Here is a 72,089-nt window from a genome sequence, read left to right as displayed (position 1 = left end):
AGACCCCATTCTCATTTTTTTATTAAGAAATGTAAAAAGCATATTTATGGAATTTTGAAAAATTAAGATTTTCAAGTGAAACGGATGTTGTATTTTAATCTATTTATTTTACGCCTGGAAAAGGCAAAAATCTTGAAACGTAGATCCGAATCTAAGAGGTATGTATATAGTATCTCCCAATTCACAAACAACCTTTTACCATTATACACTAAAGATTAAAATTTTGTGTCGTAAAAGAAAAGAGAAAAATGAAAATATGAAAATGATCGTCTTAGACGCTTAAAAAAAAAAAGAAAAAGAAAATATGGGCAGTTAGTTGCAGTGCTGACATCGTTTAACCCCTCCCATATTATTCTTTACTTTTACAGCTAAGGAATTATAAAAGTACGGAACGACATACATAGGTTTCTTTTTTTTTTTTTTTTTTACTTATATATTTATTTATTTACACATTTTTACTGGACATAAGCTCTAGAGCTCTAGCTGTTTGGATATAGAGCATGTAGCAAATAGCAATAATGGAAACAAGCCTATCCTCAAAATCACATCTAGAGATGTTCAAATCCAAACCGATCCAAATTAAATCGCTCATTCAATTCAATTTAAATCGAAAATCAATTAAAATCGCACTAATTTGGATTTGATTGGATTCTATTTTTTGCAAACCGTTAGACTGGATCGGATTTCGGATCTACTTTTCATAACCGATCCAATCCAATCCAAACCGCACAATGTGCTATAATATTATTATTTTATTATTATATATACAATTATATTTATAACATGTTTAATTTGTTTTCTAAGCTTCACTCTCTCATATCCAATATTTTTTCTCTAAAATTTAACTGGAGTTGGTCTAATAATTAGTTTATTAATCTATTTAAATAAATATTGGAAGTTCGAATTTCGCCTTATACATACAGTAATTTATTAGTCAGCAATAGACTCTTAAATAGAGCTCAAATTTACAAATTATTTTTTTATCTATCAGACTAAAAAATACTATAAAAAACCAAAAAAATATTTATTCTCTAAAAGTTTCAATTTAACTTTGATATATATTACTTAATATTTAAAATATTAGCAACTTAGTAATAGTATCTAATTAAATAAAAAGATAAACTAATCTATTTTTTAAAAATTTCAGACAATTTAATATCTAAAATGAAAGATTAATTTATGACATTTTAAAAAATTTAAAATATTTAAGATAAGAGATTAATTTAATAAATAATTTTATTATCTGACATAAAAATGATTAGATACCAGTTTATCCTATCCCAAATTTTTTTGTACCATATCACCTGGTTTTCATCTAGTTTTACCTCTAATCCATTACCACTAAAATCGGCTTCACCCAACAAAATTCAGAATTTATGACTGGTCAAACGAGATAACCCTCCAAAATCTCTCCAATCAAATCGTTAGAATATAAAATATCAGAGCATTAGCAAGAGACTCCGCAAAACAAGCATCAATAATACGTATAACCGCCTAAAGCTATCCCTATATATACGAGTGACCAACTTAGTTACAAGTATGATATACATTCAGTCTTACTCTGAATTACTTAACACTCTTACTTACTTGAGCGTTGGAGTCCCTTTGTAGGTGTCCAATGCCGCCTTCTCCTACAAGAAGAACGATGTTCCTTCCTCTTACTCCCAAGGAAAGCAAGTTCAAGCACTAGCAGAACAAGCTATACCTCGAAGATATCTTTTGACGCCCACCGTGGAGTCGTATATCTAAGCCTACCATCTTTTCTGTCTGATTTTTACCTTCTTTTGCAGGATGTAATTAATGGCGAAAGAGCAAAATCTTGCAACGCACTATAAATTTCAATTTTTCCGATAATATTATCTAGCGGTATGCTGTTTTAATTACATACTATCCATTTTCGATTTTCATATTTACATCAGAAATGTTGGCCTCGTAAGATTATATAACTATTTGACCAAATAGCAAAATTAGTTTCATTATCTTTGATCAAGAATAAAATTCCATATGATCTAAACAATTTGAACATGAATAATTTCGTACTTTCAAGATGTTAGTTCAAAAAGACTTATCATCATTTCCACTCCTTTAGTAATAGTGAATCTTTCAAACTCATTTGGAATTTATATATTATTTGTGAATACAAGTTCTGTCTTATTTTTTATTCCACATTGCTTTATAGCCTTTACTCTATTCACAATATTTATTCTTATACTAATGGTTCTTTTTCTTCTTATAGCAATTTTTAATTAGTTTTCAATAAAGTAGCATAAATGTGAAATTACTTATTTTTATTGACACAATGAGATATATTTATTCTCAATTCTTTTTATCTATCGCAAATTTCTATTGCTAATAACTAGTAAGTACTATTCTATTTTTTAATAGCATTTTGATTGCTCAATACTCATACGGTCCCATTTGTGTTGTTCCTTCGTTAATTTCAATTATTTATTTCTTTGGCTTTAGCCAATAAAAAATGTGTTTGCATTGTCACATTTATCTTATATATTACCATATCATGATATCTTTGAGATTAATATAAAAAGACAAAATTAAAGTTGACTCCAAAGCTGTCAATAGATGAAATAAATTCTGCCAAATGCTCTACTAACGTTATCTAACGGGATTCAGTTATAGTTTTTACCGATGAATTCAAAACATAAATTTACAATACAATAAAAAAAAGTCCAAAAATTAAATTGAAAATTGAATGACAATTGAGAGGCGAATAGCTGCTTATATATTCTTTTATTTTAATCTTCAATACGACATGGCCTATTATAAAATATACACTAACCTATGTACTTTAACCATTTTACGTTATATTTAGTTGCATATTATCAATATTATCAATCTGTATTTCATTGTTGATTATCAATATTATCAATATTAGCAATAGTACCGCCATGCGGATTATATTATAACTCGAACAATTTGCACTTTTCAATGACCACTCGACACCAAAATCAATATACAAAGACGTATGGTGATGTGTTATTTTTTCATTAATGATATCTTTACTTTTTTACTTTCAATTTTTCTTATTATTTTCATCATTCCTAATTGATCTATAAGTCATCTCATACACGATAAACATAAACCACTCTGCCACGAATCTTCAGAATCATATACAAATCTTCGACCAAGATATACTCCCCATAAAGCACGTTACCAAGTTATATATCACCAATTCTTTTCATACCAAAACAAACTTACAATTCGGATGGTCAAATTTCAAAAGCAAATTACAAATCAATTGACAATGAGTCAACTGCTCAAACTTATCTAAAAGAATACCCAAATTCATTATTCAAATTCAGCTCACCTTACTGAATTATAATTTGGTTTTCAAGCAAATCACGATTTTTACTCCTCTATTGTTTGAAGATACTTTTTTTTAAAAGTAAAATAGCTCAACACATTAAAGTGGAGCAAACAGTATCAAACAAACAAAAAGACAGGCAACTCCCACAAACTCCTTGAACAGAGGAACAACATCCCCACGTCATCTCCGGCATAGCCATCAACAACCCTAGGGATGCATACCTCCCCACTCATTGCATCTAAGGATGGTCAATGTAATGATATCTTCTACGCCTTTCTTTTGATTCTGAAATATCCTCATATTTCGCTCCATCCAAATATGCCAAATGATCGCACAGAAATACCTTAACCGCTGCTTTCGATCCTCTTTCCTTCGTGGCTCATCTGTCCAACTCAGGAAATGGTTCTTCATTAACCTCGGGACAGCCCATAGCTGGCTAGCCATAGATAACCATACACTCCACACCTGCCAAGCAAAATCACAGCCAAGAAATAAGTGATGGACCTGCTCAACATCCTTATTACATAAAACACAGCTCTTATCATCTTGGCTAATAATCCCGATCCGACTTAGCCGTTCTTTGGTGTTCACCCTGCCTACCAGGACGAACCAAGCAAACAGCTCAACCCTTGGTGGAACCAAACCTTTCCATATGGTCTTTGTGAAGCTGTAGCTGGTTACCTCCTCCGATAGCATTCCTTCTTGTAGCACCTGCACAAAAGAGTTAGTCGAAAAGATACCAAGTTTATCATATTTCCACACAACTCTATCCTCCCTGTTATTCGCTAGCCTCACAGGTCTCAAAGCCTCATTTAACTGACTCAGAAGGTCTAACTCCCATTGAAAGAGCTCCATCCTCCATTAAAAATTCCAAACCCACTCTAGCCCATCCCAAAACCCACACTCCCCAATCACCGCCCTACATTGGTTTGAAACAGAGAAGAACCTAGGGAATCGATCTTTCAAGGAACCACACTGCAACCAAACATCCTCCAAAAACCGGGTCTTTCGGCCGTCCCCAATCTCCATTGCCAGACCTGTGATCATCTTATCCCGCAGATGTTGCCCCTAAAATTCTATATGGCATATATCCCTCCATGGGCCTCCTCTAGTAGGCAGCACTTGAGAAGACAGTAACTCATTCGGCCTCAAGTTATTACAGGAGCAGATCACCTTCTTCTACAATGGGCACTCTTCCTTAGCAAAACGCCACCACCACTTAAACAACAGTGATGAGTTCCGAATCATAGCATCCCCTACTCCCAGCCCACCATATTTCTTCGGGGCCTGTACCAACTCCCATTTCACCAACGCCATTCCCTGCCTCCCATCCTCCCTACTCCACAGAAATCTTCTCTGTAGGGAAATTAGCTTCTTAGCAACTGCCTTTGGCATCTTGTATAAGCTCAGATAATACACTGGTAAGCTATTCAAGACTGATTTTATAAGCACCAGCTTACCCGCTTTATTTAGCACCTTAGCTTTTTAAAGGCTTAGTTTCTCCTCCACCTTATCAATTATTGGCTTCCAAGTCTTAACCAATCTCGGATTAGCTCCTAAGGGGACTCCGAGGTATTTCACAGGGAGTGTACCTTCCTTGCAGCCCCACAAACTACACATACAGTGCACCCACTGCTCTTCACAGTTGATTGGAATCAAGCTGGACTTATCGAAGTTGATACTGAGCCCTGACATCAACTCAAACCATCGCAGCAGCCGCTTGTAATTATGCATCGTCTCATCGTCTGGTGGGCAGAACAGAATGGCATCATCAGCAAACTGAAGGTGTGAAAGCTCCACACTGTCTCGGCCAACCAGCAAAAGAGAAATACATCCGTTCCTAACCGCCTCACCAATCATCCTATGCAGTACATTGACAACCAGCACAAACAAGAAAGGAGAAAGCGGTTCACCTTGTCTCAAACTCCTTTCCATTTTAAATGGTTTAGACGGCGAACCATTAATCAAAACCGACATCGAAGCTGTGGTCACACACTCCATCACCCAAGCCCTCCACCTGCGCCCAAAACCCATCTTCTCCAGCACAAGATCTACAAAGCTCCATTTGACTCTGTCATATGCCTTTTGGAAGTCTAACTTGATTATGGCTGCCTCATTTTTTCTCCTTTTAAGCCAGTGTACCGTTTCACATGCTATGAGAGTCCCATCATGAATTTTCCTACCCTGCACAAAGGCACTCTGAGTCTCTCCTACTAGTCCAGGCATCACTGCTCTCATCCTCCTAACAAGCACTTTTGAAATGACCTTATACACACACCCAACCATACTGATAGGTCTGAGGTCTTTGATTTTCTTCGCACCAGTGAACTTAGGGGCCAACGCCACCCACGTAATATTGGAATCCGCAGGTAGCCTGGAAGTCTAAAAGAACCCCGTAAATATCTCGACTTAATCAACTAATCAAAACCGAGCTATACTTCGGTTTTCAAACGCACAAGCTACCAAACTATCTATCAATTAAACAAACCGACATCTATAAGTCGAACTCATTTCAAACAATCCAACACCTATGAGTCAGAATAATTTCAAGCAAACCGATCTATATAAGTTGGTACAACTCCAAATATGCTATGCCCAATTCCAAACTGATCTATTACTTCGGTTCACCAATTTTCCAAACAACTCAACAACAACCAACGATATCCATTTGACCTATCAACAACAGTTCTCACTGATTACTACTAGTCATACCTATTCAATCTTATAATTTCAAGAGCAACACATATCACTCAGCCTATCTTGTATAATTACTCAGCCTATTGACATTTACCTCTTTTTCTCATCAATATTTCTACGCCTTATAAGTCAAAAATAATTTTTTTCAAACTATTCCAAAGCATCAACTGGCATATAGAACAATTATTATGCAAATCATGCTACCTCTATTAACCAAAAGCATCGTATATATAAAGCAAATGAGTACCAGTTCATCAAAAGCACAAACAGTTTCCAACAAAACCAAATCCAAACAATCCGACAGTTATTCATTGGAACAAATACAATCATACTTTCTTCTATAAAGTCTAATTCAATTCAAACAACCCGACACTTATATGGTAGAATAAATAACTCCAAACAAATTCGTATCTATAAGTCGAAATAAGTCCAAATGAAGCCGATGCATACCAAATATCTTTTTCAAAGAAATATTTTATTCTCCATGCATCAGAAATTGTGGGCTTATCCTCCTTATTTAACCATTATTCCTAATCATTCTTAAATTTCTTTTACTTTACTATTTACCTACATCAAATTCCAAGCATGACTATCATTTTTTCATACAACAAGTTGCTTGGGGGCTACTGCTATTATTATCACTATTCCGAACTAGGATTACTGTCACTATTCCGAGCTAAATTTATCATTCCGATTTATAACACCACAAAACTCATAAGCTCAACCCGTCGTATCACCACAAAAATACAACAGGTCAAGCTTGGAGCTTTAACTATTCTCGATTCCGAGCTATACCTCTGAAGCACAACCTGTTATAGCTCGATTCCTTAAAAACAGGTCGAGCTTATGTCCAACTTCAACTATTCCAAGCCATACCTATAAAGCTTGACCTGTCATCATCCGAACCCCGCAAAACAGGTCAATCTTGGGGGTTATGATCCGTTACCACTAAAACCGGCTTCACCCAACAAAGCTCGGAATTGATGACTGGTCAAACGAGATAACCCCCCAAAATTTCTCCAATCAAACCGTTAGAATATAAAATATCGGAGCATTAGCAAGAGACTCTGCAAAATGTAACAACCCCGGTTTTCGAGTACGCGAGATCTTTTCTGAAAGTACGGATTTCTCCGGAGGATCAGTAAGGGGAGAACCTTTGATATATCATCAAGTATCTCAATCCTCATTGTCATTATGTTATTTTTAAGTTATAACCTTTTCTGAGGCAAGCTCGATAACGCGGTCACGAAGAACCTAGTTTTTGAACCGTATCAGTTAGGAGTTTTGATTCGGTTTTTCGTAAATAGTCTCAGTTTGACAAACCGGACTCGATTTATGAGAGAAGAGAGATAATAGTATAATATTATCATTATATTAGTATTAAAAAATGCTTGAATGATATTATAAGGTTACCTGGTCTGTTTTAGTTAAAAACAGAAAATCGGTTTAACCGGATTTATGGTTTACTGGTGCAGCTTAGCACCAGCACTCTCTGATGACTTTAGCAATGCTAAGGCCTCATCATACATGTTCTATTCTCGTAATAAATATTTTACTAGTGTCATTTATGCTAGTAGCTCAGAAAATAATTTTTAGAGATGTTTTTACGAGTGTTCCGATACATCTAGTTTTAGTAGTTATACACCTGAGATATTTTAATATTATTTTAATCCACCTCCAAGCCAACCAATCACAACTCACCCTAAACCCCCAAAACCCCCAAGGCTGGCTCATTTTCACTTTGTGGCCGAAAATAGAAAGAGAGAAAAAGAGAGAAAAGTTCTTAGTTCCAAATCTTCAAAGCTTGATTTCTGCTGAACTAAAACTCAAATCAAAATTCCAATCCGACCAAAATGATCCTCTCTTCTTCCTTTACATAACCATGTGACTTATCAAGGCTGGAAATAAGGTGAGATGGCTGTCTCCCTCCCTCTTCAATTCGGTTTTCAAGGAAACATGCTTAAACAAGTATTTTCTTGATGTTCTTCCTTAGATCTCTTGCTTAGCTTGACTTGTGGGCTAAAGATCTTTGATTTCCTGCACATTTAAGGTGAGGATAACCTTCCTAAGATGCTGCTGAAGTTTGTTTAGTTGATGATTTAGAGTTTTAAAGTTGTTCTTTATGTGTTTTAGGAGGAAAAAAGTGCTTTAAGAACACTTCAAAGAGTAACCGGATTTGGAGCAGCAAATCAAGGTAGGGTGTCACGAAATTAATCTTGATTATTTGTGTTTGAGTTGTGTGAATGTTGTATGATTTGGCTGTGCTAAAAGTTGGTTGCATATATGATTGATTCTTGGTGAAAATTTAGTGAAATTTTGATAAAATTTGATGAAATTCAAGCTTTAAAGTTCATGTTCTTGGGGCAGCTGGAAAAACGAAACCCTAGGCTTAAATTGAGGCTCAATTTGTGTTGAAATCATGTAGAAAAGATGGGGTTTTAGTGGCTGCTAATTTATTATGAATTATAGTAAAAATCGGTTGCTGGAAAGACTGAAAAACGGGTAAAAACAGAGAAAGAATCTGAAGAATTTATGAAGAACATGAAGAACACTTTGAGTGTGATGAAGAATAATAAAGAACAGGCTTTAGATCCTTAAAAGGGCAAGGAAGTAAAATTTTTGGTGTTTAAGGGGTTATTTGGTAATTTCTGAAAGTTAGGGTGGTAAAAGTAGAAATACTAAAAGTTACGGGTGGTAAAAAGTGAATTTTAAAGGTTAAAAGTAAAAGGTACGTTAATTTTCGAAAATTAATGATAAAATAATAAATAATAATAAAATATTAAATAATAATATTTAATTAAAAATAATATTTTAATAAAAATAATAAAATAATACAGAAAAGGCAGTTTTCTGTAAAAGTTTTAGAAAGACAACTTTAAGCGCAGAATCCCATAATTACCTTCATAAAACACTTAGGGAGTGGTAAGAACATATTAGTGAGGTAAAGATAAAAAGTTGAAGAAAAGATAAAAATCGAAGAAAAAGTCTCTGTAAAGTTTTAATGACAGAAAAACAGACAGAGACTATCGAACAAACTAGGGCAACATAGTTAGTCCTTGAGTTGCGACTAGGGTTAGGTATTATATGAAAAGTTAAACTATTTTAGTATAGACTTAATGAACCTATACTTGGGACAGGATAACTGTTCATACCAAAATTTACATAAGCTTTAAATACACATGTTAAACAGAGAAATCAGAGCAGGGTAAAGAGACTAAGAGCAGAAGGCTTATTGAAAAGTTATTTGTTGCTAGCGGTAACCCAAGAGATATTATATATACATTTGTTGCTTAATGCAACCCAAGGGATATTGTTTGCTTATTCGTTGCTTAATGCAACCCAAGAGATAATATTTATTATCTGTTTCTTAAAGCAACCCAAGAGCTTCTGTAGGAAAACTAGGATACCTACAGCAATTTTCCGTTCCCAAGAGTATATTTCCTGCGAGTAGAAAGCAGAGGCTGTCTCAATAGAGCTGCTAATAATTATATGCGCATTTATTTGAACGGAAGATCGTATCCGGGAAATCGTGAACTCGTGACCGGATAAATGTCGGGTAGGGGTGTGCATGGCCCGGCCCGAAGACCCGGCCCGGTCCCGAACACTTTAGGGGCTAATTTGATGTGATTTCATCGGGTCTAGGGCCGGGTATGGGTCTCAAAAGTAGACCCGGTCATTATTTCGGGTCGGGTCTGGGCCATAGCTCGGGTCACCCGAAATCGGCCCGGTGGCCCGGTCATCATACATAATTAATATTTTGTGTTATTAGTGATGGATAATGGCTATTATTATGTGAAATTTAAGTATTGTAAACTTTAATATTTTGTGTTATTAGTCATTATATATAAGACTATAAGTTAATATTTTATGTTTAAAATGCATAAAACTTTAGACTAATGCATAATCTTGTGCTATTTGTATTGATTTAAATATTTGGTGTTATTAGGCAATATTAGTATTGATTATGGTTATACTTTAATTTTAGAGAAGAGTTAGTTCTTATTATATTTTTCTAAGTGAATTTATCATGTCAAATAATGGTTGGAGTTTTGGAAATTTGGATATTTTTACATGCTAACTTACAAGAAGGTATCAAGGTAATATAATGTTAACGGCCCGGTTTTCACCCGGTTTTTACCCGGTTTTTACCCGGTATAATCGTGGCCCGAAAGTGTATAGGTTTCATCGGGTCTAGGGTCGGGTTCGGGTCTAACAAATAGACCCGGTATATATTTCGGGCCGGGTCTGGGTCACATCAAACCCGGTTTCACCTGGCCCATGCACACCCCTAATGTCGGGAATGCAGGTGCTAACCGACACATGAGCTCATGGCCTGTATTAGGACTAGACATGCATCATTCTTGTCTGTGCATCATTCTCTGTTGCATTCCTACTTGTGTGCGATCTATTTCTTTATGTTTGTTTGCTCGAGTGCTATGTCTGTGCTTTATCTTCTTGTATTCTTCTGCTTATGTTATGTTCTTTGTTTTTCTATCTATTTTTAACTTCTGTTTACTACTTTACTGTATTCTATTATCCATCTGCTAATCGAAAACGAATAAATGAATGTAACTAATAACCCCGACCCTACTAAGAACTCCCCAGTTCTTACCCCTTCTCTCTCCCTTCCCCCTTCAGATGGAAGTAAGAGTACCTTACCGTAGTTCGTTGATGATGGTTCTGCAAAGAGGATTCTGCTCTAGATAGTCTTCTGAGTCTAGGGTGAATATCGTTCTCTGTTTATATGTATATACTGTGAGACCAGCCGATGTCTACACCCCGTTTGTACGTGAACTTTAACCTAAATCCTGTGTACGAGACTCCTGTTGTGTGGCTACTTCATGAGGTACCAGAGAGACGTCCTGTGGAAAAGTCTGATCGTGCAAAGGAGTAGCAGATGCTGTTTTACCTTTTGATGACGTTCCACCTGACTTAAGTTTTGAAGACCTAGAACGTACTTTCCCCCGCTTTAGTAGTTTAGAGGGACTAGGTGAGTATAGAGTCTAGGCTAGTTTAGGTGCCAGCTTAGGGACCTCTTGAACAGGTCAAGACCTGGGATGTTGTATGTATATATATGTATATAGTTATTATCTAGCTATATCTAGGGGTGTTCTAACTAAAGGTCTATACTCTAACAAAGGCTGGATCACTAAGTGTTGCTAGCTACTTGTGATGTATTTATGTGTGGTTGCTTATAACTGTTTTATCTGTTATCAGTTGTGAGTTGATTATAAATGATTCTATCTATTAATCCAAACGTTTTAAAAAAAATATACCTCGCCAATTAACTACGCTTTTAACAACGAATCAGGCTCATATGATAAATAATAGATAATAATTAGGAAGACAAATTAGTAGCGCTCAGTTTCCAGTATGATCTAGACATATTGAAAATTGAGTCGTTACACAAAACAAGCATCAATAATACGCATAATCGTTTAAAGCTATCTCTATATATACACGAGTGACCAATTTAGTTACAGATATAATATACATTCAGTCTTATTCTAAATTACTTAACACTCTTACTTACTTGAGTATTAAAATTTTTTTGCAGGTATTTAATACTGCTTTCTCCTACAAGAAAAACGATATTCCTTCCTCTCACCTTCAAATAAAGCAAATTCAAGTACTAACAGAATAAACTATACCTCAAAAATATCTTTCACAAAGAAACAACCCCAAATCAAAAGCAACACAATCCCAATAGCGCAATTGCTAAATATTGGAGTCTCGATGTTTAATTTATTGTTAAGTAAGATTGGGTTGGATTAGATGTGGAAGCATGGTTTTGCTAATTGACTGAAGAATGAGCTAGACCCCGCAAAATTATTTAATTTGTTTTCATTATTCCGTGCAATGATTATTAGGTGTGAATGTGTGTGATGATATACTAACATTAACAATTAAACAAGTATAAAAGTAAGAGGGATGCATGTGCTCTCTTGGATTGTTTCTCTGCCAATTTCCTATCCCCGCCACCTCTTTTGTTTTTTTCTTTCATTTGGCTTTTGGATATTTGTTCCCTTTCGCAGTTGTAGACACCGAAATTTTTTTACAAGCATATAGTTTTAATTAAAAAATATTACTCATATATTAAAATCAGCTATTAAAATTAACTATCAATATTAATTTAGTCATTATTAATGGACGGCTACAAATTAAGACGTTAGAATTTTCACAACTCAAATTACCAACACATAACTCGATCGTTATACTTTAAATTTGGCCGTTATAGTCTGGTTCATTTCCGTATTACTTGGTAACTGTCACCTATTACTCAGAGAATAAGTCTTAATTAATTTTCTATAACTCGGCCAATAAAACCTATACCTCGACCCAAATTTATCCATTAGTCTATCAGCTATAGCTCAATCCAAATTTACCTCTTGATCCGTTAGCTATAACTCGACCTAATTATACATATAAATTAGAATCCAAGTGAAATAATCAAGGTGACTTATCTTTAGTTAGAGAAAATCTCGACTATAATAGAATCATCTGAAATACTACGTTGTACGCTATTCACTCTAATAACATATACCTCATCTTATATTTTTTCTTACTTGAGCGTTGGAGTCTCTTTGCAGGTTTCAATCTCCTTTGGTGTCCCTATAACTGAAGTATAGCTTGATGTCTGTGCTCTTAAGACAAAAGACTCCATATAAACGGGAGGAGTTATACCTCGGCTCAGATTACTGTGTAGAAACAAATGTATTTATATATAAATATGTATATAATTTAACTTATTTTCAATATAGATTTATATTTCAATTTATATTTTATATTGGTAATTAATTTTTGTGACTAATTTTAATATACACATAATATATAGTCGTATTAATTAAGTCAAACTAAATTCTTGTATATTATTTTTTATATATGTGCACTCTTTTTTATTTTTATTTTTTTTAATTTTTCTTCTCCTACTATTTTTTTTAACAAATTTATTAAACACATAAATTTTTAAATTTATGTATAACACAAAAATTTTAAAAAATCGTATGCATAGAATATTGATCCACCCACTTTTTCTCTTATATATGTTCGGTGAAATTATTGAACACAGAACCCAAAACAACGATAATAAAAGTAATATTTATCAAAATTTTCGGAACTTTGTGCAAACACATTTTATATTATATCAATAAGTTTATATGCTATGTGTAAAATTTTTTATGTTATATCAATAGTTTATGGATAATGTACAAAAATTTTGTTATTAACTGCAGAAATTTTTATATCATACCAATAAATTTTTGTGTATTTTAAATTTTTAACAGAAACGTGTGCATGTGTTAATTTTTAACTGAACTTATGCTAGCTTAATTGAATTTAGTTGCTAAAATACTTATACATGTAGCATTGTTTAAATTTATAATTAATTATATATAAATAAGATTCATTTTTGTTGTGAAATACATGCGATTAATTTGTGGTGATGGAATAACATATCCGTGGACTCTCATGCTCCACATTTTTCATATGGGTCCCAAATCCTTCAATAGATATCTTATCAACTTAATTTTCAATTATTTTCATATTTATGACATAATTTTCTTTTAAATCTACTACTTTAGAATAATGGTTTGAATAGCTTTTTGTCAAAATCATGATTGGTAGCTTTTCTAGAAAAAGAAGAAAACAAAAATCAAATTATTAGTGGATGAGACCTAAGAAGACGATGTTTACCCCTACTTTAATTTGTTTTGTATTATATAATAATTCTTAATTCTTATTGTTAATTGAGGGCATGCTTTCCACTAAGCTCCCGTTCGTTGTTCGTGCTATCATAATGGTAGTTCAAAATCGGGGGTCCATTGTCCTGACCCTACTCCATTGGATGAAGTAGCTCAGGATGGAGATATATATAACATAAATAAATGTTTCTGTGCTCAATGACTCGACCCTTTTCGATGTTGGCATACGCATGTTCTATGATTTAATCACATATGATTAATTGATTATCACTATTATAGATCGTCATCCCTGATGATATATAATGATGCTCTTGGATCATTTTCGGCATTTACTTTTAACCCCATACTACTACTACTAGGCATTATGACTTGCCAGCAACTCTGCCACCCTTGTTTGAGACACAATAAGACACTGAGCGCCAAAGAGAATGGAGAATTGCTACATCATCATGATGCTTAACTTTGCTTTTTAACCTCAAATTATGCTTTGAGTGAAAAATTGTAAATATATGAAAAAGAGAAGATGAGAAAAACAATGACAGTATGTAGTTGTACAGTACAATTATATCACACAACTCCATTTAATTGGATTACAGAGTCACAATTATGATTTATGAATTAGGTATAACTGTATTTGAATGACACTTATCTTTTGCTCATTGCCCTGCTCCCCCTTCTCACCTTAATGACCCACGCCACAAATAATGACCCTTATACCGTAATAACCATCTTGTTTCAGCTTCTTATACAAGTTTATGTATTATTATATTCTTTATTTTCATTAGCTTTTTCTTATGCGTTCTCTCTCCTCCTTCTAACTTATTTTGTCCTCATATCAAAAGGCAAAATCCAATAACATGAGTGGCGATTTCGGATGATCAGTTGTAGAAATATTAAAGAGTTCCAGTATGTTTAGAGTATATATTTTGAGCTTCATTTTGAATATTTATGAACGCTATTATCACCAATATCAAATTTATGTGTAATACACTAACTTAATACTAAGTTTTTTTTTTTTTTTGGTTCTTAAATACTAAGTTTTTTTGGGGTCAAAATTACTAGGTTGCGTTTGAAAGAAAAAATGAAATTAAAAGTGAATGATTAAAATTAAATTAAGTCTCTGTATTATATTTAATGTAAAGCGTACAAAATTAAATTAATATTTATTTAATTCAAGATAAATATAAATATAAAATAAAAATATTTATTAAATTTAAAATATCTTTAGTTATTAAAAAAAACATTAAAGTTTTAGTTCTCATAAATTTTGTATCTCGATAATTTCACTTTCTATTTGCCAAATACAATAATGATTTTTTTTTGGACGGGATACTGAATTTCAATCTCTCTTTTAGTCCATGGAAAGTTGGAAACAAACACTGCCCAAGTTATCATAAGTACTCAATCGTAATCTCCATCGGCCTATATAATTTCATTTGTTTTTTGGTCATAACTTCATTGTTTAGTTTTTGGACGATTAATTTCATTGTTTTTTTTTTTTTTTTTTTTTTGGTTTCCCACGGTATCCCCCAACCCGGCAGGTCAAGAACTAATCCGTCGTGGTACTGAGCTCCATTTAAGGGTTTGCCGCTGGCCAATGGGTTGCTGCACAAGGCGGGATTAATTTCATTGTTGATAACAAGTTTTAAACAAATAATAATGGGCCAGAGGCCCAAGAAGGAAGCGATTATGTAGTAGCAGGTTTGGGCCTAATGGAGTCCAATCTGAATCAGCCCACGAAGCGGGCACGAGATTTGGCGCCAAAGTTTTCCCGCCAAAGGGAGGGACCCCACCAAGAGGAGCGGTTTGATACCTCTTATCTTACCCTAGACTAGTTCAGTAGCCACCATTCACGACTAACCACTCACCACCGGAGAGATTGATCAAGAGAAAGAAAATCAGATTCAGTTGTTAAAACTTGAAAGAGTGATTAGATAAGCATGGATCCAGGGAATCCCGCTTCAACGCCGGAACCTGAATCACCGACCTCTCCCTCCGCCGGTTTCAACACCGACCAGCTTCCACACACCAGCCATGTTTCCGAAGACGATGAGGCTTCCGTCGATCCCGACATCATTCACGATGAGCCTGAAGACGAAAACCCGGAAGAGGACGAAGATGGAGAGGATCTATACAACGACAACTACATGGAGTCAGTCCTCATATTCCTCTTCCTTCTCTTCCCCCCTCAAAATCTCCAATACCGTTTTGTTCTTCATTTCTAAGTTTTTTATTTGTGTATTGTTGTTTACAGTGATTATCGGAGGTTGGATGACCATGATCAGTTTGAATCGGCTGGGCTGGATGATTCAGTGGAGGATGTTAGGGATTTCGATCAGATAATGGAAGATCGAAGGGCTGCGGAGGTGGAACTAGATGCTCGTGATGGTCGCCTTAACAATCGCAAGTTCCCTCAGCTTCTCCATGACCAAGGTAACCTTTACTTTCTCTCCTCTTAATTTTTTTGTCCTCAGATTCCAATTTGTTAACACGTGCCTCATTTCATCTTTTAATGTTTAGGGTCCTTTGTTTTATGATATTAATAAGTTCTATTACTAGTTACATATGTCCATTACATTGGATTTAGATCCGTGAACATAACTTGTTGACTTGAGCCTGTTCCTGGTGATGCAATGATTTGATTGTCCCAGCCAAATTTTAAATGTCATTCATCATGAAGTATTGATTTAAGACCAATATATGTGCTGCAGAATTTCATATTTTCTACGTGCTCTTGCACAACTTTACAGTATACGTAGAGCTATTTTTTCGCTCTCTGTTATTTTTGTTAAGGCAATGGTGATTTATCTTTGAATATTCTATTGCAGATACTGATGATGACAGTTACAGGCCCTCCAAAAGGGCTCGAGCTGATGCCAGGGCTCCTAATCTGAGCGATGATGATTTCGATGGGTTGCATAGTTCACCTGGAAGGTCACAGCCAGGACACTCTAGAGATGATGTTCCGAGGACTGATCAAACTGAGGATGATCAATATGATGTACTGTATGCTTTATTTATTCTATTATAATGCTTCCACAATCTCTAAGCTATTAAGTTTATGTTAACAATTAACATGGGTACATGAAATGTAGGATGACTTTGATGAGGAAGGTGGTTATGAGATGTACCGTGTTCAAGGAACACTTAGAGAATGGGTTACAAGAGATGAAGTCCGCCGCTTCATAGCTAGAAAATTCAAGGATTTCTTGCTCACGTATGTTAATCCTAAAAATGAACACGGTGACTTTGAATATGTGCGGCTGATAAATGAGATGGTGTTAGGTAATATATTTTCTACTGAGTCTTAAAATCTTGTACATCTGGTAGTGACAATATCTTCTTTGCGTCAGCTTATTTCTTTCCTCCCTTTTTTGTCGTCTCTTTTAATTGCAGCCAATAAGTGTAGTTTGGAGATAGATTACAAACAATTTATCTACGTCCATCCCAACATTGCCATTTGGCTGGCTGATGCACCTCAGTCTGTCTTAGAAGTAATGGAAGATGTTGCTAAAAATGTTGTCTTTCAATTGCATCCAAATTACAAAAATATACAACAAAAGATTTATGTTCGTATAACAAACTTACCAGTTTATGACCAGATTCGGAATATAAGGTAACAGAAACAAACCAACCCGTTCCTTTATCCTACTGCTCCCCTAGCTTTCATTAGATAATAAACTAAAAGCTGGTTCTTTTGACAGACAAATTCACTTGAATACAATGATTCGAATTGGGGGAGTTGTAACTAGACGTTCAGGAGTCTTTCCCCAGTTGCAACAGGTGAAGTATGACTGTAATAAATGTGGGGCAACTTTGGGACCTTTTTTCCAGAATTCCTACTCAGAGGTGAGAGTTGGATCCTGTCCTGAGTGTCAATCAAAAGGGCCATTTACTGTCAACATTGAGCAGGTACAGTTCCACAAATCCTTTTGTTTTATGCCCTCTGTTATTTGATAAAGAAGCTGAGTGTGAGGATATTTAAATTACAATTACGGATGCACAATGTGCTGCTTGTTGGTTTACTTTGATTAGGCCAAATGTTTGCATGAGGCTTGTTCAAGTGAAATGTTGTATTATTGTTTTTTATTCACAGATGATTTGACATTTTGGATTTTCTGTTACAATATAAGTTGACAATCTCTCAAATGAAAATTAACCCTTTTCCTTCTGTGATTGATGCAGACAATTTACAGGAATTTTCAAAAGCTCACTCTCCAAGAGAGCCCAGGAATTGTTCCTGCAGGTCGTTTACCAAGATACAAGGAAGTTATACTATTGAACGATCTGATTGACTGTGCCCGTCCTGGGGAAGAGATTGTATTGTCCTCTGCTTGGACTTCTTAATTTGGTTTGTGATTTGTAGGATGATTCCTTATTTTCTTGTACATTATTCTGCCGTTTCAGGAGGTCACAGGTATCTATACTAATAACTTCGATTTGTCGCTAAACACAAAGAATGGTTTTCCTGTGTTTGCCACTGTTGTCGAAGCAAATTATGTCACAAAGAAGCACGATCTGTTCTCTGCTTACAAACTTACTCAGGAAGACAAAGAAGAGATTGAGAATTTGAGCAAAGATCCAAGAATAGGAGAAAGGGTTTGTTCTATGGAATTATTGCTTGATATATTTTACTTCATCATTTAGTTATTTGGTTTCTAATGTGCTATGAATTAAATTTCAGATTATCAAGTCTATTGCTCCATCAATCTATGGTCATGAAGACATCAAAACTGCAATAGCTTTAGCTATGTTTGGAGGTCAAGAAAAAAATGTTCAAGGAAAGCACAGACTGAGAGGAGATATTAATGTTCTACTTCTTGGTGATCCAGGAACAGCGAAGTCACAATTTCTCAAGTAAGAACTTGTCAACATGTCTTAGACTTTCACTTCATAATGGTGATCAATTAATTAACTAGTTTATATTTCAAATTTCTTCTGCAAGGTACGTTGAGAAAACTGGGCAACGAGCTGTATACACCACTGGCAAGGGGGCGTCTGCTGTGGGTCTCACTGCAGCAGTTCACAAGGATCCTGTCACAAGGGAGTGGACCTTGGAAGGGGGAGCCCTTGTCCTAGCTGACAAAGGGATCTGCCTTATCGATGAGTTTGACAAGATGAATGACCAAGACAGGTAATAAACAGAAATTAGATTAGCCTGAAATTTCTCAATATCAGATTGTTAATCCCCCATCCTCTGCGGAGGAAGTTATTGGTTATGTATGACTTTCTCTTTTTATCACATCAGGGTAAGTATCCATGAAGCCATGGAGCAGCAGAGTATAAGCATATCAAAAGCGGGAATTGTTACATCTCTTCAGGCACGCTGTTCTGTCATTGCTGCTGCCAATCCTATTGGAGGAAGGTAAGCAAATATGAGGTTGCTTGTATCTGAGTGTAAACTTGCTCTGCTTATTAGTGTCTCAGATAAGGTTCTAATGTGTGATACACTGATACTGAAGGGTCTCTAATGTCTGTGTATTTAAGTTCAACCTTAGGTCGCTTATTAGTATTAATTATTTTTACCCTCATTTTCCAAGCTTCTAATTGATGTTACCTTTAACTTTGATTTACAGATATGATTCCTCCAAAACATTTTCTCAAAATGTTGAATTGACAGACCCTATTATTTCCCGTTTTGACATCCTCTGTGTTGTGAAGGTAATGTTTAAATTCATTGCATTGCTTCTTCAATAGATTCTTGATTTATCCATATTCGTATGTACTAAGGGACTTCTTGATTGTGCAGGATGTGGTTGATCCGGTCACTGATGAAATGCTTGCAAAGTTTGTAGTGGACAGTCACTTTAGGTCACAACCAAAGGGTGGTAACAGAGACGAAAAGTCGGTGACTGAGTCCCAAGATGATTATGCATCTGCCATGCCTGTTGATCCTGAGGTTTTAATCAAATCCGACTGCTGTTGCTAACAACTTTGTTTTGTTAGATAAACTTATATTGTGGATTCTGTTTCTGAGTGAACTTTGTTTGCAGATACTTCCACAAGAGTTGCTAAAGAAGTATATTACTTATGCTAAATTAAATGTATTTCCAAGACTACATGATGCTGATTTGGATAAGTTGACACATGTTTATGCCGAACTGCGGAAAGAATCCTCGGTAACTCTTTGTCTCTTCTCTTGCTAAACTTCTGTTCGTGATTAATTGTCTATGCGACTTGACTAAGATGCTATCGTTATTATCATATATAGCATGGTCAAGGGGTCCCTATTGCTGTAAGGCATATTGAGTCAATGATAAGGATGTCCGAAGCTCATGCGAGGATGCATCTCAGGCACCATGTCACACAAGAGGATGTGGACATGGCAATTCGAGTCCTACTTGATTCATTCATTTCAACCCAGAAATTTGGAGTGCAGAAAGCTCTTCAAAAGGTATTGAAAATTATTTTGGCTCTGCTGCAGAGTGCTCTATGAATGTATCTTTCTAGCATGCTGTATTGTTACATATTTCTATTATCTAAATAGTGAGTTTACTGTTGCAGAGCTTTAGAAAATATATGACTTTCAAGAAGGACTACAATGAATTGCTGCTTTACCTTCTCCGCGAGCTTGTCAAGAATGCTTTGCGTTTTGAAGAAATCGTTGCTGGATCTACTTCAGGTCTTGAACATATAGATGTCAAAGTGGAAGATCTCCACAATAAGGTATTTATGCTTGTTCTTTGTGTTTGTTTTTGAGCTGAGATAGCACTGAATTTAACTCATCACTTTGTCTTTTTAAATTGCAGGCTCAAGAGCACGAAATATATGATCTTAAACCATTCTTCAACAGTAGTCACTTTTCAAGGGCCAATTTTGTATTGGATGAAGAGCGCGGAATAATCAGACATCGCCTTGCTAATTGAACAAAAGCATCCATCACCAGTTCACCACCAACATTGCTAGTTTATTATCGTAGCAGCAAGCTGTAGGGACAGTACATTTTTCATCTAGCTGTCTGTAACTATAAAAAGATACTCAGTCTTCATGTGTTTCAGATTTGAATGTTCCTTTGAGTTGTTGATGCCTGTGATAATATTATTCCTCATTTGTCACTCTTAAGAAAAGGCACTTTTATAGAGCATAGTTAAGATAGGACCATATGCTATTCTCGGTGGGGAATATATTCGCGCACGGTAAAGCGATTGATTTCATTGGGTGATTTTAGCTGCTTATATTAGATTCTGTATTGTTAATTAGCGGCTTCTCGGGTACTCTATTAAGTTATTACTGTGTGTTTAATTTCTAAAAAAAAAAGACAAGTGGCTATTTATTTTACTTAAATTTTTATTATTACTAGTATATGTATGCGTAATTTGTATGGGATGAGATTAAAATATATAAAATGTTTTTTTTAATAAAAATATCTATAGTAATTTTTTATTATAAAAATTTTATAAAATTAATTAAATTTAAAGTTTACATTATTTTTAATATTGAAAATAAATAAACTTTGAAGATGAACAATTATTTATTAATAGTAATATATAGTTTGTGATTAAATTGAAATATTTATATTAGAATTTTATTTTTTTTAAATAATATTAGTAGTTGTACATGAGTAAAACTAGCAAATGTATTTATTTTTATGTTAAAATCGATTTGAGTAAAGTACATTTTAATGAGATTAAATTTGTCCTTAAATTGCTTTCTTTATTATCATAATTATTTATTGAGAATTATTTTTGTTAAAATCTATCAAAAACTTTTATATTCTAATATTGCATTTATTGTTAGAATCAAAGTAAAATGACCAACAATATTATTTGTTGAAATTTACTAACATATTTTATCTATTCTTAAATTAAAGTAGTTGTATTTGTAATTAACAATGGTTTCATATTTTTTGTTAAGAGGAGTGTTAGCGCCCAGCAGTTTAGCCATCAATTAACCATCATCAATATTTTTAATGGTGTGAGATGAGGTGCTGGCTAAATTTCAATAAAAGTGTTAGACTCTGAAACTTTCTCTTTTGTTAATGTAAATACTTACCAAAACTATTAAAGATAAGATGAATGTAAAATATCTTATTTTATCTGTTGTGGAATGATAGAAAAGATGTGTTTAAAATATTGAATTGTTCATACCTAAAAGAACAATTATTAATACAGGCACTTTCTACAAGAAAAAAAATTGTTACAATAGAAAAAGAAGAAATATTCGATTATTCAAGAATTTAAGTTGATTTGTTTGTCCAATACAACTATTTTTTTCCAAAAAAACAAATATTTGCTGTCTCAAAGATTAAGATATCACTTAAGCATTTATCAAGTGTTTTATAACAATATCTACTAATCAAGGAGTTTTTCTTTCAAATTATGAGTTTGATTTTTACTAACAATGTTGCTTGAGGGCAATAGAATTAGATCTTTGAATATAAAATCTTCAATTATATTTGATAGTACTTTGAACCTTAAGTATATTCTTTTTTTTTCTATTTTAAAGAAGTAAAGATACAATGTCACTTAAATTAAAATTAGTGCATTTTACAATTTGAGTGAATTTTAACGAAATCAAGCTCTAAATAAATATTGTGGTCGAATACATGACCATAAACAAAGCAAAAATTCCTTCTCCACGATACAATAATAACTTTATCAAATATATGTTTTTTTCTTTTTAGACGTGTTACAAAGTTTAATGTGGTTGAAGTAATTTGTTTTTCCTTTATGTTTAGTACTATTTTTCATTGATATAAAATATCATTGAGAGTTCAAGTCAATAACCATTCTATACATATTTTGGTCTTGAGATATTATTGAAAGGTAATCAAATGACAAATAACCTTTTGACATATGATATTGAGACTTATGTGTTTGCTTTTTTAATGACATCATTAAATTTTAGGGCAAGTTACCTAAATAAAATGAATAAATTTTAAAATTGTCCAATTATAACTTTCTCTAAAGTGTTACACGTTAGAACTTTTTCATACATGTATGTAAACCGCTACAAAGAGTATCTGTTTACAAAATCAACAGCAAATGCGGAGGCTAGCACGGTTTAGGTGGAGCAAGTGTTTGAACAGAAATCGCTACATGATTTAGTGGTTTTTGAAGGAGTTGTTTATGCATAAATCCTGTGGGCAGCGGTTTATGTTAATATGTTGCCTAGAATAATTCACTGCACCTTGTAGATATGTTATTAATTTTTAACTCATTTAAATGCTCTAACTATCTTTCATTTCAGCCTAACTATAATTTTTTAATATCTATCATTCTAATATACTAAACAAAAACATTAAATTAAATAAAAAATTATTAAAAAAATACTAAAAAATACTGAAAATATTAAAGAGTATTGAAAATATTAAAAAAAATATTAAAATTTATATTAAAAAATATTAAAATTTAGCGAGTACTAAAAATATTAAAAAAATATTAAAATTTATATTAAAAAAGAATATTAAAATTTATTTTAAAAAATTTAAAGTACTAGAGAGTATTTTGAGTTTTTTAAAAATAAATTTAATATTCTTTTTTTTAATATTTTCAGTACTCTCTAGTACTTTTAGTATTTTTGTTTTCAATAGCTTTTTTTTATTTAATTTAATCTTTTTGTTTAGTATATTAGAATCATAGACAGTAAAAAAGTATAGTTAGGTTGACATGGGAAATAGTTAGGGCATTTGAATGAGTTAAAAATTAATAATATATATACACAATTTAACGATAGATTAATCATTGGCCTACTGGACTGAAGGATACAGTAAAAAATCAAAACAATACAAAACGTTGTCATGGCGATAAATTAGTACTAATTGTTAATGATCTTCTCCGTATTATCCTAAGTAACATGTGTATAATCTGTTACAGAGTGCAGCTAATTATCTTAGGCAACATATTAACATAAATCGCTTCCTCCAGCGACGAAGCGATTTATGCATAAATAACTCTTTTTAGAAACCGCTAAATTCTATAACTATTTCTGTCTAAACACTTTGATAACGATAAACCCAAACAAAAAATGCCAAGAAATTGTGATCGCTTCTTTCTCTAAAACGCTGTTCCGTCAAAAGACGCTTTTAACCTCTCGCCGGAAAAACCTACATTATGTAATAACAACAGAATCAGGGAGAATATAAAAAAAAGACAGTTCTATTTCTATTTTATTAGTATTCTATAAATTAGTATTAGCTCCACCCAAATCCCGCTAGTCCCCGCGTTTGTCCTGCAGCGGTTTACATAGATATACAACAAAATTTAAACGTGTAACACTTTAGAAAAAGTTATAATTGGATAATTTTAAAATTTATTCATTTTATTTAAATAACTTATTCTAAATTTTATATTCTCTTGTATCAATATAAGAGTAAAGTATGCATACGTATAAGTAGCATTATGTTATGCTTATATCTTGAAAATTTATATATTTTTTTGAGTATTCAATAGAAGCCACTGATAATAATAATTTTTAGCATTTAAAAAAATTAATTAAAATCTCACGTCTAATATATTTATGAGATAGTTATATAGTATATAAAATATTTTTTGATAAAGTTTTGTAATGTATATATAGGACTAAATTATTATAGTTAAAAGTTATTTGAATATTTTTTATACTATCAACAAATCACATAAATTAAATGTGAAGTACATGTTAAGACTTCAAAGTTTAAATTTAAATCACTAAATATATAAAAATAAAGTTGAATATAAATTTATCATTACTTACAAATAAGGGTATTTAAATTTAAGCCAATGAGTAATAGTTCAAATGGCATAATTTTTCTATACTCAATTAAGAGGTTGCGGGTTCGAGTCTCCTATCTTTAGTAAAAAAAATATTTAAATTCAAACCAATCTAAACAAATATATTATCCAATCCAAAATCAAAATTGATCAAACCCGTAAAATATGATCTAATATTATTATTTTATTATTAAATTTAAATTTTATATTAATATGTTTATTTGTTACATATAATAATAATAATAATAATAATAATAATAATAATAATAATAATAATAATAAGAGAAAGTATAGGGAGTCAATGGAGTATCTATACAATATATACAATGAGGATATATAGATGTTCGATTCAATAGGATATCAGATGTTATTATCTCTGTTAATCGGATGGTTATTCTGAATAGTACGAGTATATTGTGTTTGAGAGATTAATAGTATTCTATCCGAAAAAGTCTAGCAATTTTATTGAATTTTGGCCAGCATATAACCAGCAGAGAAAGGTGAGTCATTAGATGAAATCGCACACCAATCTCACACCATTAAATCATTATTGATGGCTATTTGATGGTTACCAATCACAAAAGTTGCTGGTCCCCTAGCATTGCTCATTTTATCCTATATGTTCATTTTTAACTCATATTAGGCCAAATAAATAGTCTATTGTACACATTGTACAAATACTCCATTGGTTCCCTAGCGGGATTCAATAATAATAATAATAATAATATTATTATTATTATTATTATTATTATTATTATTATTATTATTATTTAATAAATTTTTTCTAAATATAAAATTAGATTTATTTATTTTTTGTTTTACCAATATAAAGCTACTTTTATTTTTTAATAATAAAATGTTAATTTTTTTAAAATTGAATAAACCAAATAAATCCAAATTCACAATAATTTGGATTGTATAAAGTAAAATCAAACGGATCTAATCCAAACGGCAACAAATTACATCCTTTGAATTGGATTGATTTTTTCTTTAAATTTGATCAAAACCACAATGCGAACACCATTTCTTACAAGCACATGGATCAACCTTTTAATTGAAAAATATATATTTTCTTTTCTCCAAACAAACTTGATTAAAAACAACATAAATAAAAAAAAATTTCTTATGGAGTGGCGGGGTCAGGAACCCCAAAAATAGCAAGCAAAAATTACAAGTCTCTAAACTTAAAAAAATCAAACATATCAAAAGCTAAAGTTGAAATAACATCAAGTATAGCTGCATCAAAAATGTGAAGACCGATGGAGAGATCATGTTTCTTTTTAGTCATTATATTTGCAACTGTATTAACCTCTCTTAATATGTGATTTTAATCAATATTCTGTATACATCTGTTTAGGATCAGTATATCTTGTACAAACTGCCTCCAAAAGTGAGAGTTTGGATATCCTATTTTAATAACCTGAAAAACTATTAAAGAATCAAACTTCACAATAATATTTTAAAGGAAAAACTATCAAAAGTACCCATGAAGTTTACGAACGCTGACAAAAGTACCCGTAAACTAAGGAAATTAACGATGTACCCATGAAAGATGAGTTCAGTATGACAAAAGTATCCAAATCTTAATTTTTTGTTAATTTTTTAATAAAATTTCTAAACTACCCTACACTCAACCTCAACTCACTTTTTCAACCTTTCATAATTCAATTTGCACCAACTCTTGCCATGGAGTCCAAAACTATTCCTACAACAAATCAGACCGAAATCAATAATAGTGGTGGTGGTGGTGGTAGAGGATCGGACCTCAACCGATTCACTCATAAGTTTATAATCCATACCCAAACCAAATTAATCAAACACCAAAAAATACTCAAAACACAAAAATTTTCAAATCCATTCATCCAATTTCAATTCACTTTAGCAAAACTAGAAATAGAAAAAGCCATCAACCATAAAAAATTAACAAATCCATTCATCAAATTTGAAATTTATTTCAGCAAAAATCAAAAGTAGAAGTAGCCATCAACTGGATCTTCTGTAAATCAATCTCAGCCTTCATAAAAAATAGAAGCAGATTTAAAAAAAATAGAACAGTATCATTTTAGTAGTAACTAAATCAATTTCTGAAAAGAAGAAAAATAAAATAAAAATGTTTTAAAAAAAAAGAAATACATTTTTCTTCGCCAGCTGACTGTAACATCGTCAATGGCAAAACCTCCATCCACAGTGCCGCCTCCCTTTGTTCTCTGATTTCTCTTTATCGAACTCGCTTTCTGCAGGCAAGAGTACCACGACCCCTCTCTCTTCTCAGGTGTGCGACGACGGTGTTCTCCTCAGCTGGGTCAGACACTCCACGACGACGTTCTCCTCTGCTGCAACAGGCACGTCACGGCAGCATTCTCCTCAGGTTGGGTTACAGGTGTGCGATGAAGGTGTTGTAGTCACCTTAATAGTGAGAGGGAGAAGCAGTGAGAGGAGAAGAAATTGGCGGTAAATGAGGAGAGTTTCTATGACTCTGTGAAGGTTTTTGAGGGATAAATGAAGAGAGAGGAAGAAGAGAAGAGAAGGAGTGACGGTAAATGAGGAGAGTTTCTATGACTCTGTGAAGGTTTTTGAGGGATAAATGAGGAGAGAGGAAGAAGAGAAGAGAAGGAGTGACGGTAGAATGGGGTTAGGGTGGGGTAGTTTAAGAATTTTATTAAAAAATTAATAAAAAATTAGGATTTAGATACTTTTGTCATACGAAACCCATCTTTTATGGATACAGCGTTAATTTTCTTAGTTTATGGGTACTTTTGTTAACGTTCGTAAAATTTATAGATACTTTTGGTAGTTTTTTCTATTTTAAAAATCATTAATAACTACTATTTAAAGACCCTTAATAATCTTCCAAAATTCAGCATGCATGATGGTACAGTTACTCAAATTGTAGGAAAAGGCTTTAATAAACTTGCAGTATTTTACCTTGTAAAGTTTAACATACATGATGGTATGGTTATCCAAATTTAAAGTACGAAGATGTGATCATTTAATTGTTATTTAGCTTAAAAAAATAAACTTGTAATATTTACCTTTTTTAATAATATAATAATTATGTATATAAGAAGATTATTTGCAACATAAACTGTGAGTTGCGCATTCTCCAAATAGAATAAAAGTTTAATTTTTAGCTTAGATATCATAGGACATTATATATCAAAATATATCTGCAATTAAAATAATTTCTAATTTTATCAACTTGTGTTTTTTTTTTTTTATAATGAATCATCAATATTATATATGATCGTTGCACTTGTGTATAGTTTAATGGTTTAATTTTAAATAACTTATTTTAATTTAAAGTTGTATATTCAACTCCCATAACATCAATATTATATTTATTGCACAGGATGATATATAAAATATATGAAGTATTTCTTATTTTTTTAAACGAAAACACATAATGTAATCGTTACTATAAAATTTTATAAAATAATGGTTAAATTCAAAGTTTAACTGTTTTTATTATTCGATGGGTAACTATTTATGCTAAAATAATTATGTAATTATTTATTTTAGTCAAATTAAATAATTAATATAATTAATTAGTTATAGTTAATGTGTTCAAATAAAATATTAAAGAATTTAATATTTATTTCAACTAAATTAAGTAAATGATTAATTATAATATTTTAAAAAATTATTAATATAAAAATATAAAAAATTAATGCAAATTAAAAAAAGATCAATTCATTTATTTTAGACAAATAAAATAATTAACGTAATTAATTAATTATGTTAATATGGTCAAATAAAATATTAAATAATTTAATATTTATTTTAATTAAATGAATTAATTAATTAATTAATTAATTAATATATTTAAATAAATCAGATAAAATAAATTAAAAATTATTTTTAAAATATGTCTTATCAATAATTTTATTAATTGAAGAAATTTAATTTTAATAATATATATATAATAGATAGAGATATAAATGAAGAATTCTTTTTGGTTAGCAGCTGAAAGAAAAATCTTTAGGGCGGATAATGATTTATTAGGAAACCCTATTGGATGGATAAATGGATTAGGTATAAAAAACAAACTATTCTACCATTTTGTTACTATATTTAAAACTTGTTTACGAAAAGAAATGAAGAACTATATGTATTGATAAAAGAGTGGGATTCTTCTTCTTTTTAATTAAAAGTTATTATAAAAAATGAGTTAACATGCTCTTAAAGTCATATGATAAGTTTATTATTAATAAAAGATTTTAAATCTATTATTTAATAAATACATTAAAAACTTAAAATTTGATATATTTTTAACAACTTTTTTTTAAAAAATTTCTAACCTTATCAGATAACGTTTTAAGTATTTATTGGGTGATATTAAGTTGATAGGAAAAAAATTTGTTTTTATTAAAAAAAATATTTTTTTCTATTTTTTAGTTGTTATGAAATTATTTTAATTTCCTAATTTGTTTGTAGGCAATACATATATTAATTGTAATCACAAATTATGCTATTTCAAATTAAATGACTTATATAATGGTGATCTCATTTATTGTTTTAAATGCTACATTGAATAAGTCATTATTACTTTTGATTTGGAATTAAATGAGAATAAAACCGGATATTATATTTTGTTCTTTAGATAATTATCTTTTAATTTTAGATATATTATCTTGGGCAATGTACTGAAATAAAATAAATGAGAGAAACCTTTACGTGATTCCAACAATTGAAAATTGCTTACGTGCATGTGCAATTTTATTATTATGTAATCCGTGGGAGCTAACCACGGTTTTGAAATTACATGTAAACCGTGCCAGCCTGCAACGGTTTACGTAGAAGAAGGTTTGAGGGTAAACCATGGTAGCTAACCACGGTTTATGAACGAAATAATATGAGCAAAAACCCCTCTAGGCAGCCACGGTTTATGAAGGGTTTATTAAACTCATAAACCCTTGTAGGCTGCCACGATTTTGAAGAGTAGGTTTTGTATATATATATGAGCGAGCTTGAAGTTGCTGAAGAGATCATTGTCACACAATGGCAAGTGAGGAAGAGAGCTTTCTTGTTTTAGTGCATTGCTCTGAAAAAATTAAAAGAAGCAAAAAATATGGTGTGAAGTTCACTGACAGAGAACCATTGAGTGTATTCATCAGTTCATCCAGCACTTTGTCAGATGTAAAGAACAGCATCTTGCAGAAGCTTGGGGTCTGTGGTAGCAAGTGGGTGAAGAAGCTATTCTACAAGATTCCCATCTCAGTTGTCTCGACCGGTGTTAAGTATGATACATTTGTGCTAGCGGATGATGAAGATATTCGGGTTCTGTTTCATTGTGTTAGGAGTTTTCCGGAGGTCAGAATACACGAGTTGTATGCGAAGTTGGAGGTTGGTGTCGAGAGTTCTGGGGCATCAGCTCCAGTTCATAGCTCGACTGCCGCAGGCGGTGCGTCCAGTTTGATGCCTATGGCAGGACCATCTGTTCCGCAGGTCGCATCCCCTTCCTTCACGGCAGATTTAGATCAAACCGAGGCAGTGGGTTCTGTACCGTTGGAGAATCCTGGGGTCTGGCAGCAGGCATTTGAGGTGAATACCGGTGGTGGCATGATACATGATGTTCAAGCCTTCGGGGAACCTGATAGAGTAGAGAATGCAATGCGGGACGATGACTCTGAAGGGGAGCCTGTAGATATCATTAGGGACAGTGATGATGACACAGGTGCCAATCTACATGCACAGCACGGGCCTTCAAGTTCTGGCACACAGCAGTACCCTCCACACTTCTCCACTCTAAACTTGGAGGCTCTGGGTCAACAGGCGGACGAAGGTGCTACAATTGGCGGTTCTTCTACAGAATTTCAGATTGGACAATCATTCCAGAATAAAGATGAGGCTGTTCTGAGTGTGAAGGACTATAGCATCTATCGAGGTATTGAGTACAGAGTCGTGGAATCGGATCATCTGAAGTATCATGGAAGATGCAAGGAGTTCGGCAAGGGTTATACTTGGTTGATTCGCATATCGCTTCGTGCACGAAAGGGCACTTGGGAGGTTAGGAGGTACAACGGTCCGCACACTTGCTTGGCCACCTCTATTTCCAGTGATCACCGTCAGCTTGATTACCACGTTATCTGTGCGAGGATTTTTCTGTTGGTTAGGGCGGATGCTGCGGTTACGATCAAGGTCTTGCAACAAGCAACAGAAGCCGATTACGGGTTCAGGCCTAGTTACAGGAAGGTTTGGATGGCAAAACAGAAGGCAGTAGTACAAATATATGGAGACTGGAAAGAGTCGTATGCCGAGTTGCCACATTGGATGCTAGGGGTACAGTCGACCATGGCCGGGACAGTCACTGTGTTGAAAATGTCTCCTGTTCGACTTGGGGATCAGGTCGATGAGTCAACGGTGTACTTTCATCGTCTTTTCTGGACATTTCCACCCTGCATCGAGGCCTTCCAGCATTGCAAGCCCCTCGTGAGTATTGACGGTACCCACTTGTATGGCAAGTATGGAGGCATATTACTGTTGGCGATAGCGCAGGATGGGAACTCGAACATCCTCCCGATAGCCTTCGCCCTTGTGGAGGGAGAAAATGCGGAGTCATGGTTGTGGAGGGAGACAATGTGGAGTCATGGTCCTTCTTCTTGTCCAACCTACGATCGCATGTGACGCCGCAAAAGGGTATCCTTGTTATCTCTAATAGGCATAATGGCATCAAGGCTGCACTTGAGGCCCCCGAAAATGGTTGGCTGCCTCCACGTGCTTTTCGAGCGTACTGTATTCATCATGTGGCTGCAAATTTCAGCCTTAGCTTCAAAGGTAAAGATGCAAGGAGGATGCTGGTGAATGCTGCTTATGAAAAAATTGAAGCAGAGTTTTATTACTGGTTTGACATCATGCGGACTAAGAACCCGGCCATGTGTGACTGGGCGAATCGTATGGAGTATGACAAGTGGACCTAACATGAGGATAGCGGTAGACGGTTTGGGCATATGACAACCAACATTAGTGAATGTGTGAATTCCGTGTTAAAGGGAACTCGCAACCTCCCGGTCACCTCGTTGGTTAAGTCCACGTATGGGAGGCTTGCGGAGCTATTCGTGGTCCGTGGACAGACGGTGCAGGCACAACTGGGATCTTGGTATGAATTTTTTCAGGCGTTGGTGAAGGCTATTGAGCGGAACATAAGAAACTCCAGGTGCTTCACTGTCACATTATATGACAGGCACCAATCGGAGTACACAGTGGCTGAGACCACACCGACCGGGAACTTCTCGTTAGGTAGCTATCGAGTTTCCCTTAAGGATCACACATGCGATTGTGGCCACTTTCAGGTGCTTCATTATCCATGTTGTCACGCCATTGCATGTTGCACCCACTCGCGCCTGAATTGGGCGTCATATGTTCACGAGGTGTATCGCATGACTGAAGTGTTTAACGTGTACAAGCTAGGTTTTGTTCCGCTTATCCCAGAAGGCCTATGGCTCCCATATGCTGGACCGACAGTCATTCTTGATCCTAACATGAGGCGTGCCAGGGAAGGACGTCCAAAGGCAACCAAGATCCACGGGAGCATGGATCAGTCTGTTGAGAACCACCCGAAGTGCTGTGGGCTCTGCCGTCAGCCTGGTCATACGCGCAGGAACTGTGACTAGCGAAGACATACTGCTGCAGGGGATGGTTAGATGTTATGACCTTTATGGTCTTGTTGTTGTTGTCTAAGTTGTTCTAAGATCGCTTAACTTGAGTAATGTTAGGTCTTGTTGTTATGACGTTGATGGTGTCGTTGTTGTCTAAGTTGTATTAGCAAGTCTTTATTTGAGTAATGTAAGGTTGTTTGAGTCAGCTAATGTCGTGAATTTGTTTTGTTTATTAAGTTCATCGATTTATCTCCTATTATTTTAGATGCTTAATTGAAACACTTTGGTATGCATATGAATGCGCGTAACAGTTCTGACAATCTAGTTCGTAGCCGTAGATCCTAAAACATATATAATTATCACATACCTATATAATTATCACATACATATCAAATAACATACAACCGCTGTCTGAAACATGAAACCATAAAAATTATGCTACGAACATAATCAAACATAGTTTCCACCATATGTAAAAAGATCACATAACTAATCAAAATCCTTGATGGTGTCACTGTCATCATCGTCGAGCTGACCAAGCATGTGACCTCTGGTGCCACACAAAAGAGGATGCCTCACCCTCCTTGGTCGCTGATACGCCTCTGGTGTGGATGTATGTGGCGGAACGGCATTGAATGCTGATGCTGGGGTCCCTCCTAAGGCGAACCACGGGTCAGATGGAGAAGCTGGAGGCTCATTGAGGTCAACCGGTAACTGATGCTGAACATCATGACAAGGTGGCTGGTACTCGGCAAACTAGGAATGATCCTCAGGCATCTGTGGCCTATAATGAGTCGCATCATCGTCCTTCAGCATGTCTGCTATATCCCTAAAGAACTCTGACTGATTAACAGGATCATCGATGTCCATGCCGACGGCCGCGGTAGTAAAGTCAGCGAATACCTATTGCTTGACACTCCCGAACACCTGAGAGCTACCCCCTACATCGTAGGTGGGCAGATCCATCCCTGTGTCCAATTCCCCAACATCCTCACCAACAGCGTGTTGAGCACCGTTATCCGCACCGGATGGTCCTGTACCCCAAGCCCGACCACGACCATCCCGCCCACGCTGTCGTCTGGCTCTACGTCGAGGAACACGATAATCTACAACACCTCAATCATCAGCAGCACCTAGGTCCTCATCCAAACGGTCGTCGAGCCATCGCCACTCTCGATCGGTGGTACGTGTGCCTATATGCCGACGCCGATCCACTCGCGTGTTATTCGGTCTGTCGTGAACCTGCACCCTGGGAGGTGCCTGCGACGACCCTCTGTGACGAGCCTCCTCGGTCAAAACAATCGGCCTCGGATCATGAAATGCAAAGTCTGGGGATAGGAATCTGTGGGCCACACGGCACTACCAGTCCAAGTACTCAGCTGATGGACCGGGGTCAACTACTCAAGCGACCGGTATGACTGAATCAACCCGGTTCTCCCAATGCTGATGCCACTCCTGATAATATCTAGGGAACCATCGGTCTCCACCCCTTCCATCATTCGCATGGAGCCAATCTATGTTCAGAGCAAACTGAGGGAGATGCTGAACACCGCCAAACTGCGGTACCACCCTATCCACCTGATGCCACTCAATCGCAGCAAAATATATCAGGCTAGTGATCGCCGTCCATAGCCTACGGTACTCGTCAGCTAGTATCTCCGGATGAACAACAGCAGCAACCTCGGGAGAAGAATAAGGCTCCCACACAAACTGGATCGAATAAGTTATAGTTAGGTAAGACCATAACATTAAACATGAACCAGTATTTGTAAGAGCAATAACTAAACGACTCACATCGTGGACACGTAATCTATCCAAAGAAAGGCGTGCAGACACGACTTTTTGATCCACTACATCGTTTCTCAGTAGATATGTAGCCCACCTACAATTTTCATTGAAAGCATTTCATAACAAACAAGAACACATGAAATTGAACAAGTTATGGACCGAACATAATAAACCGTACCTAGATGCAAGCGAAAACCCAAACACATCAAAACCACTAGGTCTCAAACTGGGAAACCTCCAGAAAATCCAAGACTGTAGAAGCTGTAGTGGCCCGGCCAAGCTAACCACGTTTCTGTTTGTCCCACGACAAAGACATCTATACAACCAGGCTAGTGCAACCGAGCCCCAGGTATATCTACCCAAATCGTCCAGCGATGCCAAATAAGGCAACCAGCGAAGGTGAACCCGGTTTGCGTTCTTGTCCGCAAACAGCTGAGATAACAATAACATCAGAGTATAAGCACGCGCGTATATACGCACCATCTCTTCACTCGTGTCTGCTGGGAGAACCCGGAACCTCTCATGGAACCATGTGTAGCACATCGTCATCTGCTTGACTTTATTATACGGCGGTAACTCCCCAAACAACTCCCGAAACCACACCCATACTGGTCTTCCCTTCTCCATCAGATTCTCAAAGTCAGTCAGGCACCACTAACGGCCTCCCCATTTATGGGCAAACCCAGCTGATATGCCACTTCTTGCAAAGTGATGGTGCACTCCCCAAACGGCATGTGAAAGGTGTGCATTTCAGGACGCCACCTCTCAACGAATACGCTAATTAGAGGCTCATCAACCCAGAACCACTGACTATTCAGCCTAGCGAGGTGATACAACCCAGCGGTCTGCAGATATGGTATAATCCGGTCGTGTAAAGGCATATTCAGTTGTCTTCTTACACCGCTAATAACCCTAGTAGGCTGCAAAATGTGGGTAAGAAAATCCTCAACATACGACTAATACTAATAACATCAAACATAATTTAAAAAAATTATTAGATACCCTCATTGCTGTTCTATTTTCTCTAACGATAGTAATAACAATAATGAAACAATAAGAATAATAACAATACCAACAGGAATAATTGTACTAACAATAACGATAATAATAATACTAACAGCTCCCAATAATAATAATAATAATAATAATAATAATAATAATAATAATAATAGCAACTCAGAATAATAATAAAAACAGAAGTAATAATAATAATAATAATAATAATAATAATAATAATAATAATAATAATAATAATAATAATAATAATAATAATAATAATAATAATAATAATAATAATAATAATAATAATAACAACAAACCTCTTGGTCGATGTATCCAGCCACATGCGCAACGCCATTTAGCCGGTACATGCGAGCTTCGTCCTCCATGGCTCCACCACCCAAATGAAACCCTAAACCTTCAAACCTCTCTCTCAACCACCAAGCTAATACAATTTTGGTTTGGCACAAATGATATCCGTGAAGACTATCCACGGATTATGTATTTATAGTTCACTCAACGTAAACCGTGGTAGTCAGGAGGGGTTTATGTTCAGAGCTATTTCTTCATAAACCGTGGTGACCAAGCACGGTTTATGGCTAGCTGTTTTCTCTCATAATCCGTGGTGAGCAGCCACGGTTTATGCTCAACCTTTTCCAACTGAAATCCGTTGAAGCCTCCCACGGTTTATGAAGAAATGAGAAACCGTGGCTAGCTCCCACGGTTTACATAGTAATCAAAACAACACACTCACGTAAGGACTTTCCAAATGTTGTATATAGATAAAGGTTTCTCTCATTTTATTTATTTAAGTACATTGCCCTATTATCTTTTGGACTTTAGATACTATTTTATTTGGGCTTTAGAGTTTAATGGGTGCCATGCTCAAATATAAATAGGCATTCAAGGTTTCGGTCCCCAATATACCAAAATCGCCTTTGTTGCTATTTCTCCATCAAAAGAGTTGCAATTCAACTGCCTAGAAATACAGAAGGCTTTGGTTGAGAAAGATCGAAAGAACCACAAGATCCAAATCCTTCTATCAATTTCTAATTTTTATGAGTAAAGATACGCTTTCGTATTATGATATATTTTTTATGATTCAATATGAATGATCTGAGCTATTGAAATTAATTTATTTCAAAGAGCTATCCATTATTTAATCATAAAAAATATCAGATTTTTTTATTGTTATTTTGGATCGACATATATGTATATGTGCACATCATATATAATTGATATTGATGTACGAGCACAAGAATTAATTTTTTTTATGCCAATGGCCTGGATAATTGATTTACGTGGTATTGATGTACGAGCACATCATATATGTGTATGTGCACATCATATATAATCGCTTGTGCGTTTATAACAAGCATGTTATGGTTACTTTTTTTTATGATATGATGTTCATAATATTTATGTTCGTTGTGACTGCAAATGGACTTGGCACTTGGTTCTGAAATATATAGGTTGCTATATCTATTTTTTTTTATAATGATAATTAATTTATTCTAAAATAAAGTATAGAGTATTAATATGATTGTTTCATATTTAATTATATGTGCTATTAATTTAGTATACAATTGATAAATAATCCCTTTTGAGAGATAAGGATTATTATATATATGTCATTTATGCGAATATTGATCTACACAAAGGAAGATCTATATTTGGCAAAGTTATGTATATATATTAATAATATTTGAATAATAAAAATATTATTTAATTGTTACATAAGGACACTAGTAACAATTTGGATTATTATACCTACCTATTTTATAAAGATTTAGTTTTAGAATAAATTGATTGAACATTATGCTGTCAAAGCAACCTCTTTTGTGAAAATTGATTTATTTAAAACATTAGGAATATGTAATTCATGCGAATATTGGTCAGCCCAAAGGAAGGCCTATATTTGGCCGAATTGCATACACATATTGATGGTAAATAAATATTTGGGTAATTGATTAAGAATAAAGTAATACTTATTATTTATGCGAATAATAATCGGCTCAAAAGAAGTTTATTGTTTGGCCAAATAATAAGCATTGCACACTTTTGTTTATTTTCTATTAATTATGCGGTCAATAATCGGTCCAAAGGAAGGTTATTGTTTGGCCAATTAATAGAAAATATATGCGGTAATAAATAGGTTACGAAGTTTAAACTTCCATGTGCGCATTAAGTCGGTCCAAAGAAAGGCTTAATGTGTGACAAAAATTTTGACAATATTTGATTACTGCAATGAGAGTATCACTTACAGTTAATTTTTCTATCCAAAGATTAAAAATTAATGTTGTTCTAGATATCTCAATATGGATTTTTCCCATTATTTAACTAATGTTTACTGCATGTTCTATTTATTCTAATCCAGAAACTATGGCTTTAGCTACCAATGTTTCTGCACAAATTAGCAGTATTCCTATGCTGAATGGTTCAAACTTTAAAGTTTGGAAGGATACCGTGGAGATTGTCCTCGGTTGTATGGATCTAGATATAGTTCTTCGAGAGGAGAAACCCACTTCCACTCCGTAAAACCTCAATGAGGTTAAAATAGAAAAGTGGGAGAGATCCAATCGAATGAGCATTATTATAATGAAACGCTTAATTCTTGAGGTGTTTCGGGGGTTAATTATTGAGGATAAATATGCCAAACAGTTCCTAAAGGATGTTGAAAAATTCTTTACTAAGAATGAAAAGGCGGAGGCAAGTAGTCTTTTGAGCAAACTTGTCTCCATGAGGTATAAAGGTAAAGGGAACATTAGGGAGTACATTATGGAAATGTCTCATCTTGCTTCAAAATTGAAAGCACTAAAATTAGAGTTGTCTGAAGATTTACTCGTGCATTTCATTTTGATTTCCCTTCCTGTACACTTTGGACAATTCAAATTGAGTTATAACACTTTGAAGGATACTTGGTCCTTAAATGAGGTTATATCTCACTGTGTGCAAGAAGAAGAGAGGCTACAGTAAGATAAAACTGAAAGTGCTCACATGGCTTCATCTTATCAGTATAAAAGAAAGCGTGATACTATTGCGGATGTGCCTTCTCAGTAGAAAAAGGCTAAGAAACAGGATCAAATTTCAACTTGTTTCTTCTATAAGAAGGTGGGACACATGAAGAAGAATTGTACTAAATATGCCACCTGGCGTGTAAAGAATGGTATAATTCTTACTTTCGTTTTTTTTTTAGGCTAGTTTAAGTTATGCACCTATTGATACTTGGTGGGTAGATTCTGCTGCTACTACTCATGTAAGTGTTACTATGAAGGGTTGCCTGTGGAGCCGACCGTCAAGTGATGCTGAAAGATACATCTATGTGGCAGACGGCAATATAGTTGCAGTCGAAACTATAGGAACCTTTAGATTATGTTCCACGAGTGGATTTTACTTGGATTTATTAAAGACATTTTATGTACCGTCATTTAGACGGAATTTGGTTTCTGTTTCTCGTTTGGACAAATCAGGTTATTTTTTATCGTTCGGAGACAATAAAGTCAGTCTCTTCTATAATTCGAATAATATTTGCTCTGGTCATTTGGTGGATAATCTATATAGGCTTGACTTAAATTCCTATAATAATGAAATACTGCAAACGGGTACAAAAAAAAACTAAATGAGAATTCGCTATCATTATGGCACAAACGCCTAGGTCACATCTCTAAATAGAGAATTCAGAGGCTCGTGTTGGATGGAATTCTTGGACCCCTAAATTTGGCGGACTTTGAAGTCTGCATTGAGTGCATAAAGAGGAAAAGGACAAACGAAAGGAAATTAGGTTCCGAGAGAGCTAAAGATGTCTTAGAACTGATACATACCGATATATGTGGCCCATTCCCTACTGTCTCTTGGAATGGACAACGGTACTTTATTACGTTCATAGATGATTACTCTCGTTACGGATATCTATATTTAATTCATGAAAAGTCCCAAGCGTTGGATGTTTTCAAGTCTTTCAAAGCTGAAGTTGAACTTCAACTTGGAAAGAAAATTAAAATTGTCAAATCTGATCGTGGTGGTGAATACTATGAAAGATATGACGATTTAGGTGAGCAATGTCCCAGGCCTTTTGCTCTTTTCCTAGAGGAGTGTGGTATTGTTCCGCAATACACTATGCCAGGCAAACCTAGCATGAATGGTGTTGCAAAGCGAAGGAACCGAACTCTTAAAGACACGGTGAGAAGTATGATTAGTTATTCTTCTTTGCCTGAATCACTTTGGGGAGAAGCCTTAAAGACCGCAGTATACATCCTTAATAGGGTGCCAAGTAAAGCAGTTAACAAAACCTCATATGAAATTTAGATTGGGAAAAAGTCCAGTATAAATCATTTGCATATTTGGGGATGTCCAGCTGAGGCGCGACCTTATAGGCCGCATGGAAAAAAAATTGGACTCAAGAACAATTAGTTGCTACTTTGTTGGTTACGCTGAGCATTCACGAGGTACAAGTTTTAAAATCCTACATCAAGGTCTATTTTGAAACGGGAAATGCAAGATTTCTTGAGGATGTTGAGTTTGGGGGAAAGAAAATATTAGAAATGTAGCTTTTGATGAGGATTCTATAACTGACAATGATCAGGTCTTTGTACCTATTATTGTTCAAGATACAGTTATAGTACAAGAGCACAATGAGAATTCTACTGTAGATCCAGTTGTAGTACAAGAGAACAATGAGAATATTGTTGTTGTTCAAGATACTGCTACAGAAAAATAATAAGAATCTTTCTTAATCCCAACCCATACAGCAAGCTCAACAACCTCAAGAAGTACCATTAATGAGATCCAACAAAAAAAGAAAAAATCCATCTATGATCTCAAACAAGCTTCCCTTTAATGGTATCACAAGTTTCATCAAGTTATTACCTCATATGGTTTTGAGGTAAATATTATAGAGAAATGTGTATACCGCAAGTTCAGTGGGAGTAAATACTTTTTTTGGTCTTATATGTTGATGACATTCTACTTACCAGTAGTGATATAGGCTTGTTGCATGAAACTAAGAAATTTCTATCGAACAAATTCAAAATGAAAGATCTTGGTGATGCCTCTTTTGTATTAGAAATCGAGATACTAAGAGATCGCTCTCAAGGTATTCTTAGATTATCACAAAAGGACTATATCGAAAAGATTTTAAGTAGATATGGCATGGAAAGTTATAAACCAATAGACACACCCGTAACTAAAGGAGACAAGTTCAGTCTCAAGCTATACCCAAAAAAATGATCTTGAGAGGACATCGATGCATGATAAACCTTATGCATCAGCATTAGGGAGCTTAATGTATGCTCAAGTCTACATACGTCCCGATATATCATTTATAGTGGGAGTGTTGGGTAAATACTTGAGCAATCCGAGCATGAATCATTGGATAGCTACTAAACGTGTAATGCGTTATCTAAAGAGAACAAAGGATTACATGCTTACTTATCGGAGATCAGAAAATTTGGAGATCATTGGATACTCTGATTCCGATCTTATAGCATATGATTGCGAAACTTTGTCACTGAGCTCCGTATAGTAGATGACATTTGTCATTAAAGATATTTTGTGATAATAAGTCAGCAGTACTATACTTCAATAACAATAAGAGCTTGACAAAATCGAAGCATACAGACATCAAACTCTTAGTTGTCAAGGAGAAAGTTTAAGAAAAATAGATTTCCATAGGACATATAGGAACATAGTATATACTAGCAGACTCAATAACCAAGGAATTGATCCCTAAAGTCTTTCATGAGCACACTGCTTGGATGGGTGTCAATATTTGTGATGCCTTGGTTTAGTGGGAGTTTATTTTATACTATATGTCCTATGACAGATGTTGAGTTATTTTTCTGCAGAATTAAGTTGATGGTTTATTTCATGTTATGTGAAATGTTCATTTTGCAATATTTGTATTGTGTTTGATCTCAATAAAGTTTTAAAGTTGGACCAGCTGGAAATAGACATGCATGAGATCACTTGGTATGTAATTTTCATATTACTCATCCAAATTTGATCTATGTCGTTAAGTATATTAGGATGGTGATTGTCATGGTTTAGTCACGATATTAATGTGATAAAAGCTGTGGTAGTTCTATATTAATGTATGAGACGGACCAGATTATTAAAGTAATGAGAGAAATAGCATTCAGATGCACGCATAAAGTTTATAAGATGTGATTATGTCAAGAAATAATATATGTATAGCCCAAGTGGGAGATTGTTAGGAAACTATTTTTATTTCCTAATTTGTTTGTGGGCAATACATATATTAATTATAATCACAAATTATGCTATTTCAAATTAAATGACTTATATAATGGTGATCTTATTTATTGTTTTAAATGATAAATTGAATAAGTCATTATTACTTTTGATTTGGAATTAAATGAGAATAAAACCGGATATTATCTTTTGTTTTTTATATAATTATCTTTTGGATTTTAGATATATTATCTTTTGGACTTTAGATACTATTTTATTTGGGTTTTAAGGTTTAATAGATGCTATGCTCAAATATAAATAGGCCTTCAGGGTTTCGGTCCCCAATATACCAAAGCCCCTTTGTTGCTCTTTCCCCATCAAAAGAGTTGCAATTTAGCCACCTAGGAATATAAAAGGTTTTGGTTGAGGAAGGTCGAAAGAACCACAAGATCCAAATCCTTCTATCAATTTCTGATTTTTATGAGTAAAGGTATGCTTCCGTATTATGATCTATTTTTTTATAATTCAATATGGATGATTTAGGTTATTAAAATTAATTTATTTCAACAAGTGGTATCAGATCCATCCATAATTTAGTCATAAAAAATATGAATTTTTTTTATTGTTATTTTGGATCGACATATTTGTGCATGTGCACATCATATATAATTGGTATTGATGTACGAGCACAAGAATTAATTTTTTTGAGAAACTATAATTTATATTTTTTAAAAAAAATTTTGTTTTTTAAAAAAAGATATTTTTTATATAATAAATAAATAAAAAATATTTTTATATTATTATACTCAAACATAATTAATAAATAAAAAATATTTTTATATGAGAAATTTAAATATAAAATTATTTTTATTTTTATTTTTAAATTTTTAAAAAATAATTAAAAAAAAAGATTTTTTTTTTTTTTGGGATAGAAGCTCACCAAGTCCTTTATAATGTTTAAATCACGAAGCATTCATATAAGTGAACGGAAATCAATTCATTTCAGGTTTAATTTTAGTTGTTTCGAGGACTGGAAGTGAACCGAGTTGAGTCGAGCTAAACCAAGCTCAAGTTCGGCTTATAAAAATTGAGCTTGACTCACGACTCAACTCATTAACAATCGAGTCTATTTCTTAAGTTCAAGCTCGACTTACGAACTACCTCGAGCTCACGAGCTTGCTCAAATAATAGGAACATAATCGATCATTTTATATCAATAAATTATAACTTATATATTTTAAAAAATATTTAAAAAGATCAATTTTATATATTATTTATCTATCAATTAATTATAAATTTTTTATTTATATCCTACATCAAAATTATATATAAAAAATAAATATAAAATTTTAAATAACTAAGATCATATATATATATATATATATATAATATTAAAAGTATTGATTAAATGCATATAGGATATGTGTATTAATATATATAATCGAGCTAGTTTATGAGCTAATGAGTTGAGTTTATCCAAGCTCAAGCTCGGCTCATTTAATTTATGAGCTCAATTCCAGGCTCAAACGTCGCTCACTAGCTTACAAGTTTAGCTTATCGAACTATTAACGAGTCGAGTTCAAGCTGGCTCATGGCTCCACACACTTCCCGTCCTAATTGTTTCACACATTTTAGAGAGAGGCCTGCTACACATACAAGTCTTTTTGGCTTACAAGTCTTACAAGTTGGCACAAGTCCAACAAAACACACGCATTACACTCCCACATTCAAGAGTAAATAAACGTACGTTATTCAACCACTTCCTGTTTCCAAAGCGCGCTACTCACCATGCATTATGAACGACTCTTCTTCTTCTTCCTCCATGAAAACGAGCTTCTTGCCAAATTTGAAGATAATGGAACTTCAGAAATACACCCAAAGGATTACAGAAATACACCCAAACGATTATAGAAATACACCCAAAGGATTACAAAACTACACCCAAAGGATTTAAGAAATACACCCAAAAATCGTTGAAGTACACCTTATGCATAATTCAGAACTCTTTCTCTTTCTCCTCCTCATCTTCTGCTGCTCCTTCTTCTTCAAAAACGATTTCAGAGTTTGATGTCAAAAAACAATGGAAATCGAGAATAATGAAAAAAGAAAATAGAGAGAAAAGCACGTAAATGAAGAAGGAGAAAGAGAAGGCAAGAAACGAAAGAAAAGAAGAAAAAGAAGAGAAAAAGGAAGAAGAATATGCAACAAAAAGAAGAAGAAGGTGCAATGAAAATATGCAGTAACGATTCGATGCGCGTTAATATAAATGACTTATAAAGACTTGTATAAAAAAATGTCTGTACGTGGAGAATTATTCTTTTAGAGAATCACATGGTAAAGCTTAAATGGATGTTTTAAAAGCTCGTGAAAAAAGTTGATGAACTTCTAGTTATAGGTGATGTTATATACTTTACTTATATATATCCAATTCGGACAATAGGTTTTCTTATAGCAAAATAATATCCTAAATAAATATGTCCTATTATAGTAAAATAATATTCTAAATAAATATGTCCAGATTATGACGCTAGTTTTTAGTGTACAAAATCTCTTAGCTTCTGGCACTGAAATAGTATGTTCTGCTCTTGATTTCATTATTGGAAGAAGCAAAATGTGTTATATGAATAATAGTTGAAATAAGATATTTATTATCATTATACGAAATTCAACAAGTTCAAAAACTTGTGTCTAAGAATCAAAAAATGCTTTCTGGATTCAGACGATGAGTTAATCAAAACAATAGAACGTGATATCATATCTGCAACTGCATTCTGCTGCAGACCCCAGTGTCTCATTACATCAAAACCACAACTTTAACGAATATGCTTCTTTCATTGTCGTATGCTAAAAGCCAAAAACGCTTGTCCATTTTCCATAGTTACGGAAACAATATTTTGCAAATTAATAATGAAAAATACAAACACCAAGACAGAAACTTAAGTTTAATTCGTCACGTTCCCACGATTATAACAACTCGTAGCTTTGTACGTATTCACGTATTGTATCTTCGATTTTTCATCATCATCTCAATTCTCAAAAAAAAAAAAAAAAAAAAAAAAAACGTGTTCATTCAAACTCGAACAATAACTACTGACTAATTATGCGGAGCACAATCAAGAGCTAATATACGAAGCAAGCCATCGAAGGTTACGCCGCCGTTCTGGTCTCCACCGCCGAACTGTATCATGGCGGCGATATCGTCGTCGGTGGCGGAGAATCCGGCGGATTCCATGTATACCTTGAGGTCACGGTGGCTGAGCTTGCCGTCGCCGTCTCTGTCCATGACCCTGAACACATCCTCGATGGCTCCACACCCCACCGGTCTCGAGGTGCCGCACCTCTCGGTGTTTCCCACGGCAGAGAGAACGCGCTCGAACTCCTCGTACTCCACAAAGCCGTCCTTGTTGGTGTCGGCAACCGTCATCATTGCACCGATGACGTCATCTTCTCCGCGGCCGTAGACGGAGGAGTAGAAGGCGCGGAGGTCCTCGCGGCTGATCTTTCCGTCGTGGTCAGCGTCGAGGATGTCGAAGGCTGGTCGGAAACCGGAGGAGGCAGTTGTGCGGAGGCTCCTGCCAGAAGGACACATTCTGTTTTTGTTTTTTGGTTTAAAAAAAGAGAGAGAAAAAGAAAGAGAGTTTATATGAGAATTAGGAATTGGTTTGTGTGGGTTTTGAGGGCGTATTTATAGAGCTATGAAAATTAGATGTTATAATAAGTTTGATTTCATTTGTGAATTGTCAAATACGCTTCATTCTTCAATTCGAGAGAGAGTGTGTGGCTCCGAAATTGTTGGTGGGTCCACAAAAATTGGGTATGACTGGCATCAGATTCTTTGGTCAGCCACAGCCACGCTTGGGCAACAAGGTTTAGGCCCTTTTTGTTTGGATACCCATTGCATTACGTATGTCGTGACTTCATTCCTTTTGTTTCTATTGGACACTCACGCTTCCCTAACTCACTCTCTCTTTCCCCACTAGTTCTCATAATCAAATCATTAATCCAACCGATTAAAGATTATTAAGTTATTAATTTAATTAATAAATTACAGATTGAACTAATTAATTTAGTTATAATTAAATAATTATTTATAATTTTATTTTTTATTTTTAAAATAAATATCTTTTTTTAGTTTTATTTAATATTAAATTAATTATTATTTTGATTTTAATAACTCATCAATTAATTTATATTTATTATATTCTTTAAATATTTATAATTTTTTATTTATTATACTCATTAAATATTTATAAAATAATAATTATAGAAATAGAAAATATACTATAATTAATAAAATATAATTTTTTACTTTAAATTTATAAATATAATTTAATTTTATTTATGTAATACAATTAATAAAAATATTATGTATAAAAAATAATATATTTTTTTAGTTTAACCGAGTTTTATTAGATTCGACCAAATTAATTTTAACCGATTTTGATTGGGTTTGATAAGTTTTTATCGAGTTTGACTAAATTTTATCAAGTTAATTATTTGACCAGTTTAAATAATAACCAAATTATCAGTCCGACTGACCAAATTTGACTCGAATTAATAACCAAAATCCAAATGACTATATTTTTAATTCATCCAATCGAATCGGATCGAATTTGACAACCATAGTTCTTGGTAACATCCTAAATTCCTAATCATAAGCCACAACTCACTATTCTTTTATTTTATATTAGTCTGAAATTAATAGTTAAACATCATTAAATAATTTGATATGATTTTTTATTTAAAAATTTTGTATTTAAAAAGTTAAAAATTATTAAATAAATTAATATTTATTTTTTTAAATTAGTGTATTTATATAGAATAATTATTTAAATATATTATTTTAATAAATTAAAAAAAACAATAATGAATTATGTTTGTGTTTTTCTTTGATATTTTGACAAATTAGGTATGACACTAAAGATTGGTATGCTACTAAACAAATAATAAAAATATTATTTTACTTATTATTAAATTAAAAACAACAAAATTCATACATCATATAAATTATAAAATTAATAATAATTATATTTTAACTTTTTAATTTATTAAATTTCTCACTTTGAAAAATGTATTTTTTCAAAAAATATAGGATTGAGATGGAGTGAATGCATCTATCATCCGTGACGTTAGTTGTTGTCAATGTTTGTTGACTTAACGGCGTGGACGCGGTCTCTATTGTATCACGCCGTAGTAGTTTCTCACCTTTTTCTGAATGGACTGACTCATTAATTCTCAATTTCCCACACGCATGGAAATCTCTTAACTCATTAATAACATATTTTTCTCTCTCTTTTTTTGTAACATGCACTATACAAAATTTCTTTTACTAGTAATCTCACTGCTATATTGATTCTCAGGAAGAGTCTAATACTCTAATACCATATGTTAAAAGTATCTAATGGTCTTTAAAGGACCAAAATATTTAAAGAAATTTAAAATAAATTTGGAGTGAAATTGTAAATATATTAATATAAATTTTTTGCATAGAATACTTACAAATTTGTCATATGTTCTTTTCGTTTTCCATTTTTACTGAATTTAAATTTTTCTATTTTAGACATTTTTTAAATAAATAATTTATTTATTGATATATATTTTTAAAAATATTTATTTTTTTATTATTTATATCAATATCATTGTTAATGAGATAAATAATAAAAAATAAAAAATATTATACGATCAAATTATTTTTATAACCAAATTCAATTAAGTATTTTTATTTTCTTTTTTTATGTCTTTTCTTTCTTCTTTATTAGACCAATTAATTTTATTTAAAATAATAAAATTTATATTACATCAATTTAAATTTATTTTTCCATCCATTCCAATTCAAATTATTGTAATAAATAAATAAATAAATAATTTATTGATATATAATTCTTAAAATATTTTAAATTTTTAAAAAATGTGTATTAATAAAAGAAAATATAAATATTTCAAAAAATATCTAAACAAATAATTACTTTAATTAATTTATTTAAAAAAATTCTTATTAACAAAAATTTGTCGACCTATATTTATCAAACTATATTAAACAATTGCAATTTCTTTTTTTTTTAAATAAACTTTTTTTGGAGTTTAAATATTTTAAAATAAACATCAAATTTTAATTTGTAATGTAATTAAATAATTTTAAAAATAAAATAGTATTTTTGTTTTTTAATACTAATACCGAAAATATTATTTTTCATAATATTAAGAAAAATCTTTAATCCTTCCAAAAAAATTAATTGAAAAGATGTAACATGTAAGTAGTCTTTAACTAATATTGCTTAAATTATCAAATTTTTACATAATTCAACAGACCATTTTATAATTAGCACAAACTTAAAGAATTAAAGTCAAACTTTGTAAATTTACAATTTTATATACAATACCAACAAAAAATACTAAATTAAAATATGCTCACTTGGTTCATTAGAGCACCTCCAATGGTGAGTTTCTCTTTGACTTTTTTCTGACGTATAGGAACTCTAACCATTGGAGGAAAGAAGGAGTGAGTTCCCGCACAAGAATCAAAGTAAGAGAGTCTCTCTAAACAGGGACTCAAATTAACCAATAATAACTTGTGATTTGGCAAGTTATTATAAAAAAATAATAATATAAAATCTGAAATAATTAAATAATTAAATAATAATTAAATTAGTAATAATTATAATAAAAATTATATTAAATAATTATATTTTTATTTAATTAATAATTTATATTAATTATTTAAATAATAATTAATTAAATAATTAATTAAATTAAATAATTAAGTTTTTATTTAATTAATAATTTATATTAATTATTTATATTATAATTAATATTGAATATTATTTATATTATTATATTAAATTATAATTAATTAAATTTACTTACATTAAAAAATAAATTTAATTTTTATACCTTATAAAATAATTTTTAGTTGAGTTGGTTATTTTTATTTTTAAAATTTAAAATGCTAATGATATTATTAAAATTAGCAGTTGTAAACACAAAACTATAAATTAGTATAATCTCGAATTATATATTGTGTATTATTATTATATATGAATTTATTTAATATTAATATCTTTTAATAATGAATTATTTTTAAATTTATAAATTTAAATAATATTATTGAAAAAAATTAATTATATTAATTTTAAGTATTTTAATTAATTAATTAAGTGGGACCACAATAGGGACTAAAGTTAGTTCCTCCTAATCGAGAAGAGATAGATGCTTTGAGTTCCTATTTATTGTTTATGATGCAAAAGCTGATGTGGAGTTACTTTTTATGACAGGTGGGCCATAAACAGAAACTGGGATGAGTTCCCTACTGGAGATGGTCTTAAGAACCAATTTCAAGTTTCCCTACCATAGACGATTCCTGATTCTCATTAAAAGCTACGTAACCAAAAAATTTGGTAAGAATAAGCACTTTCATTTATCCCTTAGATAAGTGAGTCTTGTTACTTTATGTCATAAATCATCTCCATCATTTTATTTATTATTATTTTGTCAGCCATGTAGCATTTTTTAAAATTTAAATACATGAAAGAAAATTCCCAAGAAGACAATGAATTACCAAGTAAATACTTTTTTTAGAAGTGAATATTATTATTCTCAAATTAATGATGTCATTTTTTATTAGACGTTATTTTTAAACTATTCTTAATGAAGAGTTTATCTTATCACCAAAAAAAGTGATTAAACAGATATATACAAGGCAGGCCTTAAATAAATGGGTTAGAGGTTAGTTACGGACTGAAACCCAATGGGCCTGTCAGTTTTGAAGGTAAGGGGCAAATGCGTAATAAGAGAACAAAAGTGTGGTTCCTTTTGTCTTTTTACAACGCAGAGCAAAAAACCCTAATTCATATTATTCCCATTATATAAATCAGAGCATGCCTTCACTTCACAGCGAATTGGAGAACAGTAGAGCACTCTTCGTTTGTTTACGCTGCTTTCGTCTTTGAAGTTCGAATCCCTTGAATCGTTTTCTTATCTTTGTTTCAAAATTTCTCTATATTTATTGGTATCATTTGCCTCTTGAGATGCCTATTATTCAAGGGCCATGGATTATGGGTTATTTCCTCATCAATGATAGAAAAGAGGCATAGATCTACCGCAGCGAAGTTGAGTCGCTTCGCCTTTGTTTTGGCCCCAGGCGCAGTGAATTATACAGCTGCAAAATCATTACACCTCAAAATTTCCTTTTTTCTTTTGTTTTTAAAATGATTTTCCTTTTCTGTTGCTTGGATTAATTGCTTGGGTTTTTTTTATTAAGAATTGTTCGGATCCTATGATGGCATGGAATCTTTGAGACCTGATTTTAAAATTTGATGACAGCTATAAGCATATTCGCTGAGGATCAAGTTCAACCCTTACTAGGGTTTTTTCCCCTTCCCATTTAATTTATTTTGTTCTTTCTTTCTTTTTGGTCAAATGTATTTTGCCGAAGAGAATAATACGAATGTATTTAAATGATGAAATAAGCACTGGGCTCTGAGCAGTAAATATACTGCTTAATTTGATGCACATTGCTAGCCTAGAAAGCTATGTCTGATTTCTTCATTCATTTTCCTAATTCCTACAATTGTTTTTATATCTTCATTAATTCACGAAGTTAAAGTCTTTGGATAGTGTTTGTTTGATTGTTGACCAAAAACAGAAATATGCAATTTAAGCTTTACATTCAAGCCTTCTAATTATAAAAATAATAGAACTTGAAATTGGACAGATTGAGAAATGAAAAGAGATTGGACATTTTTTTTTTCTTTTCACCAGAATTAATTCATAATAAACCTTCATGTACAAAATAAATGACACAAATTATGAAATTAAAAGAATCTAAAGAATTAATCATAACTAATTCAATCTTATTTTAAGTGTTAAGCCTCGTAAGAGTTTAAACTTATCAAAGGGTAATGTCTAACCAGAAAAGAGGAAGGAGATAAAAGTACTTTTAACCATATTAAGTGTATATTTTAAAGATTTATCGTCTGTATAGAATATATAATTATATGTTATAAATAATATATATTAAAATTGAGTTAAATAATATATGTATTTATATATAAATTTATAATAAGTAATTTAGTGATTGAATTTTTATGTGCATATAATAAGTTTATGTAAGTGTTGTTAAATTGTTAATAAAAGATTTTGTCAGTATAAAAAGATATGAGTTATACTAGGGAGCTAATAGAATATTTGTACAATGTGTATAATAAGTTATTGAGTTAAAAAATGAACATCATCTATACTATCCAATCTCAAAAGCATAAGCTGATTTTGGGATTCACCAAAGATCAAACTCTTGACCTTTCTTATACACATTGTACAAATATTCTATTGGCTCCTATACTTTCTCAAAAAATATTTTCTAAATTGTATTTAGTAAAATTTTAATAATAAAAATAAAAACATTAAAAAATTTTTTTGTAGGAGTTATAATTTATATATTTTTTAAATTTTTTGATATAAAAAAATATTTTTAATATAATAAATATAAAAAATATTTTTATATTATTATATTTAAATATAATTGTTAAATAAAAAAATATTTTTATATAATAAATATAAAAAATATTTTTATATTATTATATTTAAATATAATTGTTAAATAAAAAAATATTTTTATATAAATATTTAAAAATTAAATTACTTTTATTAAGAAAAAATATTTTAGAAACAAGTTAGATTTAAAAGACTTAACTATTAAGGGTGTGTTTGGCAAACACGTTACAAGAGAAGAAGCATGTTTAACCTTTTTGAAAGTTTCAATTTTTGGTTTGGCAAATTTTTTATTCATGAAGGCAGAAGTGATTTTGCTTTCAAAACCATGGTTTTCAAGAAGTTACAATTTTAAGCTTTTGCGTTTCATCAACGGTCTTCTAGCCATCAATACTCCATCTTTATTTACTTTTTACCAACTTTATCCTTTATGCATGTTATTATATTATTTATGGAATTCTTATTATTTTTGTTTACATGAACTCTCTTTTTTTATTATTTATTATTTTTATTTTTTATTAATTATTTATTTGATATTATACACTTTTATAATTGTAATATTTTGTATTGTTTGTATTATTTTTTTATAATATGATTTATTGATTCTATTAGGTAAAGCAAATTAAACAAAAAATTAATTGTAAATAATAATAATAATAATAATAAATTATAACATACTAAAAAAGAGTACTAAGAGTACTAAAAATATACTATATAAAAAATATCATAAAATTTTTTTTGATTTATTTCAATTACTACCAAGATAAATATTTAATTTTTTTAATTATTCTTAGTACTCTCTAAAATTTATATTTTATTAGTTTTAATTAAAAATATATTTTGCCAATTTTTATATATTATTTTTATTTTAGTGCATAAATATTAATTTTATTATAGAATTAATTAATAAGATCTATCCAATTATCTAAATTAAAATGATAAGATAATATACAAAAATTATTTAAGTTGGTGTCTATTTTAGTAATTTTTTATCTAAAAGTGATTTTGAGTAGTATAATCCAAACAACATTTATTTTACTATAATTCATTTTGATGCAAAGATTGCCAAACATAAATCACTTTAACACAAACTTACTTTTCATCAAAATCAAGTTTGCAAAATCAATTTTATTCAAACTCTCGTTTGTAAACTATAATCCAAACACACACTAAGTGTATAATAGATTAATAGGGATGACAAATCTCCTGAGACGTGGGGATCCCTAGGGACTGTCTCGAATGGGATCTGACTGTGGAGAATTTTTTCGCAAAGATGGAATGGGAACAAAATTCTCCTGAGGCAGGCGCGGAGACCCGAGCGGGGATCTCTACTCCGTTTCCGCTGATCCCTGAAATTCATAAATTTACTGAATTGTTTTTAATAGTTTATTTCTCATATATGTTTTTTAGTCATTTCACACACACATATATATATATATATATATAGAAGGTAAATGATATGGTGCCTATTACTTTGTACTTTAAGTTACTAAAAAAGATAAATAAATAATATTTAATAAATTGTACATGATTTACTTTTATTTTAAACATTTTTTTCACAAAAAAATATTTTATTTTTTACTTTAAAAGGGAAGTTAGGCAATTTAGGCACTACAGAACTCACCTATATAGAAACCTAAAACTCTTAATCCTCATTTGCATAATCCTTCTTCAATTCAGAGATCCCTAACGCTGTCCATACTCCATCCAACCTCTCTGCAGCATCATCACACCTCACGGTGCCATCACCTTCATCGCGTCGTGACCTAAAACTCCTGGTCCCCGTTTGCATAATCCTTCTTCAATTCAGAGATTCCTAACGCTGTCCATACTCCATCCAACCTCTCTGCAGCCACTCTGTGGTCACTCTCCCTTCTCACTGCATCGTCACACCTTACGGTGCAATCACCTTCATCCCGTCGTGCTCTCTATTTGCGGCGTCCCTTTCCGTAACTCTGTTGTCGTGCCCATTTTTCTCTCTGTTGCCGCGTCTCCCACCTCGTCCACTGCTCTCTCTTTTGGCTCGCTGTTGCGTCCCCTTACTGCATCATTTCGAAAGAAGTTACTATCTTGTTATTTAGACATTTTGTATAAAATCTTGCTGTTTTTATATAGGATGAATACTTGCAGTTTTATTCACATGAAAAATTAATAATTAGTTAGAATTATAAGATAGATGGAGAAAGTGGTCCTCACAAGGAATGGGGCCTTGTGGAGAATGGAAATGAAGAGCAATATTTCCCTACAATGAAAAACGGGGCGGAAACGAGGATGGGAAAATTCGGACGATGAATACATCCTAGCCTACTGTATTTTAAGGTTTTGCCGTTTACCAATCTCCTTTTCGTATAGTACAAGTTAGATATTAAGCTTTGGCTATGTTGTGTGCTTAAAAATTTCCCTGTGCTGTGTAAATTTTTCTTAATACTTAAATATACTTTACTTGTACACCCAAAAAAGTTAAGAGTGAAAAATGAAATTTAAAAAAAAAATCGTTAATACTAATATTTTGTGAATAACTTTGAATTCTGTGAAATGCCTTAAACTCAAGTATGGTCCTGAAGCGTTTAAGACAATGCATGTTGCCAAGAAACAAGCGACTTCAACAAATATTCTTCTAGACACAACAAAATTGTTATGGCCAAAGTCAATTTCACCCATTGAATTTGCAATTGTTATCCATTTAATCGCATCTACTGAAAGCATTCATCCCCGCCCCAAGAGACTACAAAGTGTACATGAGATTTTCTTCAGTTAATTAAGCAAATAGAAAGCTGAAGACCCTCCTGGCAACTTTTATGCCAAATACATAAAATCTAGTCAACGTTGCTGTAATTTGTGCTGCACTGACGCATTCAAAATTGTTGCATATATTCGATTTGGTATGGCAACCATAAGCTCTACCAAAATGTGATAAGGCCTGGTTATCGGTTCTTGTTGGGGTCAAAATCTAACATATGTCACCGCACTGGAGATGAGAAGAAAATTACAACAAAGTACACAAAGAACCCAGCAATAAGTATTCCCCCATAGATGTAAGTTTGAGAAGAGTGCACGGGATACTTGTACTCAATTTTGCAACATCTCATATTATCCTTCTCAGAGGCCAGAACATGGTCAACATATCTGCAATCACAATTATAAGTATTTATTACAATAGCACCATTTTATTTATAAAAAGGTAAACACTACGAAATAAAATTAAGCATCATATATGTCTTTTTTCTCAGCATAAAAGAAATACAGGTTAACTTACTGTTGGGTGAACATGGTACTCTGCAGAATATCTGAACTGTTCAAGAAGGCATCTTGTAGTCGATGATCATATAACAATGAAGACATATCAACAAGCTGTTCCTCAAGGCCCTGGTAGATGCATATAAACAAAAAACAATGTTCATAAAAACGACCATAAGTCAGGTCAAGAACTGCAATCAAAGTTTAGCTTACATCGAGATATTTTTCCAAGCGATCAACTAATTCATGAGGAAAGGGTTCTGGCAAATTTGTTGTTTTCTTGTAGAACTTCTCCAACCATAGTTCAGTGGTTGATTTCTCCTTCTTTCCCTTCACTGGTTCACCAAGGGGAGTTTTCAGATACTCTGCTGCAAAAGCTTGGACAGTCTGTACGGAATTGACATGGATTTATATAAATCAAGCACTTGTATTTATATAATTTAAATGAAGCATGAATAAATTTTGATTGATAAAATCAAATGAAAGCATGAATACCTCTGATGTCTCCCGAATTCTACGGAGTACAGAATCCACACGAGCATATATTGAGTTCCTCTGTTAAAGAATAAAAATCCAATTAGAGAATAGTTCTTAGCAAATAAAACTCAATATGGCACATGAAGAGAGCATTTACTAAGGCAACATCATGGAGCATTTGACTGATGCGAGATGTATTTGAGAATGGTCCAAAGGGATGACAACCAGCAGCCCAAAGCCAATTCACAACAGGTCTTTCATGTACATGAGAGGCCTTCTCATATGGGGCACTTAAACCACCCACAACTGAGGCAAGGCCAGCAAGTATATGCCGTTGTGCCTGAGATGGAAGAGCATGCCTTTTCTGGGTCTCCGAAACATAACTGTCAAACAAGACAATGAAAAGTGATGTGAAGTTTCGCAAGACAACCAATAATTGGAAGACCAGGGTAAATAAAACTGGAGATTGAAGTAGATTTTATGACTCTTAAGAGCAGTGCATACGCTGTTCCATTCTCAGAAACTTATTCAGTTAGATATTGTTTTAAAAATTAAATCACAATGGATGAGCAATATATCTTCGCAGAAGATAAACTTAAACATTAAATAACAAAGTTAAAATTGACAATTTATTTTAAGACAGCAGAAACCATCTTACATTATCACTGGTATTTAAATTGACACAAGGAAACCCAAGGGAAAAAGGGTTAGAAGTTGTACATAGAAACATCAGATGGTTTCACAAGATTACAAATAATATATTAAGGTGACAATTTATCCCTTTCTCCTATCTTCTAAAATGTCCAGATAGTTAGTATATATCTCCAACTTCAAGTACAGAAATCCACATATCATATTCACTCACCTTAAAGGGATCTTATCATTTTGATGCTCAAGCACAATTACAACATCATTGCTTGTCCATACCATACTTTCATCATCCATCATAAGGTCTCGATCCACGTCTGCCAATGATAGCACAAAGCTAACCAAAAGAAAGAAAGAAAGAAAGAAGAAAAGGCAGTCAATATATAACAACTGTGACTCGGTTAAGCAAATAAATAATAGAGCTCCTGAAACCCCATCCTTGACTATTTCCCTTTTTACTAGGCCAGTCATTCTTGACATTTTCAGGATATTCATATATTCCATTCAATTTGCAAACCAAAATGAAGTCTAGGAAAGCCAACTTCATAAAACCTATAGTTAATAACTGGCTGCCAATTTACCAACATTGTCTTGTTCATGAAAAATCCCAAGGATCAAAGTTTAATTAGTAATAAGAGAGCAGTTGGAAATAGATAAAGGTGATAATTTAAACTTGTGTTGTGTCTGTAGACCTATTAATAAATATAGACAATAACATGCATTTATGCAAGAAAGAATGGTGTACACGCACACAGGAATTACTCGGGTTCCATAAGTTGGTTGCAGATCCCCGAGTTTCTTTACTTTCTTCTTCCTTTTCTTGCTATATTTTGAGTCATAGGAAGCCCAGAGAGGTTTATGCTTAAGAATAGAATCCGTAGACACTTCAGATTCATCCATCCAATTTTGGCGAAGGAAATATTTACTTGATAGAGATGGGTCAGCCACTTCAAGCAATCCAGCAGCAAGCACATCAGCAGAGCGTTCCATCTCCTGCACATCAGCAGAAAGTTTCATTTAGCATCTTTCAAGATGGATACATATTTAATTATTTGAATAATGAATCCTGCAAGTTCCTCAGAAGATCATTTAGGCTACAAAATAACTGAGCAATAGTGCATCTCCTAAGCACTCAATGTTCTCTATTTAGTCAAAGAAGGTGCAACGCGTATTCATTGTTCAAAACCTAAACATATGTAGAGACCTCTCAAGTAATTACCCCACAAAAGGAAGTGACCATGTTGCCGATAAGATAATGAGTAAATTAACAATGACAGATTAAAAAAACTATTCAGGACCCACTTCTTTTAAAAGTGCACCATCCAGGTAAGTCTTTGTATGAACATGGAAACGACCATCATTCTTAGTTTCCTGCAGGGAATGGCCGCGCATAGCTTTTGAAACAGCAATTGCAAGCTTCTCATGGCGATGTAGTGAATGTACACCTCCAATAACTACTGCTTCTTGACCATCATGGAGCATTTTCTTCACCTGAAACCAAGGAAAAGTATAAAATAATCACATGCTGATCCTGCCTAGCTGAACTAAATCTCAGTTCTAGAGAACAGCAGCAGGCACTTCTCCAAAATCCATGATAACCAAAATTAGTAGTCCACTTGGAAGAAAATGAAATAACAAACCTCTGCCTCAATTGCATCAATGTTAATACTGTAATTATGGCCCCTTTCCATAATGTTGTACCGATTATGATTTTGCAAGACAATTATTGGTATAAGCAATCTTGAAGTAAGATCAACAGTTTCAAACCTGAATATATCAATAAGAACATGATGAGATTGTAGAATAATATACATAAGTCAATTAAATATTCATTTCAAGTGCTCTTAAAAGTATTCTGAAGGTAGTCAAAGAAAAGCTGAAACTGGTAACAATGTATCCCTAGGAGAAATGAAGGGAAAACTGAAATTACAGGTTTGGTCAAGTAACAAGACTTGGCTCAGGAAAATGTTAGTCAAATGGAAGATACTGCAATTAAAAGTAGTAGAGGAAAACATAAGAAAATTTTTAGATCATATAATTCTAGAAGGTCTTATTCTAAAGGGCTTTGCTGAAATTGGTTTGCTATAGGGTCCAATGGATGGCAGTAGCCAACTTGACTTATTAGGTGATTTCTTACTTCTTGTTATATGCTTACATGATACCACAAATACCTTACATCAGGTGCTATAACATGCTCCACTGTGGTTGATATCAAAGAAGCAAGCTGCCCGAGAAAGATATCATTGCTGGATTGATAAACTGTGGTCATACCACCTGGTCGAATCACATTTCGTAATCTTGGCAGAGTTCTAGAACTGACACTTCCCTCTTCAGCTTCAATCTTACCGTAAGTGCATGGGCCTGCTGAAAGGTCGATCACTACAAATCTGAACACACAAACACACACAAAAAAGGGTCATTCTAGCATACATACATCAGTTACCATGATTACTTTTAGGATATAAACATGCACTGCAACCAGTTTATGCCGGTAAAAACCTCCATGGCTAATAAAAACACACTTTGGGAGGGGAACCTGAAGTTCAACAGTAAACAAGGTTACTTGTACATACCTTCCAGACCCCAACCAAACTTGAGTTGCTCCCCCACCATCATAGCGATAACGATAAATATAATCACCTTCTTGTTTTTTCATATCTTCATCATTAAGCTCCGGAAGTTTGCCATACATTAAACTATCAAGATCCATTTCTTTATTCCTAGGATCCATTCTCACCTTCAATATATTTTAAATTAGCAATTGAATAAAATTAAATTTAACTTCCACAATGTAGTGGAACATAAATACTGAACAAGAAGGAAATATGAAGAACTTAAGCATTCATTTGTTCATAATTAGATCATTGGTAGTTAGCTAGGGAAAAATAAACTTTTCTATTACTTCACATGTTACAACCTACAAAGCTTGCATTCTTCTTTTTGCAAAAGGTAGTGAATATTGATTATACCTTATCAAAGTTCACAACAAATATGGCATTTGGCACCGGTCTGTCCATATCTATGACCGAAGATCCCCCACTATCCATGTCAAATATATAGGAGTACAGCTTTTGAAATATTGGCTCCACGGATGTTGCTTCAACTTCAAATAGAGGTACCTCCCTTCCAAATTCACTCTGGAAGTAGAAACAAATTTTAGAACCATCTCTATTGAAAAATAAATAGTACAGATAAAAATTTCATAAAACCATGCGAAACGGCAGAAAGTGGCAAGTAAAGGATCAGTTACCTCTCTAGCTTTTCCTGCAGGAATCATAGCCTCTTTCAGAGCTTTCTCAAGTGCTATCAATTCAGGCTGCCCAGCCTATAGTTAAAAGCTAGCATTAATAAGAGAGCACGCAAAAAAAAAAATAGTAAGAGTATGAGGCAGAGTGAAGGTTAGCTTACAGGAAATGCATTATAGACCAAATGATGCTCAATATCAAGAAGCTCCCCAGTCTCGAGACAAGAGGGTCTGTGAGAGGGGAAACTCGTTCTCAGAAATTGCTCCAAATTATGAATGTCGATAGTGTATCTATATCCTCCATCTCCACTCAAACCGATGAGAACCACATTCACTTCCAACGGAACCTGAAACGGAACCTACACGAACCACAACAACAGTATACAAACAAAATCAAACTTAGGTCTAGGAGTGGAAATCGAATTGGAATTGAAATTGGAAATGAGGAGAAGAGAAGGAGGTGACCTCGGCTCTGGAATGGAGCATGCGGCGAACATCGGATCGGACGGAATCGCGGACGTCGTGGAAGGCGCCGTGGTGCCACTGAGGGTGGCCGGTACCTCTCTTGAAGGCTTGTGGTGCCGAGTCGGACTGAGTCAGATGATGACTCAGCAGGGCGAATAGGAGGAGGATCCGAGGAAGCACCATGGGATAGTAAGCAAAGCTCAGATCAAATTATAATTCATACATGGAAATGGAAATTGGTGCTTACAGCAACAAACACTGGAGCTTGTTAAAGTTAGAGTGAGAGAACACAACAAAAAGAAGCTCACTCTGTGTGTGTGGTTTGGACGTTTGGTTAGGTCGTCGTTGAGACTTGAGGCAACAACTCAAGAAGCAAGTCCACCGCCGGTACCGTACAACATTCCCTCTCGGAGTCTTGAGTTCTATTTTTCTTTCTTTAGAATGACCCCATTCAACTATTATAATACCGATAATGTCCTAATGGTCTAGACCAAGCTAATGCGGCCCTTACCAAAGGTGACGAGAAGTCGAGAACCATGCGCATGGCCCATTGGATCATCAAAAGAAACATTTTTCTGTTTTTATTTTTGACTAACTTGCCAACCAAACAAATAATAAGGAAAGAAAACTGCATAAATTTAATTCAAGCAATGTGACGAATATATTACTGTATTTTAAGGGTAAATCACATCAACAAACCGAATAGTTTCAATTTTACATGAATATTCTAAATATAAATAAATTATATAAATATCTTGTTTGCATATTTATATAAATCGAATTTAATTGATACAATTTATACTCGTTCAATATAAATCAAATTAATTAGATTCAAATTAGTAGGTGCATGGTAAATCGAATTCAGTAGTTTCGATTTACTGTAAAAATCCGTTTTAGTGAAGTAGGCCATGGTAAATCGAATCAAGATGCTTCGATTTATAATCCATGATCATAGTTGTAAAAACCGGTGAACCGAACCCAATATCGGTCCGGTCCAAGTTGAAGACCGTTTAAGGTAAAGAACCGGAACGAACCGATTAAATCCGAAATAAACCGGTGAAAACCGGTCCGGTTCGAACTCAAACCGCTCGGGTCACAGTTGAGGGAAACCTATGACGCGTCGGCGCTCCTGCGTTCCACCGTGCTCCATATACTCCATGTCTTGCCAAGTGTCAAGGATTGGGAATTTTGGAAATTTTTCCAAAATGACAAACATAGGGTTCGAACCCCTGCGATTTTGAATATAACATGGAAGATTGTACCACTCAACTGCAGTGCTTTTTATTAAATTATACACAAATTATAATACATATAGCATTTTTTTATTTTATTTATATTCAATTTATTTTCATTATAAAATCACTTATTTTTAAATCAATTATATTTTATTTAACTATAAATTTTATTAAATATATACAAATTAAAAAGAAGATAAATAAATTTTTTTTATTAATCACTATTTATTTTTTCTTTTCATGATTATATGATATTTATTAATATCATTTTTTTAATAAATTATATAATAATAGGTAAAGACTCACATGCAGTTGTTTTCATATGAAGTTGATAGTTGAAAATCGTTAGATGATATTTAGTCAAACTTGTCAAATCATCTAACGATTCTTAAATATCAACTTCACATGAAAACAATTGTATGTGAGTTTTTACCTATAATAACATAATAATAAAATAAATATAAACTAATTAATAAAATATTAAAATTTAAAAACAAAATAAAAGTACTTATAAAGTTATAATAAAAAATAATTAAATTTTATATAATTATTTAATTATACCGGGTTGACCGGTTCGACCAGTGGCCCACCGGTTGAACCAGTAATCCAGTGACCCAGTAACCTGACCGGTTCGATCACCGGTTCGGTTCTGATAACTATGCCCATGATAAATCGAATTGAGTAGTTTCAATTTATAGAAAATGTGATGCTAAAGTAAATCGAATGTAATAGATTCGATTTACTAGTAGTTTCTCTATATATATAATTCGAATTCAATTATATTGAATTATATTTCACAACCTCCTCCACTCGCAAACCTTACCCAAGAGAGAAAAGTTACGCAACAAGTGAGTCCCATCAATGCTAACTAATGGCTTATAATACTTGAATGCCTTGATGCACGGTGGGAACGACAAAAAAGTCAATGTAAATACCCTGATGACTAGTTAACCTGGCCTCCAAGTCGCATAGGACGTTTTCAGTACTGCAATACTACCTGGCAGCATACTTAGTACCTATCTTGGCAACTTATTGTAGGCATCTTCCCAATTCCCATAAATCTGCGCAACGGCCTTTGCTTAGCCAACCAAACCCTCATGTAAGTCGATCTAAATCCAAAATGTGCCTTTGTCACATTCTGTAGTACCTTGATAGACACAGCCGCATCAGCTCTAATCATAGAAAGGATGAAAGCAGATATCACATGATAATCAAGCTTTCTGTGATCACTGGAGATCGACATGGCAAGATATGTATGAGGTCTGTTATACCGTCTGATCTTCTAAATACCCTTATGCTGGCAAAAAGTGATTCGAATCAACCGTCAGCAACTGTTTTCAAACTCCTTATACTTTATTTTCATAGTATTTGACATGTTCCGATTCTGGCACTTTGTACTCAATCTCATTGTGAATATAAATCTTCACACATAAAATGATTTTTGCTTTATTTTGAAACTACTGACCAAGTTAAAACTCAGCAAGATCTGCTGTATCCTATGAATTTCTGGCCCCAAATCTGAATTCTACATTCGGGAACCCCTGCAGTCTCATGGTCTCTAAGTCTAAAGTCGAAAAGTCTCATTCCGAGCTTGATGCTCTACCAGCTCCAACGGAAATACTCCTCCCTATATTATTATCGCTACCATCATCAATCATGGTGGGATCCACATCATCGTTAATCCACAGTACATCTTTCATGGCATCTAGTTCTCCAACTTCTCAGAAATCGAGATGACAACCTCTTCGGAAACTGGGATCATAATAAGAGTATTCATATTATCACCTATTTCTCCATTGTCATCGCGATTTAGATCAGTTGCAAAAGATGGAGATGCCACCAAAATTGTCGCAGATGCCATTACAGGCACAGATGAAGACACAACAACAGGGGTCAAACTAGAGGCTGCTGCCATTGCCACTAATTGATGATTCTGATTCGATTCTACTGAACTAGAGACCACATCTCCAAGGCCAATAGTTCATGGGTTCTCAATTCGAAAAATTGACGATGACAGTGAAATAAAATTTCTAAATCATCATCACTGTCTATTACAAAGGAGTTGTACTTCACCCATCTCAAACAACAGAAGTCGGAATTTTATAAAAAACTTTTCTACCTGTTTCATTCCATGCAGCCCTAATTTCTAGAGTATAGTATTTTAAAACTCAACAAAATTCGTAGAAGGTTTGATAAAGACACTCAACAAATTCTTATCAGTAAATTTTATTCTCTCGCATTTTTTTCAAAATCGTCTCTCTGTAGTGCAATAGAACTAAAAAACTATCTTCATTAGCCATTGTGAATTCCACTCTATTGAACACTCCACGTTCTGATCCTATTTATTTAGTACATACTCCCTAGTAAAGCGAATTAAATAAATTCAATTTAATCAAACTGCATGTCTGTACTAGTTTGATTCGATTTACTGTGGTCTATCAAATGTTGTAAATCGAAACAAGTTGTTTCGATTTAATATACGTAACGTTTTTCCTTAGTAAATCGAACTTAATGGATTCGATTTACATTGATTTGTTGTTACACTAGCTAATTCGAATCATATGGATTCGATTTATATGGAGTCAATGTAAATCGAATTAAATTGTTTCAATTTATATAATTTTATAGCCAAAACGAGACATGCATATAAGCTTATTGCATTTAGGATATTCATGTAAAATTGGAACCTATTCCGTTTGTTTATGTGATTTATCCATCTTTTATTGCTAGAAAGAGTTTAATTGTATATATTACTTAACATATACCAGAAGCTTATATTATAGGAAAATTTCAAGTGTATCGAAAATACCGGTATTTCAGTTGCTTTAATCGTTGATTTCAATTAATATATATTATATATATTTTTTATAATTCAGATCAACAGTTAAAACACTGGTGTTTTCGGTACACTTGAAACTCTTTCTATATTATATACGTATGTAAGTTAAAAAAATCTAATTAACATATATTTTAAGAGCACATGATAAAATTATCAATTAAAAATTATTTATAAAAAATATAAAATTTAAAATTTTAATACATTTATTGTATATTTATTAAAATAAGTTATTTAAAATTTTCTAATATTAGCAACCTTAACTTGCACTCATAGAATACATTATAGCTAAACCTAAGTTAAAATAATAAGGTGAATTAATTAAAATTTTCAAATCAAAATATCTAAGTGAGTGAATATTAAACTCTTCTTCATTTGTCTTTATTTCACATTTACATGGACATGCACGTCTGCAGCGTCATGCAAATATTCATTGATTGTTCATGGTGTCTAAGGGTGGAAATAGATATGGCAATCTATCAAGAACCTACAATTTAGTCAATATTTGATTTAGTCTTCATCTCTTATAAAATAGTTCTAAACTCACGCTATTATAAAAGTCTTAATATGTTAGTAGACGAGACCTAAATTCATTAATTAGTCTTGTTAATCTGTCAGAATTGTTTAAATTTATTAAAATATAAATAAATATATAAATAATTTTTTATCATTATCAAAGTTATTAGATAATTTAAAATTATTATATTTTATTATAAATACTTTTATATATTTTAAAATTTTTGTAGATATTAAATTTGACATATTACATATATATAATTTTAATTAAAAAAAATACCAAACCTTTTAACAAACTTTTAAACCAAGTCAGACTCAATAACAACTAACAAGTCAAGCCTATAACAAACTACTGACACTAAACAATTACATTACATGACATACGCCTATTTTTACTTTTTACCCCTAAATTGGTGTTAATGTGAATTGAAAAGGTGCGAATTTCACTTGACATTTTAGATTTAAAATTAAAAATTAAAAAATATTAAAAAACCATCAAAATTTATTGTTTTTAACCATCATTTAGTCATCATTGTTTAAAAATATAAGATAAAATATATTATTAAATTACTAATTAAAAAAAATTAAATTAATGATTGAGTGATAACCAAAAATAATAAATTCTAATAATCTCCTAACATCTTTCTTTAAAATTAGGTAGCATTTTCACCTAGCTGAAGTGATCTTGTCTTTTCCGTTGAGCCAAAGCAAAATGTTAAATTTCCACCCAAAGATGATTTATTACGCATGCAAAATTAACATAACTTGTCAAATAATTTGGAACTCAATTAACATACTGGTCGATTTACCTACATAGTCTAAATCGGTCATAAAAAGTCTAAATCCAGATTTTAAGACTACAAAGGTTAGAAAAGGGAGTGGCCACAATCAAATGCTTGTTACATTCTTTTTTACCTTTCTTTTCTTTTGTCATTTTCATGGACAAAATTCTAATAACATGTTATGACTTTTAACAATTTGGAGCCTGATGAATGATCTCAACCTTATAATGCAGGTAGCAATGGCACATGTATATATCGTGTTATGCTGCCAAAAACTGGTACAAGACAACATGGGTGTGTAATTTACATTACAATGATGACACCAGTTGGAGTCAGTGATCGAGTGCGCTTCGAAGTGAGAGTGGTGGGTCTAGCACTGTGCCTTTGGATATAAGATCGTGGTTCAAGAATAAAACAATAACAGATATATCATCATGAAAATGGCGTCGGACCTTCTTGTCTATCTTGCGCAGGTCTGAATATCGCATCTCTCGTTTTCTTGCTGCTTCGTGTAGGGCAGCCTTGACAAGTTTCTTGGCACTACCCTGCACTAGCACAATATATAATGAGTACCTCTTGGGAGTCTCAACCATGGCATAGACGACAACAACAAAATCAACAAGCACTTGAAAACTTATGTCCTGTGCATTATGGTCTCCGGATCACATGAACCACACACTACAGACTACAGTTTCAATAAGAAAAATACTTTGAATATATATATGTGTATAAATTTAACTTTAATGCACTGACAGTATGTAGATAACCAAGCAGTTAAGGTTCGGGCTTACAAATTCTCAGTAAAACTGCAGACAGGAATCTTAGCCTTACCGTGTGTGGATTGCTGCTAACAATTTCCACAGCCTTTTCATTGCTCAGGTGCTCCCATAAGCCATCTGATGCAAATATAATGAAAGAATCATTTGGTTGCAGTCGATGAGAAATAATAGCGGGTTCAGCACTCAAGATAGGCATGTGCATGGGTTCAGGAAGTCTGAATTTTGCAGGAAGTGGTTCCCGGTTAAATTGTGCATCTTTCATATATACGTCACCTATAGATCTAGAAATCTGCATCAAATACAAGCAGGTGTTGATATGGTACTAAAAATAATTTGGAGAGCTTTTGTTTAAAATGACAAACGAGACAATGACTGCAGAACCTAACCTGAACCATTATCTAACAAAAACATATTTGAGTTAAAAAATAAAATAAAGGAAGCAATAAATCTGAAACATATTGACCATCTTTTATATGATCAAGACGTTCATTTCGACATACAAAGGCATTATAATTTATAAATCATATGTCAAAACTGAATACTCCATTCAGATTAGCAGGTTTGCTGCATTTATATGGACTGGTTTTATACTCAAAATCACAAACCAAACGATACATTTCTCCTTTTTGTAAGCAAAACAGAAATTTAACTGCAATTTGGTTCAGCTTTGTTCTGATCTTTGCTACAGATGGAAAATGACACTCAGTAAGGTTAACCCAATTACATGCTCTGAATTGAGACATTACATGTAACTGTTCTGCTTGATATATGTGTCAAGCGTGACGCTAAGACCAAAAATGTCACTCCTTTGGTTCTGCATTTCACTTCAGCTACTTTCATCCAACGTATGTTAATTGAAGCCTTCACCTTGGTTGAACTTTAAAGGTGGATCAATCTGATGAGATTTTAGTAGCTACATGGGATTTTACAACACTAAGGATGAAAGGATTTATGGTGTCTTGCTAAGCGAAATGCTCATATTTCAACAATTCTTCTCAGGCCTTGGTGTTTGATATGTGACGAGAATTTTTTGTCATGGCAAAGGTCTCCTTATGATATAGCAACCATAAGGAGAGCTTTGTGTATTATTAATTTTTTATTGTCATTTCAATGTATCTTTCTAGCTCCTAGCTTTCTTTTCTTTCTCCTCTCTAATGATCTTCTACTAGGTTCTTAAATTAAAAATAACAATTATGCTTTAGTAGACAATTCAGCATTGACTTCAATACATGATATGGACTACTACCCAAAGCAGGCTACATGCCACAATGCCTCTGCCAGTTGAAAAGCTTAGTACTTGTCTAAGTGAGGAATTTTAACACACAAAAAGGAACAGGTCTTCTCCAAGCATCAATAACCTCACAGCAGAATTGGGACAATAATAGTGTCCTTATCGAGAATTTCCTTTTAGCCTGCATATGTTTATTGTTTAAGGATTTCTGGCAAAAGTATTGCCCAGGAAAAAGGCAATGAGATCGAGGAATAAGAAGCCTAGTATTTTCCACAAGTATCATCTAACTTTCTTCCGCATAGTATATCAAGAAGTTGCGGACAATGCAGCCCACAATGAATCCAACACTAGTTTTAATGTAAGCAAAATAAGGGTTTCCTAAAGCACACAGTAACATGAAATCACCTGAATAATGCCTTTGACTCTCCACACTCCATGTTTGAGGACAACAATCTGGGGATCATGTGGGTGTAACTCTTTAAGCTCCTGCCGCACAGCTTCAACATTTGCATTGTGTTCTGTAGAAAGCTGAATTGCAGCAACGCCTCCTGTGTTGCCAACTTTCTTACCCAATACAACGCGGGAGTCTCCAAGGTTTGCCACAAAGAGTGTCTGCTGAAATATCACTCCAACCAGACAACAAGTCCCGGCGCTTGCGACTTGAGGCCGAGTGCTCCACAAGTCTGACACAAGAGCAGCATACCCTTCTTCTGTTTGGCGGAATGCCCTCTCGATGGTCTCAGTGATCACGCCTCCATTTGTTTCAGCTGATATTGCTGCACAGCATTGAAATCTAAGACAGCTAACATAAGAAGCACTCCTTCAACAAAGAGAAAGAAGAAGGGGAAAAAAAAAGAAAGAAAAAAAAAAAAAGGGACAAAGCACAACCAAATCCCAACACATATACCCCATGAAGGGGGCCAAAATTGAAAGCGGCAGAATGCTCTACAAAAAACAATGGGCCTTCAACACAGAAAGCGATGCAGAAAGCAAGGGTCCATTTCCAAAGCACTTTGTTGACATTATTATGTGGCAAGCCACCGCAAAATTCATCCACATTAGAGGGAAACAAAAAAGTTTGCACTCAAATAAATTCACCAATTAAAGTTTTAGGTTCTTCAAAAAAAAAAAAAAAAAAAAAAACAGAAAAAAGGAAATGGCTCCTACATACTGTCAGGAATAGTAGTTACCCATTGGCCTGCATGTTCATCAATAGTAGTTGAATTCCTGGGAAATCATCCGACTCAAAAGAGTAACCAATGAGAAAAAACACAAAAGAAAAAAGTTCACGGAAAAGCGAATTGATGAAAACCACGCATAACAGTTACTACCAAACCCGAGCGTAGTAATTAAGGAAATATACAATCAAAACTGAAAACGTGGCGACACGAATGCCACATCCACCTTCGCAAAATAAATAAACAGAAAAAATTAATCCATTTCAGGCAAGTATATAATTATATATACATACATTGACACATACAAATAAAACAGAGACGGGGAATTCAGAATTCAGAATGAAGAACCTTGAAAATGGCGAAAGAGGTGATCGCATACGAATCGCGCGGCGTCGGGTCCTCCGTGACCGTCGTAGATGCCAACAAAGGTGCCAAGGGGACCGGACTCTATCTGGCTCTGGTCTTCAAGGACCTGATTGGCCTGGACGACGGCCATGGAGAAATCGCCGGAGCCATATTTTCCGACGTCGCGAGACCAGAGGAGGCTGTCCTTGCCTTCTCTTGCGCCGCCGCCGCCTTTGAAGCTTCCGCTGCCTCTGAAGCTGCCGCCGTTGACTTCGACGGGGGAAGTGTCGACCTTGTCGTCAGCGAGCCCGAATGGCCTCAAACAGAGAGCGCGTAGATTCATGAATGCCTGAAGCATACCACATCTCTCGGAAACCCTAACCCTAAAACCACCACCGGCGGCACCTGAAGCAAGCTTGGTGTCGTTCCGATCCTCCGAATCTGGATGGGAATGAGAGAGAGAGCGAGAGAGAAAGGAGGTGGGGGTGAACGGTTAACGCGGAGGTTTATGAAAGTGAGAAGATAAAAACAAAATGTGTGAGAGAGAGAGAGAGAGAATAACGGAAATGGAAAGGAAAGAAAGGGGGTGCGTAGGGTAAGGAAGAGGGCGCACGTTAGCTGGAGGTAGTGGTGGGGTGTGTTGGGTGGTAGAGGAACACGAAGGGGGCTCATAAGCTCATTCTCTCTGTGGGGAAGAGAAGGAGAGGATGGTGTGGGGAATTCTCTGTTTTTTGTTATTTTTATATTAATGCCTCTTCCCCTTCTCTTTTTCAATATTATTATTGGATTTAACTAGTACTTGCTCTAAAAATATAAATTAAGATTAATATACAAAATTTTAAAACATTTTATTTAATAAATATATAATAATTATATTAAAAAATCAAATTTTGTACAATAATTAGGAAAAGAAAAAAGTTCTACATCCATGTAAAAATTGCATGGATGGTATCCAAGTAACTTTCACTCCACGCCCTACATTCCTGTTTGTTTTGCGCACGCCTCTTATAACCTATATAACGAATCATTATTTTGCGTTATCAACATTTTTCAATATAAACTTTTTCATACAACGTAAACCTCTTTCGCGTTCTTCATCATCATCATCATCATCTTCTTCTTCTTCTTCTTCTTCTTCAACCTAATTAAATTCGTTGTTCTCCTCTTTCGCGTTTTTCTTCTCTGCATTATGGATCTGGATTGATTCAACGCAATTATCTTCGTCGTTCATCTTCTTCTTCTTTTTTTCTTCGATCTGCACTTTTGAATTGAAACAATGAATGAATCAACTTCAAATAAGTTGAATGAGTGCGATTTTGATGATTCTTCTCAAACGCATCAATTTGATGATGTTTGGATTATTGAATTCTTAATCGAATTTAATGAAATGAAATTTTTTATTTTATTTGAAGTGAATTGAATGGACTGAGGTGATCTACATCTGAATTGAATTCAATTGAATTGATAATATGAAACAGTGAGTAATTATGAGTGTCAGTAATTGTGAGTAACTCTGAGTAAATGTGAGTAACTTTTCGGTTCGGTAAGTACTAAAGATGTGGTTCATCACTTTCATGTTTTCGGTTTGGTCCGCAGAAAGGAGTCTAACAAAGATTAGACCAATATGTTCTGTTTTCTTCCCTAAGCACTGTATAATTGTTTCACCGTAAGTAAGATTTCGGTTCACCATAACTAAGATTTTGGTTCACCATGAGTACTGTGTTCGGTTCATTCTGCGCTATTCAAAACTCTTCTTCCTCACCTTCTACTGCTTCTTCACCAGAGAGAGAAGGAGGAAAAGACAAAAAAAATATAGCAGCAACAACAATAAAAAAATAATGATAGGGTTTCAGGGTTTAGGATTTTTAGGTTTAGGGTTTATGGGTTCAGAGTGTTTCAGACTTTCGGTTCACCGTGTTCATGGTTGAGGGTTTAAGGTTTATGGGTCTAGGATTTAGGGGTCAGGGTTCAGGGCTTTAGGGGTTTAGGGTTTACAATAGGGTTTAGGGTTTAGAGTATATTGTTCAGGGTTCGGGTTCAGGGTTTAGGGTTTAGCATTCAGGGTTCATAGTTCAGAGTTCAGGGTTCTGGTTCAGGGTGTAGGATTTAGGGTTTAGGTTTTAGGGATTTAGGGTTTATAGGTTCAATGTTCAGAGTTCTGGTTTTAGTGTTTAGGGTTCAGTGTTTAGGGGTTCATAATTTTTTGGTAAACAGGAGAGCGATTTGGATTACTCTTCTGAAACGAATCAAATTCAGAATCAAACTGACAAAGTTTGGATTATTCAATTTTGAATCGAATTGAATGGAATGCAATTGCTAATTTGAATTGAATTAAATGGACGGAGGTGTACTGGATTGAATTGAATTGAATTGATAATATATAAATTGTAGGCAGAGTTATTTGAATTTGATTTTATATAATAGATTATGTTTCGTTCACTCGGTACTATACAATTGTATTGTTTTCGGTTCACCATGAGTACTGTGTTCGGTTCATTCTGCAGAAAGCTGTTTGAATTTGATTTTATATAATGGATTATGTTTCGTTCACTTAGTACTATACAATTGTATTATGTTTGGTTCACCATGAGTACTGTGTTCGGTTCATTCTGCACTATTCAAAACTCTTCTTCCTCGCCTTCTACTGCTTCTTCATCAAAGAGAGAAGGAGGAAAAGACAAAAAAATACAGCAGTAACAACAACAAAAGAATGACGATAAGGAGAAAACACGTGAAGAAGAAGAAACGCGAAAAATGAGGAGAAGGAGGAGAAGGAGGAACACGAAGAAGAAGGCGAAGAAGAAGACGCTCCGTGCGTAAACGAGCGTGAAAAGAAGAAGCGCGGGAGAAGAAGAAGAAGCATGGGGGAGAAGAAACATTGGGCGATTTCGTATGCATTGGGCGCGTGTATTTCACGTTTCATTTAATGGTATTGAATTTTTTTGGTGTTGGACCAATTTAGTTACATGGTTACATGGATGTGTAGCATCCCGTTAAGAAAATACACGTTAGCTAAACAACTATTATTATTGTTTTTATTATTTAACAATTATCAGATCCTATTTCCTCATTTAAGGTATACCTCACTTGAAATTAACTCTGTTAGATATTGCTAATACTACTCTTGGATTATGATGCTAATTTCTTTACATAAGGGATCTTTTTTAGTTAACTTCTAAATTATTGGGAAATTTTGGAATTTTACTAGAATATAAAGGCAAATTATAAAATTAAAAATTATTAGGTGAGATTTTTGTTTTTATTTTTTAATTAAAATAAAAAATTGATAAAATTTTTAATTAAATTAAAAATCGCTACGTGAAATTTCTGTACTATACAGAATACTTGTAAAAAAAAAAAAAAAACAAACACAACATTTTCTCGAATTAAGTATTAACAACACCATATCTATCATCATAAAAAAAAAGTTTGACTGATAGCATATTAAGTAAACAATATATTGAACCTTAGGATTCTTGGATTTCATCATACCATGAAAAATATTAGGTTGAAGACTTAAACAAAATACTATTTTTAGTTATCATATATTTGTATTTAATATTTTTTATATATACATAACATGATTATTAAATAAATGGACATAAATTTTGATCAATGTACATTGGCTTTTTATGAACAAAATGATGTTTCTGAAACCTATTTTAACTCATACATATTTATTATATTCTATACGCATGTTTAATGACTAGCTCTCATTTGTAACATAGATAAAAAATTTTTAAGATGAAAATAATGATAATTTATGAAATATGTTTTTTAATATTTGACTTGCATTTGAGTTAACACTAATCAACACTTGGTTTTGTTTATTAAATGTACAAAATTTTTCAAAAAAAAAAAAAAGTAAAGAAAAAAAATGATAAGATAATTATTTCACTAGGATAATATTATGTTACTATCACGACAAAGGAGATAGAGATATTAACATAAATCATGTTTATAAAAAGGGAATAAAAAATTAAATTATATTAATCATATCTCTTTTTTGGTTGGTGTCCTATTAATCATATAACTTAGGATGATTTTTATATTTTCATAATTAAAAAATAAAACACATAATTTGAAAAAAAAAAAAAAAAAACCGAGTGGAAAACGCGTACATATATGATCCCATTTTGTTAATGGAACTAGACAGTGTCTAATAAAAGCATGGCCGGCCTTGGTTTGTTCAAATTTTTAGGTCTCGCATATCCTGAGCCATTCATTCATTCTTTCCGTTATTAAATAATTAGGTTTTGTTTAGTGGAGGCAAGTTGTGACTTATTTGCTAATCCTAGTATAAGCTAATTGGCATATCATCTGATGAAGACATATTAAATCACACAATTGAAGAAAATTAGACAAAAACGCACCTGCCCTTGTCCCCTTTAGAGCACTAGTTTGATTTTTATGTAAACCGATAAACAAGGATTAGACATAAAATTGACTTGGGTTAGTGGTTATGTTAATGAGTTTAATAACATTAAGGGAGCTATTCAAATGAAGATGCAAAAAATATCTTTTTATGAAGATACTTTGTATAAAAGTGTGATTTATTAATTTGGCCACACTTCAAATAAAAACAACACTTTTATAACATATCAAAATCTAATCCTACAATCCATCATCTAAGGATCAAAAAGAAA

At 33.3% G+C, this 72,089-nt stretch overlaps 5 protein-coding genes, 1 long non-coding RNA gene and 2 other non-coding genes across 10 annotated transcripts; 5 read left to right on the top strand and 3 right to left on the bottom strand.

The window, feature by feature from the left end:
• Positions 1-7,774: 7,774 nt before the first annotated feature.
• On the top strand, positions 7,775-8,219 carry LOC140175984 (uncharacterized). Its single transcript, XR_011867116.1, has 3 exons — positions 7,775-7,931; positions 8,016-8,072; positions 8,156-8,219. It is a non-coding gene; the product is annotated as an uncharacterized lncRNA (long non-coding RNA).
• A 7,294-nt stretch (positions 8,220-15,513) lies between these two features.
• LOC112723182 (DNA replication licensing factor MCM2) lies at positions 15,514-20,918 on the top strand. Its single transcript, XM_025774443.3, has 17 exons — positions 15,514-15,874; positions 15,977-16,155; positions 16,551-16,723; positions 16,818-17,007; positions 17,119-17,338; positions 17,427-17,634; positions 17,908-18,042; positions 18,130-18,321; positions 18,407-18,579; positions 18,668-18,856; positions 18,971-19,087; positions 19,299-19,383; positions 19,472-19,621; positions 19,716-19,841; positions 19,934-20,116; positions 20,227-20,388; positions 20,472-20,918. Exons 1-17 carry the CDS (start codon positions 15,663-15,665, stop codon positions 20,586-20,588), a joined length of 2,811 nt encoding a protein of 936 aa, XP_025630228.1. The 5' UTR covers positions 15,514-15,662; the 3' UTR covers positions 20,589-20,918.
• Positions 20,919-31,360: 10,442 nt separating this feature from the next.
• LOC114924705 (uncharacterized) lies at positions 31,361-32,023 on the top strand. The gene has a single exon (XM_029289992.1). It carries the CDS (start codon positions 31,361-31,363, stop codon positions 32,021-32,023), a length of 663 nt encoding a protein of 220 aa, XP_029145825.1.
• Positions 32,024-43,796: 11,773 nt separating this feature from the next.
• On the bottom strand, positions 43,797-45,039 carry LOC112723181 (calcium-binding protein CP1). Its single transcript, XM_025774442.3, has one exon. The coding sequence runs from the start codon at positions 44,571-44,573 to the stop codon at positions 44,079-44,081; it is 495 nt and encodes a 164-aa protein (XP_025630227.1). The 5' UTR covers positions 44,574-45,039; the 3' UTR covers positions 43,797-44,078.
• A 4,213-nt stretch (positions 45,040-49,252) lies between these two features.
• On the top strand, positions 49,253-49,326 carry LOC112725741 (small nucleolar RNA R66). The gene has a single exon (XR_003164828.1). It is a non-coding gene; the product is annotated as a small nucleolar RNA R66 (small nucleolar RNA).
• A 107-nt stretch (positions 49,327-49,433) lies between these two features.
• On the top strand, positions 49,434-49,523 carry LOC112725761 (small nucleolar RNA snoR118). Its single transcript, XR_003164846.1, has one exon. It is a non-coding gene; the product is annotated as a small nucleolar RNA snoR118 (small nucleolar RNA).
• Positions 49,524-53,102: 3,579 nt separating this feature from the next.
• On the bottom strand, positions 53,103-59,020 carry LOC112723180 (uncharacterized). Its single transcript, XM_025774441.3, has 15 exons — positions 58,542-59,020; positions 58,241-58,435; positions 58,083-58,157; positions 57,802-57,969; positions 57,406-57,569; positions 57,004-57,219; positions 56,473-56,599; positions 56,135-56,323; positions 55,584-55,825; positions 55,050-55,169; positions 54,342-54,567; positions 54,203-54,262; positions 53,921-54,094; positions 53,727-53,836; positions 53,103-53,596 (listed from the first exon to the last, which is right to left on the bottom strand). The coding sequence occupies exons 1-15, from the start codon at positions 58,722-58,724 to the stop codon at positions 53,431-53,433; spliced, it is 2,415 nt and encodes an 804-aa protein (XP_025630226.1). The 5' UTR covers positions 58,725-59,020; the 3' UTR covers positions 53,103-53,430.
• Positions 59,021-64,007: 4,987 nt separating this feature from the next.
• Positions 64,008-68,237, bottom strand: LOC112723179 (probable protein phosphatase 2C 42). Of its 3 annotated transcripts, none has more exons than XM_025774438.2 (4): positions 67,447-68,237; positions 66,326-66,696; positions 64,742-64,978; positions 64,008-64,455 (listed from the first exon to the last, which is right to left on the bottom strand). In XM_025774438.2, the coding sequence occupies exons 1-4, from the start codon at positions 67,799-67,801 to the stop codon at positions 64,243-64,245; spliced, it is 1,176 nt and encodes a 391-aa protein (XP_025630223.1). In that variant the 5' UTR covers positions 67,802-68,237; the 3' UTR covers positions 64,008-64,242. The 3 variants fall into 3 exon arrangements, with proteins under 3 accessions (XP_025630223.1, XP_025630224.1, XP_072063698.1); XM_025774439.3 differs by having other exon boundaries at positions 66,326-66,713; positions 67,447-68,205; XM_072207597.1 differs by having other exon boundaries at positions 64,008-64,595; positions 64,702-64,978; positions 67,447-68,205.
• Positions 68,238-72,089: the final 3,852 nt, after the last annotated feature.

Source organism: Arachis hypogaea, chromosome 11, assembly GCF_003086295.3.
Source record: "Arachis hypogaea cultivar Tifrunner chromosome 11, arahy.Tifrunner.gnm2.J5K5, whole genome shotgun sequence".
In the NCBI taxonomy this organism is placed as follows: Eukaryota; Viridiplantae; Streptophyta; class Magnoliopsida; order Fabales; family Fabaceae; genus Arachis; species Arachis hypogaea.
This window is presented reverse-complemented; position numbering and strand designations above follow the sequence as displayed.

Bases quoted from the DNA above. Each gene is read 5' to 3' on its own strand.
- LOC112723180 (XM_025774441.3), bottom strand. From the start codon at position 58,724: ATGGTGCTTCCTCGGATCCTCCTCCTATTCGCCCTGCTGAGTCATCAT. The intron at 58,436-58,541 runs GTCACCTCCTTC...TGGTTCGTGTAG, and splicing joins TGCTCCATTCCAGAGCCGAG to GTTCCGTTTCAGGTTCCGTT. The intron at 56,600-57,003 runs GTATTTGTGGTA...TGATATATTCAG, and splicing joins GTTATAGCACCTGATGTAAG to GTTTGAAACTGTTGATCTTA.
- LOC112723179 (XM_025774438.2), bottom strand. From the start codon at position 67,801: ATGCTTCAGGCATTCATGAATCTACGCGCTCTCTGTTTGAGGCCATTC. The intron at 66,697-67,446 runs GTTCTTCATTCT...AATGCTGTGCAG, and splicing joins CCTCTTTCGCCATTTTCAAG to CAATATCAGCTGAAACAAAT. The intron at 64,979-66,325 runs GTGATTTCATGT...TATTTGATGCAG, and splicing joins GAGTCAAAGGCATTATTCAG to ATTTCTAGATCTATAGGTGA.
- LOC112723182 (XM_025774443.3), top strand. From the start codon at position 15,663: ATGGATCCAGGGAATCCCGCTTCAACGCCGGAACCTGAATCACCGACC. The intron at 16,156-16,550 runs GTAACCTTTACT...ATTCTATTGCAG, and splicing joins TCAGCTTCTCCATGACCAAG to ATACTGATGATGACAGTTAC. The intron at 20,117-20,226 runs GTATTGAAAATT...TTACTGTTGCAG, and splicing joins TGCAGAAAGCTCTTCAAAAG to AGCTTTAGAAAATATATGAC.
- LOC114924705 (XM_029289992.1), top strand. From the start codon at position 31,361: ATGACAACCAACATTAGTGAATGTGTGAATTCCGTGTTAAAGGGAACT.
- LOC112723181 (XM_025774442.3), bottom strand. From the start codon at position 44,573: ATGTGTCCTTCTGGCAGGAGCCTCCGCACAACTGCCTCCTCCGGTTTC.